The sequence below is a fragment of the Eubalaena glacialis genome, chromosome 3 (genome assembly GCF_028564815.1).
Source record: "Eubalaena glacialis isolate mEubGla1 chromosome 3, mEubGla1.1.hap2.+ XY, whole genome shotgun sequence".
In the NCBI taxonomy this organism is placed as follows: domain Eukaryota; kingdom Metazoa; phylum Chordata; class Mammalia; order Artiodactyla; family Balaenidae; genus Eubalaena; species Eubalaena glacialis.
Window position 1 is genome coordinate 148,955,485 of NC_083718.1, and position 71,564 is coordinate 149,027,048.

The following is a 71,564-nucleotide window of genomic DNA, read 5'->3' on the forward strand; positions in this document are numbered from 1 at the left end:
CATGAATATGGGAACTTTAGTTGTCTCTGGATGATGAACCATTTGAGGTGATTTTTTACTTTCTTTTCTGGCTTTTTTTGTATAGTTTGAATTGTTTAGAAGAATATACCCCACATTTCAAAAGCAATAAAGCTATTTTTACACAAAATATAATAAGTTATAGTATTATTAATCTCCTTTTTAAAAATATTGCTCCTTCTAAAACAGCCATGCCTTTAGAACAGCCACGACAAATTAGTAAGGGCTAATTTGCTAGATTGATTCATTAACATCTTGGAAAGAAGACAACAGTGCCCTAAAGGCAAAGGATCAGAAAATGGACTCTGATGGCTTGTCCACTACTTACCCCAATGATGTCCAGTTATCATTTCTTCGCCCCAGACCCAATGACCATAGACTCACTCTCTCAGTCAGTATAACAGAATACTATAGAGTGGGGAGCTTAAACAACAGACATTTATTTCTCACAGTTCTGGAGGCTGGAAGTCTGAGATCAGGGTGCCAACACGGTAGGGTTCTTGGTGAGGGCCTTCCTCTTGGTCCACAGGTGGCTGCCTTCTCACTGCACCCTCACATGGCATAGAGAAAGAGCTCTGGTCCTATCACCTCCTTATAGGGGCACTAATCGCACCATGATTAGCTCTTCCCTCATGACCTCATCTAACCCCAATTACCTCCCAATGCCCTCACCTCCTAATACCATCACATTGGGGATTAGGGTTTCAACTTATGAATCTGAGGGGACACAAACATGCAGTCCATAGCACTCATCTTTTCTCCTACTCTGCCCCCAACCTATCACTTTACAGTTGGCCCTCCATATGTGCAGTTCTGCATCCACAGATTCAACCTACTGGGAATCAGGTGATACTGTAGTATGTATCTAGTGAAAGAAATCTACACATAAGCGGACTCGTGCAGTTCAAACCCATGTTGTTCAAGGGTCAACTGTATATACATATATATATATAATGTATACAACTCTTCATGTGCTTCCATAGTACCCTAATTCCTTATCATAGTACTTAACACATTGATTCATAATTGCCTATTCATTTGTCCAGATCCCCCACAATGATCTGTCAGGACAGTGATTGTGTCTAGTTCACTACTGTATCCCCAGTACCTTGCACGATTCCCGCACGTCAATAATCACTGAAGACTGCAGACACGGTTAATTTCCATCTAAAATTGATTCCCCTTCTCCTCCAGGATGTTGCTGTATCTGATGGAGCCCCTGGAACCATGGCCACTCTGGCCATTATCAGGGAAGCTAACCCAGGAAAGACAGAATAAGCAGAAGACAGGAAGAACTGGGTCTTTCAAGAAGTCATTGAGGGGCTTCCCTGGTGGCGCAGTGGTTAAGAATCCTCCTGCCAATGCACGGGACATGGGTTCGAGCCCTGGTCCGGGAAGATCCCACATGCCGCGGAGCAACTAAGCCCGTGTGCCACAACTACTGAGCCTGCGCTCTAGAGCCCATGAGCCACAACTACTGAGCCCGTGAGCCACAACTACTGAAGCCCACGTGCCTAGAGCCTGTGCTCTGCAACAAGAGAAGCCAACTCAATGAGAAGCCTACGCACTGCAACGAAGAGTAGCCCCCGCTGGCCGCAACTAGAGAAAAGCCCTCGCGCAGCAATGAAGACCCAACGCAGCCAAAAATAAATAAATAAATAAAATAAAATAAATTTTAAAAAAAAGTCATTGAGCTAATGACTTAACCAACTCTGGGTCAACCTACATTCAGACTTCTGGCTATATGAGAGAATAAACACCCTTATTGTTGCTGCTGTTTGAGTTATAAAGCATCACCAGTGAGAGGTTGAGGGAACAAATGAATGAATGACTCTGACCACTAGCATAAGAAAGCCAGCTCCCCTAGAATGGAGTTAAAGTCTTCTCCTGGAGACTTCAAAAACTGCTTACTGTTCTTAAGATACTCAAGGTGATAAGACAACAAAGTCTTGATTATCTGGAAGTTAGCTTATTATGGTTTTCCAGATAAACTGGGCTTTTAGGCAAAAGCTGCACTTTGCAAGGGAAAAGAATCTCTTATTAGGGCTTCATTTAAAAACAAAGATAATATTCTTAGAGATGTTTCAGAGTCAATACACATTCAGTCCAATCTCCTAAATGTTAGCACGTGTAATCATAACTTGGAGACCTGTTAAAAAGCTGACTCCTGGGCCTCACCTGGGGAGATTTTGATTCAGTGGGATGTGGTGGGGTCCTGGAATCTGCATTTTAGCCAGCAATCTGATGTGGATGGTCTCAGACCACACTTCAAGAAACCCTATTCTAAAGCTTGCACTTCGTATCTCTAGAACCTAACCACAAGATATGGTGTTTCACACAATAATCAACGGAGCAGAGTCAAGTGATGGAAAGATCCAGAAAATGGGAGCCATATCTGGGCTTCTCTATTCACCAGAATACGACACTGATCAGGCAAGTCTCTCAAGCTCTCTCTGTCTGAATGACCCCATTTATTAAAAACAACTCAGATTAATAGTTCTCTGTATTGCCACCCCTCAGACTGGTTGTGAAGACCAGATGATCTCAGTAGCTGTACTGTACAAATATAATAAAATGCTCTTTGTTAGGACTCTGGTGTTTACTGAGCTCCTTAATAAGTAAAATTATTTGTGTTCCTTAGGCTCTATTCATTAAGCAAGAAATGGGGACTCACATTTTAGAAAGATTGTTTCATGGTCAAACTGTAAAAGGAATTTTGCTTAATTTCCAGTTAACCTGAGTACTTGTTAACCAGAACATCCTATTCCTAAGCATTCTACCTAGGTTTTTATGTAAATAATATACATTTATTAACAGTAATTCATGAGTAGACTCCCTATCAAAGGGAGCTTCCTTGACTTGTGCAAAAGTTAATGGGCCCAACAACCCACAGAATTGGAGAAAATATTTGCAAATCATGAATCTGATAAGGGATAATATCCAGAGTACACAGAGAACACCTAAAACTCAACAAAAAGCCCCAATTCAAAAATAGGCAAAGGATTTCAACAGACATTTCTCTAAAGAAGATATAGGTATGGCCAAAAAGCACATGAAAAGACATTCAACATCATTAATCAACAGGTAAATGCAAATCAAAACTACAATGAGATACCACCTCACAACCATTAGGATGACTACTGTCAAAAAATCAAAATAGAAAGCAACAAGTATTGGTACAGCCACTGTGGAGCAATATGGCAACTCAAAAATTAAACACAGAATTACCATACAATCCAGCAATTCCACTTCTGGGTATATGCCAAAAGAATTAAAAGGGTCTCAGAAAGATATTGGTACACCCATGTTTATAGCAGAATTATTCACAATAGCTAAAACATAGAAGCCACTCAAGTGTCCATGGATGGATAAATGGATAAGCAAAATGTGGTACATAAAATGGAATATTATTCAGACTTAAAAAGGAAAAGTAATCAATATCAAAATTATTAATGAGGTATTCTGCATTCTCTTTTTTGTACTGTCTTTGAAATCCAGCGTGTGTTTTACACTTAAAGTATGTCTCAGTTTGGACTAGCCACATACCAGTAGCTAGTAGCTATTGTGTAAGAGAGTACAAGTCTAGACAATTCATTTTTGAAGCCTAATGCAAACAGCCTCTATTTTGACTTTTACGTTTACTTGAATGTTTGAGCCTCTGCCTACATTCTTCCTTCATTCATTGGTCGGCAAACACTGGCGTGTCCACTATGCACCAAGTATTATGCTAGAAACTGGAAATACAAAAGTGGACTTTTTATCCTAAAGTTCAGTCTGTGAGGGTGAGAGACACCCAGAGATGATTATGAAATAATGTAAAAGAATCATAACATAGACACCCTCTATTTTATGAGCACCTGAAAGAAGGAAGTGCCATAAATGTAGTTTTAGAGGTGTCCCTGAGTTGACTTCAAGGACTTGTAATGTTAGCTCTATGAAGAGGATGGGAAAGGGCATTCCAGAGGTGTCAGCTTGAGCAAAGGCCTGAAATGAGAGATAGTGGGGCCCCGGGAACGTCCAAAGAGTGCCTGTTAGGGCAGAGATGAAAGAGAGGAAAGTGCGCAGGTAAGCAAGGCCACTGAAGGGCCTGGTAAGTCATGTTTGGCTTCTAAAATAAAAAAAAAAAAAAAAAAAAAAATCTACATTTCCGGGCTTCCCTGGTGGCACAGTGGTTGGGAATCTGCCTGCCAATGCAGGGGACACAGGTTCGAGCCCTGGTCTGGGAAGATACCACATGCTGCGGAGCAACTAAGCCCGTGAGCCACAATTACTGAGCCTGCGCGTCTGGAGCCTGTGCTCCGCAACGAGAGGCCTCCAGAGTTAGAGGCCCGCGCACCGCGATGAAGAGTGGCCCCCGCTCGCCGCAACTAGAGGAAGCCCTCACATAGAAAAAACGAAGACCCAACACAGCCAAAAATAAATAAATTAATTAATTAATTTAAAAAAATCTACACTTCCTAAAATTTCATAAGAAGTAACTGTCTCTCTACAGGATTGCGGTGGAATGTAAATTACACTGGATTTAATCTTTTGCTGGTAACAGTCACGCTCCTCTGGACTGGCTGCTCCTTGAGGGCTGGGCCGTCTGCTTTGCTCACCACCCTGTCCCAGGGCCTGCAACGCTGCCTGGCAGAGCAGGAACTATAAGTTTACAGAGCCGGTACCTTCCTTCAGTCCTTTCCCCCAATCCTCCCCTCCCCCTCAGTACAGCGGGAGAGGGGGAAGAGCGCCAACCCTAGCCTACGCTTCTTAAGTCCTCGGGAGTTCAGAGGCAGGCCTTCACCCTTCTAGGATGTTTCCTCATCTATAAAACGGGCTCACAACTACCCGCCGCGCTGGACTGTTGCGTAACTCAAATGAATTTACAGAAAGCGCCTCGAAAAATGAAAAGGTGCATCTCGTGGCCATGAGGGCATAGAGTGACACGACCTGCGGAGGTCGAGGCCAGGTTTCCACCCTCCCTGGCCGGTACGGGCATCCTCGGCCAAGCTGCAGGGTAACGGACCCAAGGCGTGGGGCGCCCCGACCCGACCCCCCGGGAGGTAACCGAACGCGTGACCGCTTAACGCGCCTCTCGAGAAGGAGCCACCTAAGGAGGAGGGGAGGAGGTTGCAGCCGCGCCCCTCAGCGGCGGGGCGACTCCTCAATCCCCAGGGCCGGGAAACCTGGATCCCGGAGCCGCAGAGCGCCGTAGACCACACCAGCGCCAGGGTCCCCGGCCACCCCCACCCAGAGCGTCGGCGAGGAGAAGAGGGTGGAGCGGCCTGACTCTCGCAGCCAATAAAAGCAGCAGGTTCCTGGTCCGATCCCCGGCGCGGCTCGCCATTGGTCACCACCCGGGTCTCGGCCCACCGAACCTTTGCGACCCGAGCCAATCGCGAGGCGGCGAGGGGGTCCTCGGGCTCGCGGGGAGCCGGCCACGGGCAGCAGCGAGCGCAGACCGGCGAGGAGCGGGTGCCGGAGACCAGGGGCGTGAGCCGGCATCCCCTCCCCCTCGCGGTGAGCCGCCGGCTCCACCATGGAGCCCGCCGTGTCGCTGGCAGTGTGCGCTCTGCTCTTCCTGCTCTGGGTCCGCGTGAAGGGGCTGGAGTTCGTGCTCATCCACCAGCGCTGGGTGTTCGTGTGCCTTTTCCTCCTGCCGCTCTCGCTCATCTTCGACATCTACTACTACGTGCGCGCCTGGGTGGTGTTCAAGCTCAGCAGCGCGCCGCGGCTGCACGAGCAGCGCGTGCGGGACATCCAGAAGCAGGTGAGCGGAGCCGGGTGGGGCGGGAGCCAGGCGTGAAGTGGTGCGCGGCGCAGGGGAGCCAGGGCTTCACGGAGGAGGTGGCGTTTGAGCGGGATTTGAACTAAACAAAAATGTAACTGGGGGGAGGGGTGCTTCCGGAGAGGGAACGGAGTAAGCAAAGGAGTAGAACAGAGCATTGCTCCGACATTTATGGAGTGCCTGCTATGTGCAGAGTGCGTGCGGGGATCTGGAGGGATGTAAAGAATCATAAGATAGGGTAGGTGAGCCATGCTCAAGTAGCTCTCACCAGGCCCAATCGATTTCAGAGGAGGAGGGGGTCTTCAGGAAGGTTCACCTGGCGCTGGAGACTGGGAAGCAGAGGGAGTGATTGGGGGAAAGTGTGCGCATAGGAGAAGAGAGGCAGAAGGTTGGAAAGTCAGTTTGGAAATAGGTTGGGGAGGGCCCTTCAGTTTGGAGTTTACTCTTTAGCAAGAAGGAGCTTTCCACCTTCTTATAATAGAGGACTAAAGTGAGAAGGTAGCCCCACACCAGGGTGGGGAGCCTCACAGACCCTGCGCCAGGCGCTCACTCTTGACAAGGCAGTGCCCACCTCCCAGTAACTCTGTACGTCCTCCCCTGTGTCAGCACCCACAGAACCCCTGCCCTTGCTGCCGCTCACAGCCGCGCCTCCTTCTTCATGGCCACAGCTGGCCTGGGCATCAGGCCTGGGCAGTTTCTTGGCTCCCTCTGCCCCTCGTTATGTTCCTCTCTTACTGGCGTCAGGTTGCAAAGAGCTTCTGCTTCCTGCTGCCACCCTCGCCACAGGTATAGCAGCCTCCATGTTCTGTTTGCTGCTGGCTGGGTTCTGCCTCCAAGAGCATGAAGATGGATGCGGAGAGCCATCCCTGTGAGGGATAGACCTTGGGCCAGGTGGGAGCAGGCAACATCTGGAAGCGCTTTACTCGGGCTGCCATGGGTTGCACTGGTCACAGTCACAGCTCCAGAGCCCAGCCTACCCTCCCTCCCAAATGCACCCTGTTGCCTAGTTCTTTCTATGTGTTCAGATTCTTGATTTACCAGCTTGTCTGCCCCATCAGAGTGTGAGCTCCTTGAAGGCAGAGACTGCTGTCTGACTCCCCTCTATCCCATGGGCCCTGGCCCAAAGCAGCGCAGTGAGTGCTTAGGAACCTAAGCTAAACCAAAGGGCTCACTAGGGACAGGAAGACAACGGGCAGGCTGGCCCGCTGCTGAGGACCTGCCCTGTGCCACACCCCATGCCATTATTTCTCATCCTCACAGCAACACTGGTAGGTCTTTTTTTTTTTTTAACTTTTATTTGCATTTTTTTTGTGTGGCATTTATTCCCAGGCCATAAGTTTTTTTGTTGTTGTTTTATTTTGTTTAATTAATTAATTAATTTTTGGCTGCATTGAGTCTTCGTTGCTGCGCGCAGGCTTTTCTCTAGTTGCGGCGTGCGGAGGCTACTCTTTGTTGCTGTGCGTGGGCTTCTCATTGTGGTGGCTTCTCTTGTTGTGGAGCACAGGCTCTAGGCGCGCGGGCTTCAATTGTTGTGGCACATGGGCTCAGTAGTTGTGGTGCGTGGGCTCAGTAGTTGTGGCTCACGGGCTCTAAAGCGCAGGCTCAGTAGTTGTGGTGCACGGGCTTAGTTGCTCCGCGGCATGTGGGATCTTCCCGGACCAGGGCTCGAACCCATGTACCCTGCATTGGCAGGCGGATTCTTAACCACTGTGCCACCAGGGAAGTCCCGTAGGCCATAAGTTTTTATTTCTTCAGTTTCTTCTGGAATAGCTTTTTCTTCCGTGCAACCTCCTCTTCTGGTTTAGTAACAATCTGCTCTTTTTCAGTAAAGATCATCTCAGTGTGGCAGGGAGAGCTCATGTATGGATTGATCTGACCATGAGCTCTGTTAAGTCCTGTGCCGCATCTTGGGGGCTTTATTCACTTGGGTGTGCTCAATGACCAGAGAATCTGCATCTAAGCCCTTAAGTTCAGCATTACTCTCTGCATTTTTGAGCATGTGCTGTCAAAATTCAGCACTCTTTTCGGGCCACTGACCCTGCGTCCAGCCCCACTGTTCGGCCTGAGCACACCTACCAACTCCACCGTTGTAACAACGGAATGGCGCACATTGCTTCTGTAAAGTGATATCCTTCAGATATTTGGTGGCTTTTCGGATATGCATACCCTTAACGGCCTGGACAGTTTCACCAGTGTTCTTAAAGTGAACACGAGGATTCGAACCTCTTGATTTGCATGATTTTGTGGGGTTTTCTGGGTCAAGTGAATACCAAATCATTTTTAGAGGTCACCTCAGGCAGCTTACCGGAAAAGGACCACCCTGGTAGGTCTTGTACCTGTTCTACAGGTGGGAGATATTGAGGTTCAAACTGTAAGTCATGTTCCCAAGATGATATAGCTAGTAAATGGGTCTGGAACTCAGGTCAGCTTGATTTCAGAGCCTGAACTGTGACATTTCTTCTTTCCCAACCCATTTCATTCCACCCTGGAGGTCTGGTTCCGTTGCCTCACACCTGGAATGTGATAATAGCTACCTGACCAGTTGCCCGTTCCCTGGGCCCTCCCCACCTCTCGTTGGCCTGCCCTTAGTCATAAGGGCAACACTCCACAGGATTGCCTCCCTGCCCGAAATCTTGGTTGGCTCTGGTCAGGATCCAACCCAACCAATGTTTCAGGCGTGATGGCCTCCGCACTCAGTGTTTCAGGCTTGATGGTCTCCACATTCACTTCATGCCCCCCTTCCCATTCCAGGCTGCATGCAGCTCTCCCAATCCATCCTCCACACCTCTGATCTTGTATTAAGTCCTGGGACTGCAGAGTCAGGCAGGGGCAAGGTCTGCCTGGTCATCCCTTTACCCCCTACTCACAGGAATCCCTTCCTCAGTAACACCTCTCTGCGCAAACACCTCTGCTTCACGTGGCACCCTGGCCTCTCCTGTCGCAGAACAGTTCTTCCCCACGCTGAACTGTTTGCCTGACCAGCTTCAATCCAGCTTCTTCCAAGGACTCTTGGTTGCAAGTGATAGAAAATCAACTCCAACTGCCTTGAGCAAAAAGGGACTTCGTTGACCCAGGTCTTGAAAAGTCCAGGAGTAAAAGTGGCTCAGACATCACTGGATCCAGGATTCGTCTCCAGCTGCCATCTCTTGGCTCTGCTTTCCTCTGAGGTGACTTTACTCTCAGGGAGGCCGTCTCCCTGCTGAGGCCCCAGCAGTTTCTGGCTTACATCCAACCAGCCTAGCAACCCAAGTGAAGTGAGAGGGCCTCTCCCAGGATTGGTCTTAACTGGCTTCACTTGGATCATAGGCCCGTCCCTGAACCAGTCACTGTGGCCAGGAGGGTAGAATCAGACCTCAGTCATGTGCCCACCTCCTGGGGCAGGAGGGGAATCAGCTTCACCTGGACCAAAGGAAGATGGGAGTGTTACAAGCAGATGAAGAGGACATGGATGGTCGCAGGTCACAGCAACAGATATCCACCTCCCTGCCCTTGTCCATCAGCAGGAAGGGAATGCTTCCTCCCATGTTCCTGATAGGCTTGTCATTTCCTGGGCCATTTCTTCTCTGTGTTTTGTGCTCTGGTCACTTACAGAAGAGGTTTTGCAAAAGTTCTTCCTTCCATTGGCTTGGTGGGCCTCCCCTGCCTGTTCTCTCCCCCTGCTAGTGATACATGAGTTAACACACGCAAACGCTTGGAACAGGGCTTGGCACCTAATAAGCCTCAGTAAATGTTAGCTGTTACTCTGTTGACTATTAATTCAAGCCCATTTATCCTTCCAGGCCTAAAGTTGGATAGTTCTGACGGTGAATCTGGGCTCTGCCCTTCAGTGGTTGTGTGACCTTGGACAAGTTATTTTGCCTCTCATTTTCTTCATCTGTAAAAGGAGGCATGTCATCCCAACTATCTGGTGTTGTTGTGAGAATTAAGTGAGACAAGATACAGCAGTGCTTGGTACAATGGTGGCAGCTAGTAAATAGTTATCATTTGTGCGGTTGTTATTACTACCATTACGAAACCTGTCCTGAACTTTGCAGTGAGAATAAATGTTTTCAAAGTGCTTTGATCCTGTTCTCTTGCTCTTTTTTCATTCTGCTTTGTGATGTGGCTGCACTTTGGCTTTTCTCTCGGCCTCACTAGCCAGGCAGAGTCCAGAGGATAGGGCCAGTGGGTGTTTCATCATCCCTCTCCTCCTGGTACCTGGAAGGATTCAGGGCCTCGGTAAATTCCCAGCTCCCTCTCCTGAAAGCAAGGCTGTGAGCTGCCCAGGGAATCTCTGGCAGGCCCAGCTCAGCCTCTTCTCATGTCTGCAGGTGCGGGAATGGAAGGAGCAGGGCAGCAAGACCTTCATGTGTACAGGGCGCCCTGGCTGGCTCACCGTCTCACTGCGGGTTGGGAAGTACAAGAAGACACACAAGAACATCATGATCAACCTGATGGACATTCTGGAGGTGGACACCAAGAAACAGGTGAGAGTGGCATGGTTCCCTGGCGCTGGGAGTGGGTGGGGCACTGCCCCTGGTGCAAATGACTCACGGGGAGATGATTTTAGCCAAAGGCGTCTCAGAGTGGACAGGACCAAGGCCCTTGGTCATCACAGAAGGCTCTGCCCACCATTGCCACCCTCTACAGCCTCACAGCTTTGGAAGAGAATGGTCATAGCCCCATCTCACAGGTGGGCAAAATGAGAGCTCAGGGGGATTCTTTGATTATCTGCAATTCTACAGAAAGACAGGGATGGGGAAATCATGGGCAAAAATGATAGACAAAAATGAACCTATTTACCTCTTCCCAGTAAGGAAGTGTGCTGGTAAAAATTGGGCTGTGGAGGTGGTTCAGAGGGTGGGCCTCATTCCAAGCTTTCTGGGGACCCACTTGTTAATAGCCTTAGATGTGTGCTTACTCTTTGGCCTATCTAGTATTTCTACTTCTTGAAACCAGGCTCAAGAAAAAGGGAAATAAACTTAAATCAAAAACAACTCAGAGAGAGAGATTGTATCACAGCTTTGTTTTTAATCAAAGACAGCACAATATCGAATAGTAGTGAGTTGTTAAATATGGTATATCCATGTGATGGCATTTTGTTGTGACACCTTGGCCAAGTTGCTTAATTTCCCTGTGCCTTTTTTTCCTTAACAGCTTTCTTGACATATACTTGACATACAATAAACTGCATGTAAAATGTACAATTGATAATAAATTTTGACATATGTATGCACCTGTGAAACCATTACCACAATCAAGACAATGAACCATCACCCCAAAAGTTTCTTCTTGCCACTTTGTAATCCCTTCCTCAGGTTCCTCCCTGCCTCTTTTCCCCACATCCCTAAGCAAATAATGACCTGCTTTTCATCACTATAGATTGGTTTGTATTTAGAGTTTTATATAAATAGAATCATGCATTATGTACTCTCTTATTTTGTCTGGCTTCTTTCACTCAGCGTAATTCTGAGATTCATCCATGTTGAAGCATGTATCAGAAGTACATTCTGTTTTTATATATATTATATATATATATATATATATATCACAGTTTGTTTATTCTTTCACTTATTGATGGATATTTGGGTTGTTTCCAGTTTGGGGCTGTTACAAGTAAAGTGGCAAGGAGCATTTGTACATAGTCATTGGGTGGACATATGCTCTTTTTTCTTTTGGGTAAATACCCGGCAGTGGAATAACTGGGTCATATGGTAGGTGTATGGTTAACTTTTTAAGAAACTGCCAAATTATTTTCCGAGGTAGTTGTAGCATTTACATTCCCGCAAGTATCCAGTTGTTCCATATCATCGTAAACTTGGTATGGTTAGTCTTAATTTTAGCCATTCAGTTGGTGTATAGTAGGTATCTCAGTGTGGTTTTAACTTGCATTTTCCTAATGACTAATGCATGATATTGGGCGTCTTTTCACGTGCATATTTGCCCTTTGTATATCTTTGGTGAAGTACTTGTTCAAGTCTTTTGCTAAAATTTTTAATTGGGTTGTTTGTTTTCTTACTAGAAACAAGACCTTCATCATATATACAATTTGTAAATATTTTCTCCCAGGCTTTGGCTTGTCTTTTGAAAATCAGAAATTTTTAATTTTGATGAAGTCGGATTTAGTAATTTCTTTTATAGCTTGTGCTTTTGACATTTTATTTAAGAAATCTTGCCCTACTCCATGTCATAAAGGTTTTCTCTTCTGTTTTCTTCCAGCAGTATTATATTTTTTAGGGTTTACATTTAGAACTATGATCCATTTTGAGTTGATTTTTGCATATGATGTGAGATACGGGTCCAAAAAAATTTTTTTTGCACGTGGATTTCCAATTGTCCCAGCCTCTTTTGTTGAAAAGACAATCCTTTCTCTACTGAATTGCCTTTGCACCTTTGTTGAAATCAGTTGTCCATATACACAGGTCTGTTTCTGGACTCTGCTGTTCTATTGATCTATTCGCCCATCTGTATGCCAAGAACACACTGTCTTGATTACTGTAGCTTTATAATAATAAGTCCAAAAGAATGAGTTGGGAAGTATTCCTTTCTTTTCACTTTTCTGAAGGAATTTGTATTATTTCTTTAATAATTAGTGGAATTAACCAGTGAAGCCATCTGGGCCTGGAGTTCTGTTTGTGAGCAAGTTTTTAACTACAAGTTAATTTTTTTTAATAGATATAGGGCTCCGCAATTTATTTTTCTTCTCAGTGAGCTTTGGCAGTTTGTGTCTCTAAAGGTATTTGTCCATTTCACTAAGTTGTATAATTGATTGACATAAAGTTATTCATAATATTCCCTTACTGTCCTGTGAACATCTGTGGAATCTATAGTGATACTGGTCATTTTGTGTCTGCTTTCTTTTCTTCCTGAGCAGTCTGGCTAGAGGTTAATTAGTTTTACTATCTCAGAGAACTAGCTTTTGGTTTCATTGATTGTTCTCTCTTTTTGTTTGTTTGTTTTCTATTTCATTGACTTCTACTTTGATCTTTGTTAATTTCTTTCTTTTGCTGACTTTGGGTTTAATTTTACTCTTCTTTGTCTAGTTTTTTAAGGTGACAGCTGAGGCCATTGACTTAGACCTTTCTTTTTTTTTTAATATAGATGTTTAGTGCTATAAATTTCCACCTAAGCACGGTTTTAGAGCCATCCCTAAATCTGATATCTTACCTTTTCATTTTCATTCAGTTCAGACTACTTTCTGGTTTCCTTTTTGATACCTGCTTTGACCCAGAGGTTTTTTAGAAGTATGTTATTTAGTTTCCAAATATTTGGGATTTTCCAGCGATCTTTCTGTTACTGATTTCTAATTTAATTCAGTTGTTGTCAGAAAACATACTTTATATGATTAGAATGCTTTTCAACTTATTGAGAAATACTTTATGGCCCAGAATATGGTCTACTTGGTAAATGTTCCTTGTGCCTTTTATTTATTTATATTTTTTTAAAATTTTATTTATTTATTTATTTATTTATGGCTGTGTTGGGTCTTCGTTTCTGTGCGAGGGCTTTCTCTAGTTGCGGCAAGTTGGGGCCACTCTTCATCGCGGTGCGCAGGCCTCTCACCATCGCGGCCTCTCCTGTTGCGGGGCACAGGCTCCAGATGCGCAGGCTCAGCAATTGTGGCTCACGGGCCTAGTTGCTCCACGGCATGTGGGATCTTCCCAGACCAGGGCTCGAACCCGTGTCCCCTGCATTGGCAGGCAGATTCTCAACCACTGTGCCACCAGGGAAGCCCCCTTGTGCCTTTTTAAAAAAATGTGTATTCTGCTGTTTTGGGGTGATGTGTACTATAAGTGTCAATTAGGTCAAATTGGTTGATAGTGTTGTTCAAGTCTTCTATATCCTTATGAATTTTCTCTTTACTTATTCCATCAATTCTTGAAAGGGGGATATTGAAATCTGCCTGTGATTGTTTATATCTCTTGCACTTCTTTCAGTTTTTGCTTCACGTAATTTGAAGTTCTGTTATTAGGTATATAAATGTTTGGGATTTTTATGTCCTCTTGATTAATTGATCTCTTTTTTTAAAAAAATAAATAAATTTATTTATTTATTTTTGGCTGCGTTGGGTCTTCATTGCTGCGCGTGGGTTTTCTCTAGTTGTGGCAAACAGGGGCTACTCTTTGTTGCGGTGCGTGGGCTTCTCATTGTGGTGGCTCCTCTTGTTGCGGAGCACAGGCTCTAGGCATGCAGGCTTCAGTAGTTGCATCATGCAAGCTGTAGAGCGCAGGCTCAGTAGTTGTGGCGCACAGGCTTAGTTGCTCCGTGGCATGTACGATCTTCCCGGACCAGGGCTCGAACCCATGTCCCCTGCATTGGCAGGCGGATTCTTAACCACTGTGCCACCAGGGAAGCCCAATTGATCTCTTTTTCATTGTGAAATGACCTTTTTTAAAAATTTATTTTATTGAAGTATAGTTGATTTACAATGTGTTAATTTCTGCTGTACAGCAAAGTGATTCAGTTATACATATATATTCTTTTTCATATTCTTTTCCATTATGATTTATTACAGGATATTGAATATAGTTCTCTGTGCTGTACAGGACCTTGTTGTTTATCCATTCTATATAGTATAATTGTTTGCATCTGCTAATCCCAAACTCCCCATCCAATCCCCCCGCCCACCCCCTTGGCAACCACAAGTCTGTTCTCTATATCTGTGAGTCTTTCTGTTTCGTAGATAAGTACATTTGTGTCATTTTTTTTGTTGACGTATAGTTGATTTTCAATGTTGTGTTAATTTCTGCTGTACAGCAAAGTGATTCAGTTACACATATATGTATTCTTTTTCATATTCTTTTCCATTATGGTTTATCACAGGATATTGACTATAGTTCCCTGTGCTATACAGTAGGACTTGTTGTTTATCCATCCTATGTATAATAGTTTGCATCTGCTAATCCCAAACTCCCAATCTTTCCCTCCCCCACCCCAACTCCCCCTTGGCAACCACAAGTCTGTTCTTTATGTTTGTGAATCTGTTTGTTTAGTAGACATGTTCATTTGTGTCGTAGTTTAGATTCCACATATAAGTGATATCATATGGTATTTGTCTTTCTCTCTCTGACTTACTTCGCTTAGTATGATAATCTCTAGGTCCATCCATGTTGCTGCAAATGGCATTATTTCATTCTTTTTTATGGCTGAGTAATATTCCAATGTATATATATACCACATCTTCTTTATCCATTCATTGTCAGTGGATATTTAGGTTGTTTCTATGTCTTGGCTATTGTAAATAGTGCTGCTATGAACATAGGTGTGCATGTATCTGTGAAATGACCTTTTCTATTACTAGTTATATTCTTTGCCCAGAAATCTACTTTGTCTGATATTAATGAAGCCACTCCAGCGTTTTTTGACTAAGTGGTGACATGGTGTATCTTTTTCCATCATTTTCCTTTTAATCTATTTGTATCTTTATAGTTAAAGTGTTTCTTGTAGGCAGCATATAATTAGGTCTTGCTTTTTTATCCAATCTGACAATTTCTGCCTTTTAATTCAGATTTAAGACCATTTACATTTAATGTTATTATTGACACAGTTTGGTTTAAATTTGTTGCCTTGTTCTTTGTTTTCTATTTGTCTCATTTGTTCTTTGTTCCTTTTTTCTTTTTTTCTGTCTGCTATTGGATTACTGAATAATTTTTATGATTCTGTCTTAGCTCTTTTGTTGACTTACTAGCTATAAGCCTTTGTTTTGTTATTTTAGCAGTTGTTTTAGGATTTATGGTATACACTTTCCTTGTCACACTCTACCTTCAAGTGATGGTATCCCATTTCATATACAGTATAAGAATCTTAGAATAATATGCTTCCATTTCTCTTCCTTCCACCTTTGTGCTATTGCTGTCATCCTTTTACTTTTATATATGTTATAAACCCCACACTACATTATTGTTGTTATTAATAGTTATCTTTTAAAGAAATTTAAATAATAAGAAAAATCTTATATACTTACCCATATAGTTACCATTTCTTCATTCCATTTTGTAGATTTGTATTTCCATCTGTTTCATTTTCCTTCTGCCTGAAGAACCTCCTTTGACATTTCTTATATGGTGATTTTTCTGGTGATGAATCTTTCAGCTGTTGTATGTCTGAAATAATTTATTTTGTCTTCATTTCTTTTCCAACTTGTGTTGTGGTAAGATACACGTAACAATTACCATCTTAACCACTTTTAAGTGTGCAGTTCAGTGGTATTAAATATATGCACCTTGTCATTCATCCATCACCACCACCCATCCCCATAACTCTTTTCTTGTAAAACTGAAACTCTATATCCATTAAACAATAACTCCCCATTCTTCCCTCCCCCTAGACCCTGGCAACCATATTCTACTATCTGTTTCTATGATTTTGACCACTCTAAGTAACTCATGTAAATGGAATCATACAGTATTTGTCTTTTTGTGACTGGCTTATTTCACTTAGCATAATGTCTTCAAGATTCATCCATGCTGTAGCATATTGCAGAATTTTCTTCCTTTTTAAGGCTGAATAATATTCCATTGTATGTATATACCACATTTTGCTTATCCACTCATTCATCCATGGACACTTGGGCTGCTTCTATGTTTTAGCTATTGTGAATAATGCTGCTATGAACATGGGTGTACACATAGCATTTCAAGACGCTGCTTTCAGTTATTTTGGGTATGTACCCAGAAGTGGAATTGCTGGATCACATGGTAGTTCTATTTTGAATTTTTTGAGGAACAGCCGTACTGTTTTGCATAGTGGCTGCACCATTTTAACATCCCCACCAACAGTGTACAAGGGTTTTAATTTTTCCAAATCCTCACCAACACTGGTTATTTTCTGTTTTTGTTTTGTTTTTAATAATAGCCATCCTAATGGGTATGAGGTTGCCTTCATTTTTGAAAGATATTTTCAGTGGGCATGGAACTCCAGGTTGACAGTTTTTTTCCTTCAGTACTTTAAAGATGCTCCAGTGTCGTCTTTTTTTTTTTTTTTAATAAATTTATTTATTTATTTATTTATTTTTGGCTGCGTTGAGTCTTTGTTGCTGCGTGCGGGCTTTCTCTAGTTGCGAGCAGGGGGCTACTCTTCGTTGCAGTGCCAGGGCTTCTCATTTTGGTGGCTTCTCTTGTTGCAGAGCACAGGCTCTAGGCGCGTGGGCTTCAGTAGTTGTGGCACACAGGCTCAGTAGTTGTGGCTCCTGGGCTCTAGAGCGCAGGCTCAGTAGTTGTGGTGCACGGGCTTAGTTGCTCTGTGGCATGTGGGATCTTCCCGGACCAGGGCGTGAACCCGTGTCCCCTGCGTTGCCAGGCAGATTCTCAACCACTGCGTCACCAGGGAAGCCCTCCAGTGTCTTCTTGCTTGCGTTATTTCTAACAAGAAATCTCTCATCCTTATCTTTGTTCCTCTGTATGTAACTTATCTTTTTCCTCTGGCTGCTTTTAAGATCTTATCTTTATAACTAGTTTTGAGCAATTATTACAATGTGCTGTGGTATAGTTTTCTTCATAATTCTTGTGCTCGGGAGTCACATAATTTTTCATCAAATTTGAAATTTTGGGGGTCATTATTTCTTCAAATATTTTTCTTTCCCTTACTCTCTCTCCTTTGAGGACTGCTATTACACATATGTTGGGCCACTTGAAGTAGTTCCACAGCTCAGCTCACTGATATGCTGTTCATTAAAGGTTTTTTTCCTCTGTGTGTTTCATCTTGGATAGTTTCTATTGCTGTGTATTTAAATTCATCACTCTTCTTCTGCAGTGTCTAATTTGCTGTCAGTTCCAACCAGTGTATTTTTCATCTCTAACATTGTGGTTTTCATTTCTAGAAGTTTGATTTGGATCCTTTTACTGCCTTTTAAATGTCTGTACTTAACTTTCTGAACATAGGGAATACAGTATTAATAATTATTTTAATGTCCTTGTTTGCTGATTTTAATATCTGTGTCAATTCTGGGTCTGTTTTATCAAAACAGATTGCTTGATTATTCTCCTCATTACGGGTTGAATCTTCCTGCCTCTTTGCATGCCTGGTGAACTTTGATTGGATTCTAGGTGTCATGAATTTTACCTTGTGTGGGGTGCTGGATACTTTTGTATCCCTGTAAACCTTAGTGAGCTTCCTTCTAAGATAGAGCCGAGTTACTGAGAAACAGTTTGATCCTGTTTTGTGTTGATTTTTCAGGTGGGGCTGGAGCAGCATGTAATCTAGGGGCAATTATTCCCCGCTGCTCAGGCAAGAATATTCTGAGTACTCTACCCAGTGCCCTGGGAGTCGTGAAGTTTTCCAGTCTGGCTTGTGGGAACAGATACTATTTCCTGCCCTGTGTGAGCCCCTGGCACTGTTACCTGCCAGGCTCTTCCCCTGGCCTTAGCCTCTGGTAATTTTGTCCTGTGTATGCACCAATCAGTACTCAGTTGAATACTCAACGGGCACTCTTCACAGTACTTCAGAGCTTTCTCTCTGCAGTTCTCTCCTCTCCAGTACTCTGTCCTGCAGACTCTATTCACCTTGGTCTTCTAGGGCCCTCGACTCAGAGTCCACTGGGCTCTCCCTTCCTGCACCGCCAAGCTCCAGGCAGTTAGCTGGGGCATTCATAGAGCTCACCCTGTTTGTTTGCTGTCAGCAATCATTAACTTCGCTGCCTGATGTTTACTGTGTTGAAAACTCTTGTTTCATATATTTTGTCCTTTTTTTCTCCAGGCAGCAGGTTAAACTGGTTCTTTTCGCTCCATCTTGACTGAAAGCAGAAGTCCTCGTGATGGTGTATTCGTGTGTCCATTAAAAATCATAGTTTTTTTTTTTAAGTGTAAACTTTTTTTTTTTTTTATTATGTGTAACGTAGGCAAAATTATTTAAGTCAATAAATTTTTAAGGATTTCCTTCTACTGCCGGTCACCTTAGTTCCTCCAATGCTTGGGTCATAATCTTCAAGATAGCCCTTCCAAAAAGAATTTTTGCTCAATACACAGTTGTCTTGTCAGTCAGTCCACAATTCTTTTAGTTGGGCTTCTTTGATCTACAGTGGAATATGGACACACTACAAAATTCCCCACCTGTAATCTTTGGGATCCGATTTCCCCAAGCAGTTTACTGTAGGACTGTGTTCAGGGTCAGAGGGGATGAATCTTCCTGGTTCTGAATTTTACACACCCTAGAAAAAGAGAAGCATTAGTTCCTATTGAAGATTATGTCAAACTGAACAGTATGAGAAACTATAGGAATACTGTATCGATAGAAATACCAGGTCTAACATGCACAAAGCCAAGAAAACCAATGATGCCAGATACTGAATTAATATTGCCCTGTCCTTTGAACAAAAATCATGTTTTCCAGGAGCATTTAATGACAAGGGATCGTGTCACAGTATAGCATTAAATTTTTTTTAAAAAGTCTGTGTTATGTGTGTTTGTATTTGTGTGCGTGTGTGTCTGTGTGTGTTGTATTAAAACATAAGAATAGCAATATAGATATTCATGGGAAAATACTGAAAGGAGATATACTCCAGTATTAACATTGATAACTTGGAAGAACTAGGATTAATGCTTTTTGTCTTCTTTGTATATGCTGTTTCTTCCAAATAAATGAGTGTTTCTTCTTCTAGAAGAAAAATAAACTAAGTATTAAGTATAAAGGTATTTGAAAGAACAAGATTAAACACTATCTAACCCAGCACCAGAAACCCCATTCACTGTAACTAAAGGTGGTGGAATGCTCTGGAAAGAGGCTGTAAAGCCCATATAGGAATCCCCATGTTGATTGTTTGGGAAGGTCTGGGATAACACCTTCTGCAGACAGAAGCCCCCATTAGGCCTGGCAGCCTCCTTGTGACCCAGGGTCTCTCTTCTGTGTCAACAGATTGTCCGCGTGGAACCGTTGGTGACCATGGGTCAGGTGACTGCCCTGCTGACCTCCATTGGCTGGACGCTACCTGTGTTGCCCGAGTTGGATGACCTCACAGTGGGTGAGAACTCAGGCAGCCCTAGCATCAGAGCTGAGGAACCTCGGCCAACCTTCCATCAGGTTCAGGAGTCACCACTGTCCCATCTGTGATGGATGTCACCCTGTCTCTGCTCGTCCAGCACCAAAGACAGAGCACTCACTGCCTGTCAGTCCATGTCTGAACAGCTTACGTTATCAGAATGCACTTTTCAATCGCTGGTTGGAACCTGCTTCCCTGTGACTTGCATCCATTGCTCCAGTTCTGCCCCTTGGGACACACAGAATAAGTCTAGTCTCTCCTTCCATAGGATTCAAGGTCCCAGAGCCTTTTCTTCTCCAGGGGAAACACCTTCAGGTCCTTTAACTGTTCCCAAGGGACACGGCTTCCCCCACCCAACCAACCCTCCTTTCATCAATGTCCCTGTTGAAATGAATGTGCACAGGTTTCTAGGTTGGGTCTGGCCAGAGGTGATTGTGCGAGTGCCCTTGATGGGGTCTCCCACCCATCTCCCACCTCTAAGCAAGCCCTCACGCCCGCATCTTAGGCCCTCCTTCTCTCTCCTGCTCTCTACATCCACAGAGATGGGAAATCTCCCCTAAGATCTGCCAGCCCTGTCGTGCCTCCTTCATGCTGTGAGTTTCCCCAGCTCCAGCAAGGTGTCCTTTTCCCAGCTCTCCCCGACCCCCTTCCAGCTCTGCCTGGCTAATGCACATGTCTCTGCAGGGGGATTGATCATGGGCACGGGCATCGAGTCTTCATCCCACAAGTATGGCCTATTCCAGCACATCTGCACTGCCTACGAGCTGGTCCTGGCCGATGGCAGCTTTGTGCGATGCACACCGGTGAGTTCAGAGATGGGGGATGCCCCCACCAGCCTGCTCTGGGCATTAAGGACCCCTGGGAGGTGGCTCCCCTGGGGGTGCTTCGTTTCAAATACACCTGTCCAGTCTGGGTCTGTATCCATAATAATAACAGAGGTTTATGTAGCCCCTCATATGTGCTCAGATACTGTTGTAAATGCCTCATGTATATTAAGGCATTTAATCGTTAAACAATTTTATGAGATGGGTACTATTATTAGACACATTTTACAGATAGGAAACTAAAGCACAGAGAGGTTAATAAACTTGCCCAAGATCACACAGCTAGTAAATCCCACACGGCTGGGATTCAAACCCAGCTTATCGGGCTCCCAAGTCAATGCCCTTAGCAATTCATGTCACTATACTGTCTTGAAGTCAGGCCCAAGCATCAACATTCTATGCCAGTGGTGAGGCGTAACCAACAGTAATAAGAGGGGCTGTTTTGGAGAAATAAAAGGCAATCCACAGCCCAAAGTAGGATGCAGACAGTTAAGGAGCAGGACAGGATTGAAACTTTAAATAAACTCAGATCTCTCTGAGCATATCTAAGGAGCCCTTGGGATGGGAGGAACAGTGTGATCCTTTAGAAGTGAATGTTTCTGAGAGCCACCAGAGTTGTTGGCCTCACAGAGTCCAGGGCAGGACTCCAGGCTTGAGAGCTCTGGTCTGGACAAGATAGACCTCTTTCAGGATTCACACCAGTTCAGCACGTTTCCCGAAACGCTCTCTGGGCCCTGCCTTCTAACCTGTTTATTATGAGCAGAGAAAGGAGACAGGCATTCATGAATTACTTCCCTTCTCTGAGGTCCAGTTTCCTCATCTGGCAAATGCATTGTCAGGAGGAGAAAGTAGATGCCATATGTTAAGCTCCTAGCACAGAGCCGGGTGTGCGGCGGACACCTGGTTATTACTGCTGTGAGCTGACAGTGTGATCAGGCGGTGGCCCAGATGGGCATCGGGTGGCCCACGTCTGCTGTTCCAGAGACTTCTGCCAGCCTGCTGCAGAGCTCCCCTGCTCCAGCACGGCCCTCAGCCCACCACCTCGCTGCACCCACCACACCAGCACCAAGGGCGTTAGCGTGAGCAGAGACCACGCAGGACTGTCCTCTCCGTAAAGCCTGGACAAGGCTAGACTTCTTCACAAGGAGCTTTATTAGAACCAAAGAAGCTGCCTTAGAACGGCCAGATGAAAAGTTGTTTGTCTCCAAGACAAATACCAAAACAAGAAAATCATGAGGTTAGAAGGAGGATCGCTGGATCAGGTGTCAGGCGGCCTTGCCTGAGGCCGACATCGCTGCACTGACTTGGGGGGAAGCCTTGGGTGAGCCATTGTCACCTCTTGGAGCCTCACTCTCCTTACCCATTCAAGCAGGAATGTTAATGCTCTCCCTGGACTGTGGGTGGGGTAGGGGGGAGTTCACAGCTAATGGAATGGGAAAGGCTTTGTAAGTTTCAGTAATGGCCCATTTTAATGTCCCCTGGCTACCTTGACCCTCATTAAGTGTTCATCTCTCTCTAGCCTGGCCTGGGCCCCCTGGCCCTTGGTCCCTCATTTTAGGACTGGGCAGAGCTGGTCCTAGCCTCTTCCTGGGTAGCCTGTGGTCCAGGGGCTGTGCGCAGGTGGAGGAGAGAGGATGCACTCTCCCTGAGCATCCCTGATACAGAGGGCAGTGTAAGGTCAAATGTCATGCTGAAGCTGCAGGGGGAGGACTGAGGCCCAGAAAGTGCAGTTGCGAGGTTCTTGTTCAGGTTGACACAGATAGTGCCAGGACAGGGATTTAGCCCAGGCCCCGGGTCCTCTGCGCCCTGCTGATGACTCGCTGCAGCGCGGGGTTTGGGGGTCAAACATTCAGCATGTGTCCACTCCGCCTCACAGTCGGAAAACTCAGACCTGTTCTACGCTGTGCCCTGGTCCTGTGGGACCCTGGGCTTTCTGGTGGCCGCCGAAATCCGCATCATCCCCGCCAAGAAGTACGTCAAGCTGCGGTTTGAGCCGGTGTGCGGCCTGGAGGCCATCTGTGACAAGTTCACCCGTGAGTCCCAGCGGCAGGAGAACCACTTCGTGGAAGGGCTGCTCTACTCCCTGGAGGAGGCCGTAATCATGACGGGGGTCATGACGGACGAGGCAGAGCCTGGCAAGGTAGGCCCGGAGGAGGAGGGCCTGGATGGGCTGGGATGGAGCCTGATTCCCCACCCTGACCCTGGCAGCCACCCTCTTTGAGGCTGCGACCTGGGTCAGCCCACCTGGGCAGCAGGATCTATAGTCGGCCGTCTTAGGCTGTGACCGAAGTATCCATTTACTCTGCCCCTACCAACTGCCAGGTACGTGTGTGTCTCTTGATAGGCGTAATCTTTGATCCTCACAGTAACCCCATTTTATAGATGAAGAAACCAAGTCTCCAAGAGGCCATGTAAACTTCCACAAGATGACAAAGCCAAGATTTGAGTAATTGATTTGATGCCTCAGAATCCAGATTCACACCCCTTCAGCGTACACTGTGTAATTTTTAATAGCCGTGCTTTCTCCATTGAGAAAGGATTTGTGCTTATTATGAGAGGCTTGGAAAGTGTACAGAAGTAAAAGGAAAGAAAAGACTCCACCTATAAATATGACCCAATCCAGCTGTTGCTAATGTGTTTGATAGATGTATTTCCTCTCTTTTCGATGCACAGATTTTTTTAAAGCTTTTACAAAAGTAGTATAACAATGTTGAAATATATAAAGAAAAAGTTAAAGTGCACCTCTTCACCCAAGCATGCTCCCAGGGTAACCACTTGTAACACTGCACTCTTCAAGGCCTGTGCCTGTCCATGCCCATGTGCGTGTGTGTACATGCCCATGCCCTCGTTTTATCCCATGCTTTCTGTTGTTGCCTGTAATTAGCCTAACTCATTGCTTCCCGATGAGCATTTATTTTGCTTAAAATGTTTTGCTCTTACAAATAAGATTGCATTGAAGATTCTCTTGCGTCTATCCTTGGCCTCTTGTACATGCATTTGTGTAGGATTGAGTCCAAAAAAAGGAATTCCTGACCCAGGGGTTTGAATATATTAAATATTGATAGATATAACCAGTGACCTGCCAGAAATGTGTGCTTCTGTCCACTTCCAGCAACGCAGTGGTGTGTGAGAATACCTTTCCCCCACGTTCTTGCCAGTGCTGGATAGCATCACTCTTTCATTTTTGCCAATCTGATAGGGTTAAAAATAGTAGCTCGTTTTATTTTGCAGTTCTCAGGTACTTTCAAGGTTACCATCTCTTTGCACAGTGTTTCGGTTTGTTTGTCTTCAGCTGTGAACACCAGTTCAAATTTGTAGTTTCTGGTTTAGTGCGATAAGCATTTCTGCATGTCGTTACATTGCCTTCATATTTAATGACAGCAGAAACATTGCGGTGAGCAAGTGCCCTATCATCTACTAAACCACTGCCCCATAGTTGGAAATTAAAGTTGCATCCAGTTTTTCATTATTTTAATTAATGTAGCAGTGGACATCTTTTGTCTATAATTTGAGTAATACCTTCAAGTAGAATTAGTACAACAAAGGATAGGCACTTTTAAGGCTCTTGATCTATCCCTATATACTTAAAGCATTTTAAAATCAAAAAGGACTCAAAAATCATCTGATACAATTCCCTCTCCAAATAAGGAACGGAGGCCCAGAAGGGGAAAGAGGGTCCTCTGAGGACCCACAGCAAGCATGAGGCAGATTTAAGTTTGGGTCTCTGACTCCTGGTTGGGTATTTGTTCCCTGCCATACCAGCTTCTAGACTTTGGCATCATCTGCAAACTTTGATCGAGCACCATTCTTTTTTTTTAATTAATTAATTAATTTATTTATTTTTGGCTGTGTTGGGTCTTCATTTCTGTGCGAGGGCTTTCTCTAGTTGCGGCAAGCGGGGGCTACTCTTCATCGCGGTGCGCGGGCCTCTCGCTATTGCGGCCTCTCTTGTTGCGGAGCACAGGCTCCAGACGCGCAGGCCCAGTAGTTGTGGCTCACAGGCCTAGTTGCTCCGCGGCACGTGGGATCCCCCCAGACCAGGTCTCGAACCCGTGTCCCCTGCATTAGCAGGCAGATTCTCAGCCACTGTGCCACCAGGGAAGCCCAGAGCACCATTCTTTATGGGACACTAGTGAGCACTGGAGGTTGGGGATCCTGGAGCAGGAGTGGGACTTCAGACACTGAGCCCAAATGTTCTGGTGTCCCCGGGCCCTGGCTCTGCCTGAGCTCATGTCGGGCCAAAGCCCAGGCAGTGTGTCACTCTGAACCTAGTCACCTGGCAAGGAGGTCTCGTCCAGAGGTTTTCCACCTTGTCTGAGATGTTCCTCTGGAAGCTGCCAGTGGTGATAAGCTAAGGGCGGGGACCAAGGGGTATCACCACCCCCTTTGTACTGAAAGTCATCTCTTTGATGTATTAGATGCCACCTAAGGTTGCAGTTGGGCAAAAGGGATTGTACAGCTTTTAAATTGTTTGAACACTCTGACCAGTTCCCTTATTTCCCAGGAAGACCAAGGTTTTCCCCAGAGGCTTGCCTGGTTATCAGTGGCAGAGGGGCTGGGCCTCGGGCCACAGACTTTTGCAAAGTGTTCCCATGATGCCGGATGAGAACGGGGCCTGGGGCCAGGGGAGAGTGGTGGGTGCCAGAGGCATGTGCGTGTTTCATCGGAGGAGCATTTCTCCCAAACATGCCTGTTCGGCAGGCTGCTCAGGAGTTCGTCCCTGCGTGCCCAGGCACTGTCCACTGGGAGAAGACAGCCACCCCCGTTTTACAGGGGAGCCCAGAGATAGGAAGTGGCTTGTTATCTAAGTGCTTGGGCTGGAACTGGAACTCCTGCCGCCTCTTGGCTGCCACGGCTGCCAGGAGAGACGTGCCATCCAGGTTCTTTATCATGTCCCAGGCTTCTCTGGCACAAAGTGTTACGGATGAGTCCATGAACACCAGGAGTGCCTGTATCCAGGTACCCCCGAGTCTCGGGTTCATCACGCAGCTGGTGCCACTGCTGGTGTGTGACCAGGCCACCTGGGGTTAGATCAAGTTGCTCTGTTCCTGTGGGGTCTGACTCCCGTTTGCATTCGCAGGTGGAGGCCAGCCTATGGTGACTTCTGCCCTGCCCCGCACTATCCACACTCTAACTGACTTGGACAGGCAGGCTCTTTAGCCCGTTTCCTGGTACTTTGTGGCCTGGTTTCCCCACTGCAGAGTGGCCTAGCAGCAGAGTGGCCTGCACACAGCGGTGACCCCCAGATGGGCTGCAAGTGTTGGCTGCCAGAGGTGGAGGGCAGAGGTTGCCTGGCTCCAGGGTAGAGGGGGCTGCCGAGGGGCTGGGGGCAGTGAGAGGGCCGGGAACTGAATACTGTGCCCCTGCTGTGGGCAGGCCCTGTGCTTGGCACTTTCTGCATTATCTCTTTTAGTCTCTCTAACCATTTTACCTGTACTGAAAATGAGGCTCAGAGAGGCTAAGTAACCTGCCAGGATCGGCCTAGTACATTAAAAGTGGAGACAGCAAATCAGTAAACAGTAGGCACACGGCAGTCCCATTTATATAAATCTGTGTGTGTGTGAAAATAAAACCTAATGAATACACATCAGTTTTTAGTAGTTCCCTCTGGAGGGTGAGGCTACAGGGGCGTCTCTCAGGTTACACATTACTGCAGTGTCTAAAGTTTTCACAAGGAGCGTACATTACTTTTAGAATCAGGAAAAAAATTAATAGTTTTTTTCTTTTTTTTATAATGCCCACATTCCAGAACCCACCATTCAAGGTTCTCTGCCATCCACCTTGGCCTTCTTTTGCAACATGGAATGTGCTTGAGTCCTTGCCTTGTCTCTTGCCAGCCTTGTGACCTCGGGTGGTCCTTTCAACCTTGATGATTCTTTCTCCTGGTTAGTGAAACAGGGACAGCCCTGCTGTGGAGGAGATAAAGAAGGAATGTGTGCAAGGTCATGGAAGAGGTAATGAATGTATGCAAAGTCATGGAGGGGACAAAGAGTGAATACTTTGGGTACTGGTGCTGCCTCCCTGGAGTGTGGGCACTTAGCCCGTGCTGTGATTATTCTCCAGCCACCCTGGGCTTGCTTACTTCTTGCCTCTGCTCCTGTCTTTCCCTCCCGGATTGTCCCCTGGCAACATTCTACCTCTCCTACGTGGCCTCCACTCTCTGCTTCCTCCTATCCCTTTGCTGGGTGTGATCTCACCTGCCCCATAAAACTCGGGTGCCTCTCCCACCTCAAGAGAAGCTGGTATGACATGGGCCCGAGCGTCTGCAGTGTGTGTGTATGTAATTTCTAACAGGCACAAAGATCTCCCACAAAGTATTTATTTTTATTGCCATTTTACACGTGAAGAAACAAGCTCAGAGTGTCCTGCGCCAGGTCACACAGCTAGTGGGTGACTGGGCCAGGATCTGTCCTCAGCCACCCAACCTGAAGCCCATCACCCTTCCGGGTTGCTGCCCTGCCTGTCTCCAAAAGCATCGGCCCACAGTTCCTTTCATGGGTGAGGAAGCTGAGGCTCAGAGAAGCTAAGTCATCACAGGGCACACAGTAGGTAGAGTCCTGAACCATTTAGGGCTAAAGAAGACACCAGCTAAATACATGATTTAGGCTTGGAGACCATGGGGCCCAGTGCCAGGGAAGACTGTAGCTTTACTGTGAGCTTCCTCCGCTGATGGTAGCTGCCTGGGGGGAGCGCTGTGGCCAGAGGATGTGGAGCTTGGTCCAGGGCAGCAGGGAAAGCACCGTGGTCAGTTAGTGCTGTCGGCTGTGGGACCCAGTGGGGAGGATGACCCGCGCTCAGTGTTCGTGCCGACACTGGCCTCGTGGGAGGGAGGTGGGGAGGAGCACACCTGTTTGGAGCATTGCATCGTGGCCGACGGCGACAGGCATCGGCACTTCAGTTCTCTCACCGAGAAGGAGTAGCAGGCTGAGCTCTCGAGACTGTCAGGAGTTCGCTGTTGGGCCCTGGGCTCACCACTTAACCTCTGTGAGCTCCTGCTCTCTCTGCTAGAGAATGCCGGCTGTGCTTATTAACCTCACCCGGCTTTCAAGAGCCTCCAAGGCAATAATAGACATGAAAGAGCTCTGGAGAGGCCAGGAGTGCTGAACAGAAGCTGGGTATCACTGTTACGCCCCGATGGCATTGGGGCTTGTCTGTGGCCTGACACAGTGCCCTCTGTCATTGCAGCTGAATAGCATTGGCAACTACTACAAGCCGTGGTTCTTCAAGCACGTGGAGAACTACCTGAAGACAAACCGCGAGGGCCTGGAGTACATCCCCTTGAGACACTACTACCACCGCCACACGCGCAGCATCTTCTGGGAGCTCCAGGTGAGGCTAGGATTTCCTGGTACTCCTGGCTCCTGGCCGGGCTGGCAACCAGGATGGTTTCCCCTCCCTTGGGGAAAAAGAGTGGCTTTGTCCTAGGGACCAGAACAGCCTCTTACCCAGCAGCACAGTGCTTCCTTCTTCAGGAGCAGCCACCTTCCCTTAAAGCAGCGGGCTCTCCCCACACACCTGCCTGTGCCAGAAGGTGGGGCGCGGGGCCCAGTGCTTTGGGGAACGCAGACCTGTTCTGTCCTTGAGGAGCTGTAGCCTAGCCAAGCAGACAGACTGCGGCCTGAGAAGAGGAAGTGGCTGGTCCTGCCCAGGGCTGGAGGTAGCTGTCAAGCGTGGCCTTGACGTGTGAGCAAGAATTTGCTGTTGTTTGATGAGCGATGGGGAGCAATGACATTTTAAATAAGCGGTCAGGGAAGGCCTCTCAGGAGATGCCTTGTGAGCGGGACCTGAACATAGGGAGGACACGCCAGACAGAGGAAGAGCCAGAGCACAGGTCCTCACATGGGCTGGGTGGGTAGCTTTTTATTTCTTTTTTTTAATTGAAGTGAAAACATAAAATTAACCATTTTAAAGTGTATAATTCAGTGGTATTTGGTACATTCATGATGTTGTGTGTCTACTATATCTAGTTTCAAAATATTTTCATCGCCCTAAAAGGAAATCCTGTACCCATTAAGCAGTTACTCCCCATTCCCTTTCCCCAGACTCTGGCAACCATCAGTCTGCATTCTGTCTCTATGGATTTACCTGTTCTAGACATTTTATATAAATGGAATCATACAACATGTGGCCTTTTGTGCCTGGCTTCTTTCACTAAGCCTGTTTTCAAGGTTCATCCATGCTGTAGCATGCATCAGTACATCATTCCTTTTTGTGGCTGAATAATACTCCATTGTATGGTTGGACCACAGTTTGTTTTTCCACTCATCTGCTGGTGGACATTTGAGTTGTTTCCACCTATTGGCATTGTGAACAATGCTGCTGCAAACGTTCATGTACAAGAATTTGTTTGAGTACTAGTTTTCAGTGTTGGAGGATACATGCCTAGGAGTGGAACTGCTGGGTCGTGTGATGATTCTGTGTATAACCTGTTGAGGAACTGCCAAACATTTTCCATGGTGGCTGAGCCATTTTACTTTCTCAGCAGCAGCATGTGTAGGTTCCAATTTCTCTACATTCTCACCAGCACTTGTTGTTTTCTGGTTTTTTGCTATAGCTATCCTAGTGGGTAAGAAATGGAATCTCACTGTGAATTTGATTTGCATTTTCCTAATGACTAACGATGTTGAGTATCCTTCCATGTGCCTGTTGGCCATTTGTATATTTCTTGGAGAAGTATCTGTTCAGATCCTTCGCCCAATTTTAATTGGGTTATTGATCTTGGTTGTTGAGTTGTAAGAGTTCTATATATATTCTGGATATTAGACCCTTATCAAATACATGATTTGCAAATATTTCTTCTCATTCTGTAGGTTGTCTTTCACTTCCTTGATAATGTCTTTTTTTTTTTTTAGATTTTTTTTTGATGTGGAGCATTTTTAAAGTCTTTATTGAATTTGTTACAATATTGCTTCTGTTTTGGTTTTTTGACCGTGAGGCATGTGGGATCTTACTCCCCGACCAGGGATGGAACCCGCACCCCCTGTATTGGAAGGCGAAGTCTTAACCACTGGACCGCCAGGGAAGTCCCGATAATGTCTTTTGATTCACAAAAGTTTTTGGTTTTGATGAAGTCCAGTTGATCTGTTTTTTCTTTTGTTACTCGTGCTTTTAGTGTCGTATCTAAGAATCCATTGCTAAATCCAAAGTCATGAAGATTTCTTCCTGCGTTATCTTCTAAAAGCTTTATGGTTTTAGCTCTTATATTTAGGTTCTTGATCCATTTTAAGTTTTGTATATGGTGTGAGGTGGGGGTCCAGCTCCATTCTTTTGCATCACAGCAAGGTGCAAGTTGTCACAGCAAGGCTGCGTGTTTCTGAAAACAGCAAGAAGGCCCTTGAGCTAGACCCATGGTGGAGAATACGGTCAAACAGCAGCTATAGCCTAGATCATGTGGGTCCTTGTAGGTCAGGGGAGGACTTCATATTTTACCTTGTGTGGTAAGGAAGCCAGTGGAGGGCTTTGTGCAGAAAAGTGACATGACCTGATGTTTGTTTTAAAAGGATAATTTTGACAGCTAGGTGGAGAGTGGATGGGGTGGAGGTGGCAAGAGTGGGAGAGCGGAAGAAAGAAGATTCTGTCGTCCAGGGTGGTAGCGGTGGAGGAGGAAAGGGGTCTCAGATCTGGGAGGTTCTGTGAAGGTTGAACCAACCAACAGAATTTCCCACAGATTGCCCTTGGGTGTGATTCCAAGGTTAGGGACCCAAGCAACCGGGTGACCTGAGGTGCCATTGACTGCTATGGACAACATGAGGGAGGGGTCTGGGAAGGAAAATCAGAAGTTTGGTTTGGGACATGTCAGCGTGAGATGCTTTTCAGACATCCAGGTGGGACGTTGAGTGGGCAGCTGGCACATATGTCAGATCTTCAGGGCAGAGGTCGAAGAAATCCATATCACTGTGGGTATTATCAGCAGAGAAATGTTCATTAACACCGTGGGACTAGATGAGTGAGGGAGGTTAGAAAAGAGGAGTCCCAGAGCCAAGCCCTGCAAGTTGAGGGAGGAGGAACCAGCCAGGAGAGGAGAAGACGCCGTCAGTCAGAGGGGAGGAGGAACCCAGGAGGACTGGCATCCCGGAAGCTACTTGAGGACAGCATGTCAAGAAGGAAGACGAACAGCTGTGTCAAATGCCCCTGAGTGAGATGACGACAAAGCATCGACCCCTGGTCTTAGTTGTGAGAAGGTCACTGATGACCTTGAGCCATGGGGCTGAAAGCCTGACGTGGGTTCGAGAGAAAACAGAGACAGGGAAGTGGAGACAGTGAAAATGGAAATCAGAAGGCTCAGTATAAGGGAAAGCAGAAGAGTAGGGTGGGAGCCAGAGGGGGATGTAGGATCGAGAGGAAATATTTTGTGTGACTGTTTTATTTTTTATTTTGATTTTTTTTTTGGCCGCGCCGCACGGCACATGGGATCTTAGTTCCCCAACCAGGGATCAAAGCTGTGCCCCCTGCAATGGAAGTGCAGAGTGTTAACCACTGGACCGCCAGGGAAGTCCATGTGTGAGTTTCAAGAGGGGAGAGGTTACCGCATGTTGATGTGCTAGCAGTGCAGGGGAGAGGGTGTGCTCGCAGGGTGAACCTTGAGGATGGATGGATCCTGTGCTTAGGTGGAGAGGTTGCCTTTAGGTGAGAGCGTGGAGATTCACCCACTGGACAGGAGGGAGGAAGTGTTAATGGAACAGTTGCTACAAACAGGAGGACCATTTGGTGATGGGAGGGTGTGGGAGTCCTTCTATTTTCTCAATGAAATAGGAAGCAAGGATTTTAGCCGAGATGAGGGGGTGGGGGTTGTTGAAGGACTGAGGAGAGAGGAGATGGGAAATTGTCCCTTGGAGAGTGGGAATGAATTAACTGGGGAAATGTCATAGGATTGCTGGGCAACACTGGGCCTCCCAAAGATTCATGACCATGAGTTTACAGTGAGACCAGCCCTGGTGGTTGTGGATTTTCACACATTCAGCTCTGTGGACAGGGTACAGAATAGGGAGAAAGTTAGATTTAACCACAGTTGAGGTTTTGCAAATGAGTATGACAAGTGGGGCGGGGTTGGAAAAGCCAGGACATGATCAGGATGAAATCCGAGCCAGCTGAGGGGGGGCAGTGAGGATGTGCGGGGCTGAAGGGACTGATATGGTGGCCTGGGTGCCCCTTGGGGTGAAGAATTGACGTCAGAGCACTGGAGGGCATGAGCAGCAGGAAGGCGAGTTAGTGGTGGTCAGAGGGCGAACGCTTGGAATTGAAACTATGGAGATGCCAAATGAAGTATGTTGCCTACCATCCAGTTCTGCAGGAAGTCATTAGGCCTTGCGGTCGCTGACCTTCAGCACCCCCTGAAAGGAATTCAGGGCAAAGATCACTAATGAGGCACTCTGTGCTATGGGAAAACTGGCAGATAAAGACAGCCTTCAGATAGGTAGATATTTTGAGGAGAAAATTTTATGAACCCAAATTCTTGGATCTTCCCATACTTAGAAAAGTACCAAAGCCATTAAAAGACGGCTCTTCCTCATAACTAGCAACAACCTTCGATCGAGACCTGTGCTTGATTTCATGTACGCTTCGCCAAAATCACATACATACTGATCTGGCCTTTACCTCTTAGGAACGGTTTCTCAGAGCTGTTTGAGAACGCGTCTCCCAGGCTATAGTCAGTGAGACACTGAATAAACTCAACTCACAGCTCTGACGTGCTTTTTTTTTTCCAAGTCAACAGAGGCAATGAATACAGACAATAGGACAACATCGAGAGGTCAGCAAACTTTCTTAAAGGGCCAAATAACAAAAGCTTTAGGCTCTGCGGGTCATACGTCCTGTCGCAGCTGCTCAGCCCTGCCCTTGTAGCACAAAAGCAGCCACAGGCAGTGCACAAACAAACGTGCATGACTGTGCTCCAGTGATACTATGTATAAACACGGGCAGGGGGCCAGATTTGGCCACCTGCTGGATCCGCTTGCAGACCGATTCCCACGGGCTATAGTTTGTCATCCCCTGCTCTGGAGTGTGACGTGAGAGGGCAGAGGCCAGGTGGAAGGTAAGATCGCTGGAGGACAAAGAGGAGGCTGGGGCGTGGGAAAGATCATAGAGGTGGATATTAAATCACATCAGTGATAAGATGACTGTTGAAGAAGGTGGCAGTGATCCGGGAACGAGGGAGATGATGGGGGTGGAGATGATGGGCAGGTGGCTGCAAAGTCGCTGAGGGTTTTCGGGGAATGGGAGGGGCAGAGACCTAGAAGCAGTAATGAGGAGAACACCTCACCTCCGTCTACCCCAGAGGGTCTTGGAGAGAAAATGATACCACCTCGGAGGGCTGCAGGGGCCAGCCAGGTTCCAGCTAAGAGCAAGGAGAGGACACGATGATCGAGAGAAGAGGTTGAGGATGGAGGGGGTTTGCTGCCGTTTAGACCATGAGAGAGCACAGGGGAGGGGTTTGGCAGATGGGGGGACAGTGGCCAGTGGGGTCAGATTAAAAGACATTGCATCGCTGTAGCCCATCAAGGGTGCTAGTGGGAGGCACCCAAAAGTCCACCGTGACTGAGATAAATAGGGATGTCAGGCATGAAGGAATTACACCTGGTGGTCTCCTAGGAGGAGGTGTTGGGTCACTTCTAATCATGGGCTAGGTCTCTCAGGCAGAATGTGATGGGGCAGTGGTAAGGGCTGGAGGAGTGGGCAGCAGAGGCTTCATCAAGGCCCGGGGAGCTCTGGGCTTCCCCCATCCCTGTTAGTCCTTCTTTGAGCAGTGTCCACGCCCAGAGCGTTTGGTGGAAAGTGTTGCCAAAGGCAGAAGACCCCCGAGTCCCTCTTTATCCATGCCAAGAGCAGTGTGAAGGATGTGGGAGGTGTGGTTTTGTCAAGAGCAGGGATATTTAAGAGACAGGAAAGGAAAGAGGGGCCAGCAAAGTACATGAGAGCACATCAGAATGATAACAGCAGCAGTTAATATGAATCACTCCTTACATGTGAGTTCTTAGGCCAAACACTTTACGTGCATTCTCTCTCCATCTTCCTAACAACCCTGTGAGGGTAGGTCCTAGTGCTGTTTCCACTTTACAGATGAAGAAGCTGGTTTAGGTTATCCAAAGTAACACAACTCAGTAAGGGATATAGTGTATTGGTTATCTATTGCTGCATAATGAATTAACCCCAAATTGTGAGGATTAAAACAACTGCCCTCTGTTATCTCACAGTTTCGAGGCTCAGGGATTGGAGAGCGATGGTGTGGGTGTTTCTGGCTCAGGGCTGCAGTCAAGGTGTCGGCCGGGCTGGTCTGCTGGCGGCTCTAGTAGGGCTGGAGAATCTGCTTCCTGGAAGGGTCCCTCACGTGGCTGTTGACAAGAGGCCTCCGTTCCTTGCCACCTGGGCTGCTCAAGTGTCCTCACAACAGGGCAGCTGGCTTCCCCCAGAGCAGGGGATCCAAGAGAGAGACCAAGGAGGGGTCCTCAGTGCCTTCCATGACCCAGGCTTGTCGCCTCGCCACTCCCGCCATACTCTCTTATTAGAACGGAGTCACCAAGTCTGGCCCACACTCAAGGAGGGGGGAATTAAGCTCCACCTCTTGAAGCAAGGAGTAGCAGAGAACTCCTGGACGGGTTTTAGAACTACAGAGCTAGGTTTCAAAATGAGGTTTGTCTTATATTTTTGTGCTGTTAAACACTAGCCTGTACTGCCTGAAGTTAAAGGAAGAATCTGGAAGGATGGGTGTTTTACTACCAAGATGTGCACACAGGAAGTTTGTTCAGGAGAACTCTGGTGATCCTCAACTGCGAGAGGACAGGGAAGCAGGGCCGGGCAGAGGGAAAAGCGGAGGCGTGAGGCAGTCACAACAAAGACCTCAGCCAACCCACAGGGAGCTCTGGGGCCAGATGGCCCTCCAGAGCTGTCCCACCTTGAGGCCAGGGGGCTAGGACTTTGCAGCCCCACCCCGTGAAGGGTGACCTTGGAGATATTGCATGTTGAGTTCCAGACCACTGCAATAAAGCAAATATCACAATAAAGTGAGTTACACGAATTTTTTGGTTTCCCAGTGCATATATATATATATTTTAATTTAATATCTTTATTAGACTATAACTGCTTTACAGTGTTGTCCCAGCGCATATAAAAGTTATGTTTACACTATACTGTAGTCTATTAAGTGGGCACTAGCATTATGTCTAAAAAAAAAAAGGGCATACCTTAATTTAAAAATGCTTTATTGCTAAAAAATGCTAACCATTATCTGAGCCGTCAGCAAGTCAGAGTAGTGACATCAAAGATCACTGATCAAAGATCAGAAGTGCAATAAAACGAGGTCTATCTGTACAGTGTCAGGCATCCAGGACAAAGAATGCAGTAGCGCTCTGTGTGCTGACGCCCAGGATACAGTGATAAGCAGGAGGCTAGTAGATGCTGCCATTTGTGACTTGTGTTTTTTTTAAGCCCATGGACTTGTCTGTGCATCGAATGTCTCTACAAGGGTACACAAATAATTCCTAAGAATGGTTGCCTTTGTGGAGGGGAAAGAGATTGGGATGGAGGAGGAATAATGAGTGGTTAGGGCTGTGAGGGAAACGGGGTCAGGGCTTAGCCTTTGAGGGGGATTTCTGCTATGGGCCTGTGTGGCTTTTCCAAGGACAACCAAGGGAACAATAAAAGCCACGCTATTTCCTGAGCTCCTGTTGTGAGCCAGGAACTGGTGTAGGAGCCGGAATCTAACAGAGAAGAGAGCAGACAGGCCCCTCCCTCCCTCATGGGAGTGGGCTGGTGATCAGAGGAGATGATTCCAGGGGAGGGGAGGGGAAAGGAGAGGAGGAGTCATGCAGCCTCTTAAGCTTAGCATGGGGGCTTCTTTGGGCAGCCACCACTGACCCTAGTCTGACGTGGACCCTTTTATGAGCTGCCTCTGCATCTCTGTTGCAGCTCTTCATACCTGAGGTCAGGGACCACGTCTCAATGATCTGGGTATCCCCAGCACCCAGCACAGAACCTGGCACCTGAGCACATAGGCGCCTCATAATTGTCTAACGAATGAAGGAATGTCCTTGGCTTCAAGGGCCCAGGAGCTATGAGGATGGGGTATCAGGTGCACGCTGGCAGCCCTCAGGAAGACGGCAGACTGGGAGCAGGGAGGACGATCGTGAATGGGGGGCTCCTCCCTTGTGGAGGTTTGAGGCGTGGAAGAGGAAGGACAGCCCTGCTCAGGGGGTTTCCCAAGAGGCCAGCTTGGGGGAGGCAAGCGGGGTGGCACTGTGCAGGGCCACAGGAACAAGAGAAAGTGGCCAGCTCTGCCTAGGATTGAAGATAGCTGTCAAGCTTGGCCTTGACAGGTGAGCAAGAATTTGCTGTTGTGTGTATGGAGGGATGGGGAGCAGTGACATTTTAATAGGGGCGTCAGAGAAGACCTCTCAGGAGATGCTGTAAACCGAAGGGCTCATCGTTGAACCTGAGCCAGACCTTCCCCACCTCGGTGGGAGCCGTCTCTGGCGGTGTGACCTTAGGGAAATTGCTTAAGCTCTCTGAGTATCCATCCCTCTTGCCATTCAACAGCATTGTCAAACATTTATGGAATGCCTGCTTTGTGCCAGCCACACTGACCTCAGCAACTAGAACAGCAATGATAGCTTCGTTGTTATTTTGCTTCAGGCAATGGGCTGAGTGCCTTCCATTTGGTATCTTACCATTCATTCTCACAAGCCCCATTTTGCAGATCAGGAAACTGAGCTCAGAGAGGTTAAGTCCCCAGCCCAAGATCATCATCATAGCTGGTAAATGCTGGAGCTGGGAATCAAACCCAGATCCAGCTGGGTAAATCCTGGGTACCACCACACTCCCCCCCAGATAGGAATGGACCCATCACATTTCTGTCCAGCACCAGAGGAGGACCCGGCCCCTGGCACGTGGGGACACTGGGCCCTGCTGAGTTCCTTCTCTCCGTCCCCAACCCTTGTCTTTCAGGACATCATTCCCTTTGGCAACAACCCCATCTTCCGCTACCTCTTTGGTTGGATGGTGCCTCCCAAGATCTCCCTCCTGAAGCTGACCCAGGGCGAGACGCTGCGCAAGCTGTACGAGCAGCACCACGTGGTGCAGGACATGCTGGTGCCCATGAAGTGCCTGCCGCGGGCCCTGCACACCTTCCACAGCGACATCCACGTGAGCCGGGCCGGGAGCTCAGCGGGGACGCGGGGGTGAGGGTGGCGTGTGAGCAGCAGAGAGAGGGGAGTGCCGCAGAGCCTGCCACCCGGGGGAGGAAAAGCACCAACGCGCCCCCCCTGGCCCCCCAGGTCTACCCCATCTGGCTGTGCCCATTCATCCTGCCCAGCCAGCCGGGCCTGGTGCACCCCAAGGGAGACGAGGCCGAGCTCTACGTCGACATTGGTGCCTACGGGGAGCCGCGCATGAAGCACTTTGAAGCCCGGTCCTGCATGAGGCAGTTGGAGAAGTTCGTCCGAAGTGTGCACGGGTGAGCGAGTGCCCAGAGTGTGGCCGTCAGCCACAGAGCACTGCCCTGGGTTGGCGGGGGGCGGGGGGGGCGCGTGGAAGGCCAAGGCGCCAGCTCCACAGCCAGACCCTGGGGCGCTGAGTGACCCCTCGGATTCGGGAAGGGAGTTGGGAGATTCTAAGGAGGTGGAATTGCAGGCGTTCTCGCCCTTCCCCTTGCTGCATCCCCCCTCCTCCAGTGAGCACACCAGCAGTCCCCTGGCTGCTCGAGCCAGGGGTCGCCCCACTACCCACCCCAGCACAGGCCATGGGGGTGCTTTAGACGTGTCCAGGGGCTCCCACTCCAGGTTGGAGGCCAAAGCTGAGGGGGGCGGGGACTCAGGACCATGAAAGCCACACAGAGGCCTGGACAGAGCATTGCTCAGAAACGTCCTGGAACAAACCGTGGACGTGCAAAATCCACGTGGACGAATCTCAAAATAATTATGCTGATGGAAAGAAGCCAGGAAAAAAGAGTACTGTATGATTCTATTTATATATATATATTTTATTTATATAAAATTCTGGAAAATGCGGATGAACCCATGGTGACAGAAGGCAGGTCTGCCTGGGATTGTGGAGGGTGATGGACAGACAAAACAGGGGAGTTCGGGGCATGAAGAAAGTTTGGGGGTGATGGATATGGCTGTTATCTGGACTGAGGTGACAGTTTCAAGGTTGTAGACATCAAACTTATCAAGCAGTATGTTTCTTTTTTTTAAATTTATTAAAAAAATGTTTTTTGCTTGTCTTATTTATGTTATTGAAGTATAGTTGATGTACAATATTATATGTTACAGGTGTACAATTTAGTGATTCACAATTTTTAAAGGTCATACTCTATTTATAGTTATTATAAAATATTGGCTATATTCCCTGTGTTGTACCATATATCCTTGTAGCTTCAAGTTGTACACTTTCATTATGTGCAGTTTATTGAACGTCAAAAAAGAGAGAGAAAGCAGCCTGGCAACCACATCAGGGAGACGGGCATGCAGTGCACTGCGTTCTACTCCTGACTCTGCCACATAAAGCCCTGAGCCCAGATTCCCCATCTGTAAAATGGGGATAAAAATTCCTGCACCAGCCTCAACCACTAGCTCATTAGGGGGATTAAACAAGAGAAAGCCTCCAAAAGCGCGTCCTGCCCTGCAGAGCAGGCGGTGCGTTAGGGGCGCATTAGGGATGGTTGGGGTTCTTTGTGTCCCTTTCCCCTCCCCGCCCCTCTTACCCCCATCCCCGAGTCCTCACCCTTGTGTCTGCGCTGCAGGTTCCAGATGCTGTATGCCGACTGCTACATGGACCGGGAGGAGTTCTGGGAGATGTTTGATGGCTCCCTGTACCATAGGCTGCGGAAACAGCTCGGCTGCCAGGACGCCTTCCCTGAGGTCTATGACAAGATCTGCAAGGCTGCCAGGCACTGAGCGGGAGCCCACCCGGAAGGAGGCGGATGCGAGGGCGGACCCTGTCCCCAGGGCCAGAAGGCATCTTCCCTTCACTCAAGCTTGGCTGCTCTGCCAGATCCACACTTTCAGAAAGAAACCCCTCCAGAAACCCCACCCAGATGGCCCCGACAGCTTGCTCCCAGCTTTCAGGGGCAGCCAAGTAGAGTGGAAAGGACATGAGATTTGGAGTCAGACAAACCCGAGTCTAGTCCCCAGTTCTGCCACTCATTAGCTGTGTGGCTCTGAGTGAGTCACTCAGCCACTCTGAGCCCTGCTCCTCATCTGTTGAAAGCGGGTAATGCTATCTGCCTGCTGTTGTCATCTAAGTCAAGCACCTGTCGCAGCAGAGGTGCTGGAGAAGTGGCAGCTGCTGTTAGCACGGCTTCCCACTCAGCATCACGTCGGACTAAAGTGCTTTGGATTCAGTGGTGGAGTCCGGGAAGGCTCCATGTTAGGTCACCTGGGCTCAGGTTTGGCTGAAGGGGGTGTCCTCGAGTTGTGCTGCCATCGCTTGTCAGCTGCAAGACCTCCTCGCGGAGGGAAGGAAGGAAGGTTCCTCTCCATCCCTGGGGTCTTGGGAGGGCAACAGATGGGGCGGGTGGGCGGGCCCAAGATGTGCTGTGCCAAAGCCAGGTCTGATTCCAAAGTTCTCCCTGCCGTGCTCGGTGGCACCTTGCCCCTTCCTCCTTCACGCTCAGGCTTGCAGGCCCACTGCAGCCGTTGCCCGAGTCCGCTCAGAGGGGACTGTGTCCTTGGAGAAGACACTTCAGGGTTGAATCCTGGCCGGGCCCAGGCCTGGGACACCTGCCCAGGCTGGGTGAGTGGTTTCTGCTCTGAATTGAATCCAGAGGACCTGGGCTCGTTCTTGGCTCTCCACCCTCCATGGCTCTTGTTCCCAGAACCTGCTTTGTCATGGTTGGGGCTGTGTCCTCTGCTCTGCAGTAGGGGTGGGAGTTGGGGGGTGGGACCACGCCCAGCAGGACAATGGAGCCCGCCGTCCCTCGGTTTCGTGGGGTTCCTCACTGTGGGGCTGAAAGAAAACAGCATCAACTTGATTTCTCCAACCACTCATTCCCCCCCTTTTTTTCTTTCTCCCCCGGCCCCCAACTGTAGTTAATTTTAGTGCCTTACAAATCCTAAGCTCAGAGAAAAGTTAGCTCCATTTCCGTTCCAGAGGGAAGGAAACCTTCCCAGGTCCCTGCCCACCTAGTAAAGCTTGGTTGTTCATGCAGCTCTGTCTTAAGAACTGCCCAGCCTCAGCTGAAAACCCAGACTCTGAGAGGGAATTGTGTAAGGGAAGCTGGAATTAAGTGAACTGTGCCAGGCAGTGACATTTTGGGAGAGAGAGAGAGAGAGAGAGCACTGCACCAGGAGCCAGGAGGCCTGGGTTTGTCCTTGCTGTATTCTTCACGAGCTCTGCACCCGTGGGCAAGTCATTTGTCCCTCTGAGCTGTAGTTTCCTCATCTGTCACATCAGCACACACAAGACCACCTGAGGCCCTTCTGCTTTAGAAGTGCAGAGCTGTCTTAAACACCATGACTGCAAACCCCATGAAAAGCCTCTTGTGTGGATAGTCAGAGGAAAAACAAATGATCTAAGTGGACGCTTGGGGGTTGTCTGCCATTTAAGGTCCTTCCTTCAGCCCAAGGCCAGCTCTCATCTTTTCAGAAAGGCGCATCCATGGCCTGCAAGGAAGTGTCAGTCTTGTCACCACAGGTTGCCAGAATCCTCCCAGAGCCATGCTTTGGCTGCCGAGGCTCACTCATCCTGCCCTGGGCTTGGCATGCTGTAGTCTCTTGGCGTGGTCCTGGGAGTTCTGGGCGCATTCAGGGCACTCAGAAGGCAGAGGAACCACTCTTCCCCATTTGGCCTCTGGAGGGGGCATAAGAAAAAAATAAGAAACCTCATTTTCTCACTTGTATGCAAAGCACGCGAATACTGGCATTAGCTCTCCTAGTGCGCCCGTGGGCTTCCCGCTCGGCGCTAAACTGATGATCCTACTTGCTGTAGAGGAATGGTGAGCCCGAGCTAGATTAGCCCAACAGATAAGGCCCCATCCTTTCACCAGTGGGGCCTCCGTCCCTGGGCCCCTGGGAGTGTGGCCAGAGATGCCAGCAGCTTCTGTTATCCTCAGTCCTACAAACCAAAATCCTGCCCTTCACAGACCTCACTCGGAACCCGGGGCTCGGAAGGGAGGGTCTGGGGATCACACCAGCCTCAGGTTAGTGTTTTGCTTCAGTGATCTCTTGCCTAGAAAGGGGCAGTCTTCCAAGCATGTTGAGCTGAGTGACCAGCTCTTTCTTGTAGCCAGTCTTGTCACTACCCATCAGGTGGTGGTTTCAGGTGGAATTAAACTTGGCACATGGCGGGGGTGGGGCAGCGTGTGTGGAAAGTATAAGAGGCCTCTCCCTTCCGGAACGCTGAGTTTCTCTGCATGAAGGTTTTCTGTAAAATCCGGATTCTAGCCAGTTTCTTTGGCTGGAAGGATGCATAATCTAATTAGCTGTTACTGAAAGGGAAGGGGTGGGGATGGGGGTGGCAGTGAATGCTGTGTGATTTTTAGTTTTTTCCTTAATCATGGGGACCATGGAAAAAGGCATGGGTCCCCCCACCCCCACCCCCAGCAGGCTCTTGCAGCTGCAGGTGCTGTGCCTACTGTCTGAACACTTCATGTCCCTATGGCTGTGTGGCCACTGCTTCTGTAAGAATAAAAGTGTGATCTGGAAAGTAGCCTTTGTCGTTTCTTGCTCTGGGGACCACGATGTGGAGGCACTCCTGGCTCAAGTGCAGGCTCCAGTTGCCCTCTGAACCCGCGAGGGCTGGAAGATGGTGTGGGGGAAGGGACAGGTGTGTTAGGGCAGAGGGACCAGGGTGATTTCCTTAACTGTTTTTGAATTTCCGTCATCGTCACAATGATCTGGCGTAGATGTTGATAATATTCCCCTATCTGCAGGGTGGAGAACAGACTACAAGGAGAAACTTGGAAGCTAGGAGACCAGTGAGAAGAGTTCAGGTGAGGTGGGGCTCAGATCGAGGTGGGGCTGTGCTTTTTAAGGCACCAGACATGACTGTCAGAAGCTCTGGGCCGCAGTCCTGGCTTTGTCACTTGGATGACCTAACTAATTTTGGCAAATCAGTTAATCCTATTGAGACTCTTTCCTCATTTACACACTGGTAGAGGCCACTAACTGTCCACTAAAACCCATTCCTCCCTTTGAGCACACCACTGGACTACATTTCCCAGCCTCCCTCGCCCTCAGATGTGCCCTTGTGTTAGAGTTGCTCCAGGAGAATGTGAGCAGAAGTGGTAAAGCCCTGTGTGAGGTTCTCCTGGCTCTTCTGTTATTTGGACGCAGATGACAGCCAGGCCATAGGTGGCAGCAGAGTCACAAGGGGAAGGAGCTAGATCCCTGAATCACTGTATGGAGAACTGCCCACCAACCTGAACTTTGGCCTGGTCTGGGAACAAGAAATAAATAAACTTTTACTGTAGTTGAGTCGCTGCATATTCAGGACTATTTGTTAGAGCAATTTAGCTCACCCTAATTGTTACAGGTCATCAGGCTTAAATGAACAGAGACACAAGGGTTGAGTTTAGTGCAATAAAGTTTTATGCAAATGCATAGATATACGTGATGGACATTTTCCTAAAATATATGTGATGTCAGGGTCCCATCCTAAAGTTGTTTGAGAGGAACCCCTTAGGAAATTCTTTTTCCAATTGTTCAGTTTCACAAATCAGGATTTGTAAATTCTCCTTAAAGGAGGAGAAATCTTTAATGTCCTTAAAACAGATTTTGTAGATGAAACCTGAAATAGCACCTTACATTTGAATAGCATGCAACATACAATATCTTCTTTAATCCTCACAGTCCTGTAACAAAAGCAGGTCAGTTTTTTATCCCCATTTTACAGATGAGGAAAGTGAAGCTCAGGAAGGGTCAAGTGATTTGCCTAGAGGCCACATTGAGGCCATTAACGAGTTAAACAAGGATGCAGACTCATTAGTCTTAAAACATCAAAATGCTTCAAGAGCCTCACCCCGAGCTAGTTGAGACCGTAGCTCCAGGTCTAGAAACAGTGAAATGAGACTCTTGGCTGAGCCCCACACGTAGTGGGGAGTCAGGAATCTCTTCATGAACTCAGCTCAGAAAGGAAGCCACTAGGGATCAGCAGAGGGTTCTGCTTTGACCCAAAGCATTTCCTTCTGCAAGGGAACCGTCTTGCCCCACCAGACCCTGTGGGCACTGTGGGCAGTGTCCAGACACCAATATTCATGCCAGAGTTGCAACAGTTGGTTCGCCAAACTTGGCTTATATAAGAAAAATCACACACGCATGCACACACACACACACGTACACACACTACACAAGTTAAATGTAGATGTGTTTCAAAAATATATTTTCTAGGGCTTTCCTGGTGGCGCAGTGGTTGAGAATCTGCCTGCCAATGCAGGGGACACGGGTTCGAGCCGTGGTCTGGGAAGATCCCACATGCCGCAGAGCAACTGAGCCCGTGCGCCACAACTACTGAGCCTGCGCGTCTGGAGCCTGTGCTCCGCAACAAGAGAGGCCGCGATAGTGAGAGGCCCGTGCACCGTGATGAAGAGTGGCCCCTGCTTGCCGCAACTAGAGAAAGCCCTCGCACAGAAACGAAGACCCAACACAGCCAAAAATAAATAAATTAATTAATTTTTTTAAAAAATATGTTTTCTAGCTATGTCCTGGTGTTAAGATGGCCTACAGGTTTCATCCTGTAGGACCGCTGTAGTCATTGCAGGTTGTGAAAGATTGGGAGGCTTTGTTGGGGTCTAGGAGGTGGTATTTTGATGCTATGGACTGAGTGTTTGTGACCTCCTGAAATTCATATGTTGACAGTGTCATGGAATTGGGAGGTGGGCCTTTGGGGAGGTAATTAGGCCATGAGAGTGGAACCCTCATGATAGGAGTGGTGTCCTAAGAAGAGAAATGAAACAGCTAGCCCTCTCTGTGAGGATACAAGATGCCCATCTGCAGACCAGGAAAAGGACTCTCATCAGATCTTCCAGCACCTTGATCTTGGACTTCCCAGCCTCCAGAACCATGCAAAATAAATTGTATAAGCCACGCAATCTGTGGTAATTTATTATAGCAGCCTGAACTGCTGATGACAGATGGTTTGAAGATAGTTGAGCCAAGGAACCCAGAAATAGCTGAATCCTGCTCTGCCCATCATACTCCTCCCCATGGGTTTCCCTAGGGGGCAGATCCAAGGGAATGATAAAGAAAAAAAAATGGGGCACTGTAAGATAATAAAAATAAATAAATAAATATAGATATAAATGTATATCTATCTATAGCTAGAGAGATAGATAGATAGATAGCTGATAGATAGATACTCCTGTTTCCTGACACTGAACTCCTAAATCTCTTGGAATCTCCTGGGTAATGGGGTGTCTTTTGTTCTAATGAGGTGACTCTGGGTGGGCACCTGGATTGCTCTTGGATGGGGGCTGGTCACCAGAACGACCAAGCCATGATTTCAGCCCCTGCCACCACCACCCCCATCCTCCAGGGTGGGGAGAGGGGCTGGAAATGGAGTTAATAATTGATCATGCCTGATTAGGCATGTTCCTGATTTTGTAAGACCATTCTTTCTTCTATATACGAAGGAACCATGAACAGAGCTCACAACCATCTCCTGCATATAATCTGTAAAAGAATTGCAGGGATTGGCAGTAAAAGCAAATAAAGTCAGCAATCTAGGGATCAATGACCACAGCCTGAATCACTCTCAGTTGACCAATTAAACAACAGATAGTTGTGCATTCGTTGTATGCTTGGCACTATGCTAGGCATCCCAGTATTACAACAACAGGTAATCTCTGCCTGAAATTGCTAACTCTCTGTTTTGCCACCTTGACTCATATGAAGGACTTGAGGTATATCAAGCATATTTGCAGCTTAACTGATGAGTAAACAGAGTGGGTAATACTTACCCCAAAATCCTTAAAATAAGAAGAATAAGCAACACTTTATAGGATTTGCTTATAGGGGTCTTCTCCAACCTTCTGGTGGAAGCCTACAATTCCTCCATTAGAGTCCCATCTTGTTAATATAAGGGTTAAAATGCAAATAACTTCAGAAAGGAAAACATTAAGTTGTTTTTAATCAATTATGCCTCCTTGTTAATAAAATACTTAGGAGTAAGTTTTTAGGAAGACAGGATGAGGGCAAGAAGGAGTGTAGGAAAGAGGCATTGGCAAGTGGGTAAAAAGTTGAACTGAATGTTGAGAAAAATGAGTGATTCCACAGGGCTGACTCAAATAAGTTATGAACTATTGTTTTGGATGAGCAAAATTAAGGTAGATTGTTACATAAGAATAGAAAAATAGAGAAGCAAGAAAAACTACAATCCTGCAGCCTGTGGAACAAAAACCACATTCACAGAAAGATAGACAAGATGAAAAGGCAGAGGGCTATATACCAGATGAAGGAACAAGAAAAAACCCCAGAAAAACAACTAAATGAAGTGGAGATAGGCAACTTTCCAGAAAAAGAATTCAGAATAATGATAGTGAAGATGATCCAGGACCTTGGAATAAGAATGGAGGCAAAGATTGAGAAGATGCAAGAAATGATTAACAAAGACCTAGAAGAATTAAAGAACAAACAAACAGAGATGACCAATACAATAACTGAAATGAAAACTACACTAGAAGGAATCAATAGCAGAATAACTGAGGCAGAAGAACGGATAAGTGACCTGGAAGACAGAATGGTGGAATTCACTGCTGCGGAACAGACTAAAGAAAAAAGAATGAAAAGAAATGAAGACAGCCTAAGAGACCTCTGGGACAACATTAAACGCAACAACATTCGCATTATAGGGGTCCCAGAAGGAGAAGAGAGAGAGAAAGGACCAGAGAAAATATTTGAAGAGATTATAGTCGAAAACTTCCCTAACATGGGAAAGGAAATAGCCACCCAAGTCCAGGAAGCTCAGAGAGTCCCATACAGGATAAACCCAAGGAGAAACATGCCGAGACACATAGTAATCAAACTGGCAAAAATTAAAGACAAAGAAAAATTATTGAAAGCAGCAAGGGAAAAACAACAAATAACATACAAGGGAACTCCCATAAGGTTAACAGCTGATTTCTCAGCAGAAACTCTACAAGACAGAAGGGAGTGGCGTGATATACTTAAAGTGATGAAAGGGAAGAACCTACAACCAAGATTACTCTACCTGGCAAGGATCGCATTCAAATTCGATGGAGAAATCAAAAGCTTTACAGACAAGCAAAAGCTAAGAGAATTCAGCACCACCAAACCAGCTCTACAACAAATGCTAAAGGAACTTCTCTAAGTGGGAAACACAAGAGAAGAAAAGGACCTACAAAAACAAACCCAAAACAATTAAGAAAATGGTCATAGGAACATACATATCGATAATTACCTTAAACGTGAATGGATTAAATGCTCCAACCAAAAGACACAGGCTTGCTGAATGGATACAAAAACAAGACCCATATATATGCCATCTACAAGAGACCCACTTTAGACCTAGGGACACATACAGACTGAAAGTGAGGGGATGGAAAAAGATATTCCATGCAAATGGAAATCAAAAGAAAGCTGGAGTAGCTATACTCATATCAGATAAAATAGACTTTAAAATAAAGAATGTTACAAGAGACAAGGAAGGACACTACATAATGATCAAGGGATCAATCCAAGAAGAAGATATAACAATTATAAATATATATGCACCCAACATAGGAGCACCTCAATACATAAGGCAACTGCTAACAGCTATAAAAGAGGAAATCAACAGTAACACAATAGTAGTGGGGGACTTTAACACCTCACTTACACCAATGGACAGATCATCCAAAATGAAAATAAATAAGGAAACAGAAGCTTTAAATGACACAATAGACCAGATAGATTTAATTGATATTTATAGGACATTCCATCCAAAAAGAGCAGATTACACTTTCTTCTCAAGTGCGCATGGAACATTCTCCAGGATAGATCACATCTTGGGTCACAAATCAAGCCTCAGTAAATTTAAGAAAATTGAAATCATATCAAGCATCTTTTCTGACCACAACGCTATGAGATTAGAAATGAATTACAGGGAAAAAAACGTAAAAAACACGAACACATGGAGGCTAAACAATACGTTACTAAATAACCAAGAGATCACTGAAGAAATCAAATAGGAAATCAAAAAATACCTAGAGACAAATGACAATGAAAACACGATGACCCAAAAGCTATGGGACGCAGCAAAAGCAGTTCTAAGAGGGAAGTTTATAGCTATACAAGCCTACCTAAAGAAACAAGAAAAATCTCAAGTAAACAATCTAACCTTACACCTAAAGAAACTAGAGAAAGAAGAACAAGCAAAACCCAAAGTTAGCAGAAGGAAAGAAATCATAAAGATCAGAGCGGAAATAAATGAAATAGAAACAAAGAAAACAATAGCAAAGATCAATAAAACTAAAAGCTGGTTCTTTGAGAAGATAAACAAAATTGATAAGCCATTAGCCAGACTCATCAAGAAAAAGAGGGAGAGGACTCAAATCAATAAAATCAGAAATGAAAAAGGAGAAGTTACAACAGACACCGCAGAAATACAAAGCATCCTAAGAGACTACTACAAGCAACACTATGCCAATAAAATGGACAACCTGGAAGAAATGGACAAATTCTTAGAAAGGTATAACCTTCCAAGACTGAACCAGGAAGAAATAGAAAATATGAACAGACCAATCACAAGTAATGAAATTGAAACTGTGATTAAAAATCTTCCAACAAACAAAAGCCCAGGACCAGATGGCTTCACAGGCAAATTCTATCAAACATTTAGAGAAGAGCTAACACCCATCCTTCTCAAACTCTTCCAAAAAATTGCAGAGGAAGGAACACTCCCAAACTCATTCTATGAGGCCACCATCACCCTGATTCCAAAACCAGACAAAGATACTACAAAAAAAGAAAATTACAGACCAATATCACTGATGAATATAGATGCAAAAATCCTCAACAAAATACTAGCAAACAGAATCCAACAACACATTAAAAGGATCATACACCATGATCAAGGTGGATTTATCCCAGGGATGCAAGGATTATTCAATATACGCAAATCAATCAATGTGATACACCATATTAACAAATTGAAGAATCAAAACCATATGATCATCTCAATAGATGCAGAAAAAGCTTTTGACAAAATTCAACATCCATTTATGATAAAAACTCTCCAGAAATTGGGCATAGAGGGAACCTACCTCAACATAATAAAGGCCATATATGACAAACCCACAGCAAACATCATTCTCAATGGTGAAAAACTGATAGCATTTCCTCTAAGATCAGGAACGAGACAAGGATGTCCACTCTCACCACTATTATTCAACATAGTCTTGGAAGTCCTAGCCACGGCAATCAGAGAAGAAAAACAAATAAAAGGAATACAAATTGGAAAAGAAGAAGTAAAACTGTCACTGTTTGCAGATGACATGATACTATACATAGAGAACCCTAAAAATGCCACCAGAAAACTACTAGAGCTAATCAATGAGTTTGGTAAAGTTGCAGGATACAAAATTAATGAACAGAAATCTCTTGCATTCCTATACACTAATGATGAAAAATCTGAAAGAGAAATTATGGAAACACTCCCATTTACCATTGCAACAAAAAGAATAAAATACCTAGGAATAAACCTACCTAGGGAGACAAAAGATCTGTATGCAGAAAACTATAAGACACTGATGAAAGAAATTAAAGATGATACCAACAGATGGAGAGATATACCATGTTCTTGGATTAGACTAATCAATATTGTGGAAATGACTATACTACCCAAAGCAATCTACAGATTCAATGCAATCCCTATCAAATTACCAATGGCATTTTTTACAGAACTAGAACAAAAAATCTTAAAATTTTTATGGAGACACAAAAGACCCTGAATAGCCAAAGCAGTCTTGAGGGAAAAAAACAGAACTGGAGGAATCAGATTCCCTGACTTCAGACTATACTACAAAGCTACAGTAATCAAGACAATATGGTACTGGCACAAAAGCAGAAACATACATCAATGGAACAAGATAGACAGCCCAGAGATAAACCCTTGCACCTACGGTCAACTAATCTATGACAAAGGAGGCAAAGATATACAATGGAGAAGAGACAGTCTCTTAAATAAATGGTGCTGGGAAAACTGGACAGCTACAAGTAAAAGAATGAAATTAGAACACTCCCTAACACCATATACAAAAATAAACTCAAAATGGATCAAAGACCTAAATGTAAGACCGGACACTATAAAACTCTTAGAGGAAAACATAGGAAGAACACTCTTTGACATAAATCACAGCAAGATCTTTTTTGATCCACCTCCTAGAGTAATGGAAATAAAAACAAAAATAAACAAATGGGACCTAATGAAACTTCAAAGCTTTTGCACAGCAAAGGAAACCATAAACAAGACGAAAAGACAACCCTCAGAATGGGAGAAAATATCTGCAAACGAATCAACGGACAAAGGATTAATCTCCAAAATATATAAACAGCACATGCAGCTCAATATTAAAGAAACAAACACCCCAATCCAAAAATGGGCAGAAGACCTAAATAGACATTTCTCCAAAGAAGACATACAGATGGCCAAGAAGCACATGAAAAGATGCTCAACATCACTATTTATTAGAGAAATGCAAATCAAAACTACAATGAGGTATCACCTCACACCAGTTAGAATGGGCATCATCAGAAAATCTACAAACAACAAATGCTGGAGAGGGTTTGGAGAAAAGGAAACCCTCCTGCTCTGTTGGTGGGAATGTAAATTGATACAGCCACTATGGAGAACAGTATGGAGGTTCTTTAAAAAACTAAAAATAGAATTACCATATGATCCAGCAGTCCCACTACTGGGCATATACCCAGAGAAAACCATAATTCAAAGAGACACATGCACCCCAATGTTCATTGCAGCACTATTTACAATAACCAGGTCATGGAAGCAACTTAAATGCCCATCGACAGATGAATGGATAAAGAAGAGGTGGTACATATATACAATGGAATATTACTCAGCCATAAAAAGGAATGAAATTGAGTCATTTGTTGAAACGTGGATGGATCTAGAGACTGTCATACAGAGTGAAGTAAGTCAGAAAGAGAAAAACAAATATCATATATTAACGCATGTATGTGGAACCTAGAAAAGTGGTACAGATGAACCGGTTTGCAGGGCAGAAGTTGAGACACAGATGTAGAGAACAAATGTATGGACGCCAAGGGGGATAACCCCGGGAGGGTGGGGATGGCGGTGTGCTGAATTGGGTGATTGGGATTGACATGTATACACTGATGTGTATAAAATTGATGACTAATAAGAACTTGCTGTATAAAAAAAGTAATAATAAAAAAAAATTACTAGGATTTTGATTGGTATTGAATCTATAGATGAATTTGAGGGAATTGACATCTCAAAAACATTGAGTCTTTTGATCCATGATTGTGGTATATCTCTCCCTTTATTTAGGTCTTCTTTAATTTCTCTCAGCAGAGAGAAATTTTATAGTTTTCACTGTACAAATCTTATACCTCTTTTGTCAAATTTATACCTAAGTATTTGATAGTTTTGATGCTATTATATATGGCATTTTCAATTTTCAATTTTTGGTTGTTTATTGCTAGTGTATAGCAATAGTTGATTTGGGTATATTGATCTTATTTCCTGAAACCTTGCAGACTTATTAGACCTACTTGCACCTAGTTTGGCTTATCAGCCTTTTTGAGGATTCAGTAGTATTATTTTTTCAATAGACAACATGCCTGTGAATAAAGTCAGTTTTACTTCTCCCAAAACAGTCATTTTGACATGAGTGAAGAAATAACTTCTGTAAGGCACTCATGCTCTTAAGATTGTTTGAAGTATTTTTTATCATTATGTGAGTTTTGTGGCTGAGGCTGTGAGTCTGTCTCCTCTTTTCTAAAGACAACACACTCCTGCCATCCCACCCAATCTCTCACTGTCCAAAAACAGTGAGGGCAGAAGCTCAGGACATTGTGACCAACCTGCACAGACCCACCTCTGGGCTAGACTGGCATGCCCACGAGGTCTGACTTTGGGAGTGGAACTGTTTGTTTCCAATGGCTGCATGATTCCTGGAGGTCAGCAGCCTCCTCATGGCATTTGGCCATGCTGAGCTTCCAGGAGCATACTGGGATGGAGATGGAATATTCCCAGAGAGGGCCTACAGCCACCTTAGGATATATGCTCCACTCTCCCAACTCTCTTTGGGTTTTACTGATCAGGGATCCAAGGACTTTGGCTTTAGAATAAAAGGGGTTCCAAGAGTGTCAACCACATTCCACCCCTTTAGTCCATCTGGTGTCTGGCTCCCATGTTCATGTCACTAGCCGATTCTCAGGATAATTGATCTCTCATATCAAAAGATATCTGGCCCAGCAGACATCATGACCTCCTGGTAGACATCTCCAGCAAAAGTGATCCCACCACACCTCTCCCCTCTCCCAGGCATTCCCATGTGTCCTTTCTCCAAGACCCCCCATTCCCACTCTTACCCTCCCATCCCCAGATTTGTCTTCAGGTCTTTGGGTCCTCCAGTCACTGCAGGCTGTCTTTCATGTGCGGCTTTAAGGAATAGTATCTGAATTGTAATCCACAGTTGGAGGGCACTTCCCCTTAGTAAAAGGTGTGATTCTTTCCCTTTAAAAAGACAGAGAAAGAGAAAATGGAACTGGTCCCTTGGAAGAGAGTGAGCCCCCCATCCCTGGAGGGGCACCCACAGGGGATGAACAGGGTGCTTCCTCGGGGATCCTATGTTGGTTGAGAGGCCAAAGTTGATGACCTCTAGAGCTTTTCCAACAAAACAGCCTGGTTCTAAGGAAGAAATTCCTCTGCTATTCACCTACTTTGGCTCATTAGAGCCCCCAAATCAGTTTGTAAGAACTTCAAATACAAAATCCTAGCACCTAAAAGATCATCCCAAGAGGGAGACTGAGGGTCACAAAAAGGAGAGAACTTGCCTGAGGTCACCCTGATGACCAGAATTCCAGCCCAGAGCCCCTGACCACAGTCTAGCATCCCTCCCATTGCTCGGATTCTTTCCTAAGAGTGGAACCCATGAGGACTCCCTCTGGTTTCATCTCAGAAGCCATTTGGAAGGTGGCATTTCATAAGAACCCCTTGCTTTGTGTGTCCAACAGCATATACCAGCCATTATGGTGCACACATGTATGTGTTTGTTCATTGTCTGTCTTTCCCACCAAGACGTAAACTTGATGAAGGCAGGACTTTGATGTCTTTATTGATATTTCCCCTATGCCTAGACTGTTTCAGGTGCTTGAAAGGCGATGTCCACAAATATCTGTCAAAGGAAGGAAGGCAGGAGGGAGGGCTCACAGGGTCAAAGAGGCCTTTATGATCATCCGGTGGGTCTCCGTGCCTTCTGCTATTCAGTCCTCCCCAGCCCACTGCCCCTGGCCTGGCTCAGAGCCTCAGCTCTCACCTGACACTAAGTCGGCCTCCTTGTCTCCATCCGGCCCCATCCCACTCCCCCACCCAACAATGCCACAGAGTACGTCTTTAAAACACAAGAGTGACTTCCCATTAAAACCCTTTTGAGGGTCCGGAAGAAAATATTTGCACAATACATGTCTGATAAAGGATGTATGCCTGGAATATATAAAGGACTCTCAACACTTAATAGAAGAAAACAAGTAACCATTTTTTAAAATGTGCAAAAGAAGAGATATGGAGGAGGTACATGAAAAAATGCCCAACATCTTGTCATTAGAGAAATGCAAATTCAAACCACAAGGAAATACCCCTATTAGGATGGCTAAATTTGGAAGGAAAAAAAGCCTAATAATATCAAATGTTGACAAGGATGTAAAGCAATTAGATCCCACATACATTGTTGGTGGGAATACAACCTTTTCAGAAAATAGTTAGGCAGTTTCTTATAAAGTTATACATACATTTATCAAGTGACCTAGAAATCCTACTCTAGATATTTACCAAAGAAGAACGAAAGCATGTGTCTACATGAAGACCTATATGGGACTGCTTATAGCAGCAGCTTTATTCAAAATTGCCCAGACTGGAAACAACCCAAATGTCCCTCTCCTTGAAAGTGGATAAACTGTGGTATATCCATTCAAGAGAACACAAGTCAGCATTAGAAAGGAACAAACTGCTAATATAAGCAACAGTATGGCTGAATCTCAAGAACACCATACAAAATGAAAGAAACAAAATTCTACAGACGGCATGATTCCATTTATATGACATTCTGGAAAAGGCAAAACTATAGGGCTGGTAATCACATCAGTAGTTGCCAGGGGCTGGGGCCTACAAATGGCACAAGGAAACTTTTAGGGGTGATGGTAATATCTTTTATCTTGCTTGTTTGGGTGATTAATTACATGACTATATACATTTGTCAAAACTCACAGAACTGGAAAAAAAATCTCATAGAGCTATATATCTAAAAAGGGTGAATTTTCCTGGCTGTAAGTTTTACTATTATAAATCTAACTTTTACAAAAATCCTTCTGTGTCAGATAAAGTCTGAGCAGCTTAGCTTCACAATCAAGGCCTCTAAGGACTGACCTAACCAATCCCACCTGCCTTATCCTCTGCGATTCCCCTTTACACACTCCATGCATCATCCAAATCGAACCATCTAGGGTTTTCCAGACAGGTCCTGAGCTTTTTGGCTTCCTTTCCTTTGTTCATGCGCTTTCCTTTGTCCTAATGTTTCTCCTCCCTGAAAGAAGTGAACACTTGTGGAAAGAACGCAGCTTGAAACCCTGGGGAAGGGGGACTCTGTGCTGAATTTCCTAAGAGTCCCCCTTTCCTGTTCAAACTTCCAAATCTCCCACCAAAGCAGCATGCACAGAGGCCCAGGAGGTAAAAGGGGAGTGACCGGGTGTGAGCAGGTGGGGCGAGGACAGGAAGACTGGTCATGTTGAAGGCTATCTGTGCCTTAGCCTTCCTGGGTTCAAAGGGCCTTCTCTCCTGGTATCATCCTCCAGAACGCTGTGGGTAAAAGAGTGGGGAGAGCATTCTGGACATAGAAAAGTCCCAGGCCCCTCCTGCCCTCATCCTTCTCACACTGCCCTGTAACTGTAGAACGGGGGTTGAGTGCCTTCCCCAGAAAGGTGGGAGCCACTCTGGGACAGAACTGCTGTCTGTCTGGTTCTCTTCTGCAATGTCCCAAGATGTGCCTGCCACATAGCAAGTTCTCAATTAATTTTTGAAGATTACATGCATGAATGCAGTTGCCTAGCAGCAGCTTTAGGAAATGCCTTTCTCTCTCCAAATTTCAGTTGTCTCAACTGAAAAACACTGAGAGTAATTCCTACCTTTTAAAGTTATTGTATACAGTAAATACATATAAAATCACTCTGAATATTATAAATATACTCTAGTGATATAAGAATTTATTATTATTGTTATTATAAAAATGGATACTTATGATTTCAATTTCAGATTTCTGGACAAGGAATGTGACTTTAGTTAAAAATGCTAAAAAGTTAGTATGCCTACTGAAGTATTTAGGAGGAAGTATTGATGTCTGCCATTTACTTTGAAATTTATCAGATTGTAAGGTAATTAATAGATGGGTAGAAGGATGATAATAGATAGGTGATTAATAGATTAACAGACAGAAAGATATGTCATAAAACAAGAAGAATAAAACATTAATGGTAGAATCTAAGTGATGCATATACACTGTAAAATCCTTTCTATTTTGGTGTATGTTTAAATTTTTCATTAAAAAATGTCAAGTGAAAAAACTTAGGAAAAATAAGCTTCTGCCAGATCGAACTGGAAGTTTTCTTGCATGGAGTTATCCAGACTCTGGACCATTTCATCAATTAGTGCACTGACTCATCCTTTAACAAATATGCATTGAGCTCCTTCTACACGTGCCAGCTAGACACTGGAGTTTGAGAATAGAGAAGTTCTGTCTAGTAGGGACCACAGGCATGTGAATAAATAATTACAATATAAAGGGAAAGTGCTCCAAACTGGGAATGCGCAAGAGGCATTGTCTGGAAAAATCAGGGAAGGCTTCATATTTAAGCAGAGTTGTGGAGGATAAATAGGAATTTTCCAGACAGAAACTAGGAGAAGAGTGTTTCAAGAACAGATCACAGTGTGGCCAAAGCATGGCCTGGCTGGAGTGCGAAGTGAGCATGTCCACACGGCCAGAGGGTGGCCACATGGAGTAAAGGGACCAGGCTGTAAGAGCCAGAAAGGTGACCAGGTGGAAAACTTGCTCCATTGGTCCATCAGCCACATTTATGAAGCACCTCCTATGTGTATAGCTCTAAATAATGGAAAGCAAAAGGCTGCCTTTCCACACAGGAGTCAAATCCCAGGCTGCCTAGCTGGAAGCCCAGAACCAGCGATTTGGCAGGAAGAAGCAGGTGAGGCTTGGAAGCGACAGGTGAGAAAGATTAGCTGCCACTACACATTCCAGAAGGAGATTTTACAACTCTCCCACACACGCCCTCCCTCGCCTGGACTGACGACAGCAAATTGTTCAAGGCCAAGTTGTGTTCCACACCCATGGCCTCTGCAAACCTGGCCAAGGAGGAGAGGCTGAAGTACAGGATCTGAGTCAGAGCCCTGGTCCCCGCCCTGCCTGTTTGGCTGCGGGCCTCTGAGCCATTTCCATCACCCCTACTTCTGCAGGCACTCTCGTATAAGATGGGAAGACAGCCCTGACAATCGCTCTTTGCCTTTCTACAGCAGCCTCGCAGTCTGTGGACCCTACACTTTCCCATCCACACCCACACTGGGTTGTGGCCCCCCCCCACAGCCAAAGCAGGGATTGACAATAGCACATCAACATGGAGGAGTTGTGAGGCCCCAGTGAGAGCACCTCCATCCTTCCAGACTCGATTTGTTCTTATTAATTCTTTACTCCTGCCTTAGTTTTAAATTTATTTTGATTTTTTTAAACTTCTAGAATCGAATGATTGCTTCTGTTGGTTTCAAACTTTCATATTTAATATTAAAAGCTATTAAAGCTATGAATTTTCCTCTAATGGGTGCTTTGACAATATTACATAGCTTTTGATATAGAGTTTTTATTGTAATTAATTTCTAAATGGACTGTAACTTCAAACTAGATTTTCTCTTAGACCCAAGAGCTTTTAAGAAGACTACTTACTAGTTTCCAAGTACTTGGTTTTGAGGGTTATCCTTTTATTGTTAATGTCTTGTTTTATTGTACTCTGTTTAGAAAAAGTAACCTAAAATTTTCTATGTAGGGTGTTTTTAATTTAGATATTTTAAATGAAATTTTCTTAGAAGATTAACTTTTATAAATGTTCCATGAATATCTGAAAATAATGTGGAGTAAAACACACCTATTCAAATCCTCCAAATAATTATTTACATGTCCTTATCTGTCAAATTCTCTCTATTAAGAATTCCCATTATGATTGTGGGAGTTTGTCGCTGTAATTTTGAGTGTGTGAAGGTTCATGGTTTTTATAACTTCTTCATGGATTTCATTGTTTACCATGATTAAATACTCATCTTTGTCCCATTTAATATTTTTGCCTTGAATTCTATTTTGCTTGGTATTTGTATTACCACTTTTTGCTATTGTTCACATTTATCTGGTAAATCATAGCTAGATATATTCTTACATTTTATGTCTTCCCCTTTGTTGAGCTCCTATGCTAATTCATTTTTCACTTGGAGTATATCCCCCAGTAATATTTTCAGAAAATATACATTTGGTATACATCCCAAATTCTTGTGCATCTCTATTTGCACATGAATGATAGTTTGGCTATAGAGAATTCTAGTCTCAAGTCTTTTTCTTGTTGTATAAACAGTGTTTTTTATCATTCATGTTTCAGAAGAGAGGTCCAAAACGTGTCTGATTGTCTTTTATCTAGATTGTAGGTTATTTGTCTTCTTAGATCTGACATCTCCAAGATTTTTATTTTACTTTTGAAACACAGAAATTTCACCACACTTTTAGTGGATTGAATGCATATATTAACCTCCATCCCTCCTGAAATCTAACTAAAACAGGAGTAAAGGGATACAAATTTAAAATCATATACCCACAAGAACAGAAAGAATAGAAGCAGCAGCAGTAATAGGGAATATTTAGGAAGTTGAAAAGCAGATGGAAGAATGGTAACTATGTTAGCATACCCAAGAAAGCTAAATCCTAAGACAGAAGAAGTTAAAGCTAAGAATTCCCTCACTCCAAAAGACCGAGGAATTGGCAGCACTAGGTACCTCTGGAATTGGGAGTGCACCAAAACAAGGATATAGATTGAATGTCTGTGTAATACCAACTTCCCTCTCCACTCTCTGCAGTCAGATGAATACCCTTCATGAATGAAGATTGCAGAATTTATTCTCTGGAGACAGAGAGGTTCTCTGTACAGGATGATACCAGGAAGAGTTGATGTCACGAGTATCCTATTTAAAACAGGGAATCAAATGGGAGTTTGATCACTAAATATTGAGACCTCTAAGTTCTTCTCCCCCACGTAAAGTTCTGGCAGCCAGGTTTACATCTCTCAGAAGAGCTTTCTCCAGCCAAGGCCAAGAGAAAAAGATCTAACAACACTGACACTGAAATTCCCCCAGTGAAAACACTCAGCTTGGTCATGCTATGGTGAACCAATGATCAACAAGTGCCCCAGAGTCTCTAGTAGGATTTTCAATTGGACATGAGTGCACTGTCAAGGATCACCAGATATTTGAGGAAAATCTCTGATATGGAAGATTGAGACCAAAACAAACACATGAAAAAAAAATTGAAACAGAAGGAGACTATGTCAGGCAAACTTGTCTTAATAATATCTTCAAAGGATAAGAAAGCATTGTATCCATGAAATATGAGCATGTTGTTACCAATAGGAACATTCAGAAAACAAAAATAACTCTTAGAAATTAAAATATGAACTCAGAAATAAAAAACTCAGTGAACGAATGAGAGAACATTTCTCGTCACCTGAAAATTGTCAGCAGTGCAGCAATACTCAGGGTAGAACCAAGCACAGAACAGGTCTTTCAAATGAATCAATCAATGAAAGAGCATGTAAGGAAATTCTTCTTCCCAACTTATGACCTACCTTCTGTGCCTCGTGGCAAAGTCCTCCTGACCCAAGAGCCCAATTGAGTTGGGGCTTCATGATCAATGAACCTGAGCCCCAGGGAGAATCATGCACCAGCCTGACCATCAGACACCCCCAGGCACCTGATGGTTGGCATCCATTCAGTAGCATTCATAAGCCTTAATTATGCCCGGCCATGTCCTGTAGGGTATAAAGTATTTCCCTTTTACAGATGGGAAAACTGAGGTCTGGAAGACAAAGGGTGACTCTTGGCTAGAGATGGGTCCACAAGAACCCATAATTGTGTAGTCTGCCTCAAGAGTTCTTGTCCTTTTTTTATTTGTTTTTTTCTAATTATAAAAATAATATATATTTACTTTGAAAAATTCAAGCATTTCAGAAATAAAACAAGGTAGAATGCAAAAGACCCCCCAGGTGTAACCATGGTCAACAGTCTGGGGCCTAGTCCTCCATACTGTGTTGTCTATGCATGTGGCAATGCATTTTTTAATGGGATTGTTAGTCTTCTATTTTTTAATATTCATATGTATTTACTCTTTCAGACAAAGTTTATAATAAATGTATTCAATTCCCCCTTCCAACCCCCTTACAATTTGATTAAAAATGGCACTAAATGTGTACATCAATGGGGAGAATTACTATTTTTCCAATATTGAGCTTTTCCATCCATGAACATGGTATTCGCTCTAGTTATTCAGGCCTTCTTTAACATCTTTTAGTAAAGGTTTATATTTTTCTTCATTTATGCCTTGAATATACTTGATTAAGTTTATCCCAATGCATTGTATTGTGTAGCTCATAAGAATGGAATCTTTTTCTTTTTCTCAATTAAGTTCTCTATTTGTTGTGGTTGCAGTATCAAAGGAAACTATGTACACACTTTATTGCACTTGCTTCCTTACTTTGCAGTTTTAAAATGAACTCTCGGGACTTCCCTGGTGGTGCAGTGGTTAAGAATCCGCCTGCCAATGGAGGGGACATGGGTTTGATCCTTGGTCTGGGAAGATCCCACATGCCGTGGAGCAACTAAGCCCATGCGCCACAACTACTGAAGCCCGTGCTCTAGAGCCTGCAAGCCACAACTACTGAAGCCCACGTGCCTAGAGCCTGTGCTCTGCAACAAGAGAAGCCATCGCAATGAGAAGTCTATGCACCGCAACGAAGAGTAACCCCTGCTCACCACAACTAGAGAAAGCCTGCGTGCAGCAACAAAGACCCAACGTAGCCAAAAATTTTTTTTTAAATTTTTTTAAAGAAATAAGGGGAAAAAGAAAACTAGAGCATCAAACCAGAATGTCTACCATTCATCTAAAAAATAGAGAGAACACAGAAGGGAGGAAATCACTAAAGACAAAAACACAAAAAATTTTCCCAGAATAGAAGGTCCTAAGTTTCCATAAGGAAGGAACCCATTAAGTACCCAAAGCAGTGGATGAAAATAGCCTCACAGTAGACCCATCGTCAAGAAATTTCAGTACACAAGGGACAGAGAGAAGATCCTAAAAGCTTCCAGAGAGGAAGGTGCAAGTTGCATACAAAGGACAGGAAACCAAGATGGCATCGAAATTCTTAACAACCATGCTTAAAAGTCGAAGGCAATGGAGCAAAGCCTTCAAAATTCCCAGGGAAAATTATTTCCAACTAATATTTTATTTCCAGCCAAACTATTGATCAGCTGTGCAGAGAGGAAGAAGAATCTTTTTCAGGCATGCAGTCTATCAAAAATGTCACCTCCCAATACCCTTTCTAAGGAATCCACCAAAACAAGAGTGTCAATCAAGAAAGGAGACACAGGTCTACTTTGATAAAAATAGTTAAAAGCTGGTTTTAAATATTTAGATCTGGTCCTCATGCTCTCACCAGAATTTCTGATGACAGAATGACAGAATTTCCAATTCTAAAGTGCATGTTTATTCATATTTTAACATTTCTGAAGCTGAGATTATACGGCAATTGATGGTATCTTAGGTCAATAAGACATGGCGGCAGCTAACATTTGCAAGCTGTTTTACAGTTAGCCACAGTATTCCATGCACTTTTTTCTTTAGGCTTCACAACAACTTCCTGAGGTGAGTTTTACCAACCTCGTTTTCAACACCAAGAAACAGATCCCATGTGGTGACGCCATGCAAGGCAATCCTAGACTGTGTGGGTTGTGGGTGGAGGAGTTAGCCTCGATGGAGTTCCTTTTCTCCTTACCACCAGCTTTAGACAGAATATTCCATTTGGGTCTCCACAGTCCCCTGCTCATTGACAGCTGAGGGAAGTGAGGCTCAGAGAGGTTAAGCGATGTGCCCCACCTCACACAGCCAGTAAGCATCAGAGCCAGGATCTGAACTCTTTCCACTGCCACAGCTATTTGGCTGGCACTAGGGGCGGCAGCTGTGCTCCCATGGGAACCAAGCACAAGATGCTCGAGCCCCCAGCCCAGCCCAGAGTAAGCCCCTCTGTGCCCTTGCCCCTCTACTGGAGCTCCAGCAGCACTCAATGCATGAGCATGTCCCGGGCCGGGTCCAAGAGGTAGCACTTGGATCCACCCATGAACAGGGACCGGTATCGCTGCCGATGGTCCTTTGTCTCCATCAGCTGGGTGTTGAGGTAGCGACCCACACCCACGGGGTTCTGCACCAGGGAGAAGAGGCAGGACATTAGCAAGCTGGATGCCTGGCTTGGAAACTTGATCTCAGGCCTCCTCCCCTCCCTCTAGGCTCCTCCTTACTCCATCTGTTACACATTGAATCGTGTTCCCCAAAGAGAGGTGGAAGTCCTAATCCCCAGGACCTCAGAGTGTGAGCTTATTTGGAAATAGCTGCAGATGTAATCAGTTAAGATGAGCTCATACCGGAGTAGGGTGGGTCCTTAATCCAATGTGACTAATGTCCTCATAAGCAGAGACATACAGGGGGAAGATGGCCGTACAACATGGAGGCAGAGGCTGGAGTGATGCATTTACAAGCCAAGGAGTTCCAAGGATTGCCAGCCACCACCAGCAGCTAGAAAGAGGCCAGGAAGCATTCTCCCCTACAGGTTGCAGAGGAAATGTGGTTTTGTCGATACCTGGATTTCAGACTTCTGGCTCCCAGAACTGAGAGAGGATAAATTTCTGTTGTTTTAAGCCATCTAGTCTGTGATACTTTGTTATGGCAGCTTTAGGAAATTAATACACCATCCCGCCCAGAAACCTGGGTTGTAGGTACAAGAAGCGCCAGTGGAGAGGTTCAGAGAGGAGATGTAGCCTGTCCAGGGCGACTAGTGAGGTCAGGAGAATGGCAGGACGGGAACCTGCCATTTGTACAGAATCTGTCCCAAGGTCAGACTGGGTCCCCAAGTGAAGACCGTCTCCCCTGGAGGAGGTGCAGGCTGGAGGTGAGAAAAGGAAGAATGTGGGGACCTGACCATCTGGACCTCACAAGAACTGAGCAGGGCAGCGGGTGTGGGCACACTGGGGGCCAAGACATCACTCGGGAGACAAGGAGGTGGAGTGGAAGAGGGAGAGCTGGGGTGTGGGCCTGCGGGATGGGGCAGGGGGAGCTTAGTAGGAAGGTAGTTTCCAAGCAAGATGTTCCCAGGGAAACCAGGAGAAAGTCACAGCTTAAAAATACACAGCTGTCTAGGAGGCCTGTGGCGGCAGGGAGTGCAGGGCGGGGAGCGGGCAGCGCAGGCTGGCACGTCCAGCAGCAGCAGTGTCGGTGTTCAGGAAGCTGTTCGGGGCTGGAGGGGGTAAAGCCGGCAAGGGCGGCCCGACCCCCCCGGGAGGCCATCCAGAGGCTTTGGAACACAGAGGAGATGCTAAGTAAGAAGCAAGAATTCCTGGAGAAGAAGACAGAGTAGGAGCTGACGGCTGCCAAGAAGCACGACACCAAAATCAAGCGTGCTGCCCTCCAGGCACTGAAGCGCAAGAAGAAGTATGGAAAACAGTTGGTACAGATCAACGGCACGCTGTCAACCATCGAGTTCCAGCGAGAGGCCCTGGAGAATGCCAACACCAACACCGAGGTGCTCAAGAACGTGGGCTATGCCACCAAGGCCATGAAGGCTGCCCACGACAACATGGACGTCGATAAAGCTGATGAGTTAATGCAGGACATTGCTGACCAGCAGGAACTTGCAGGAGAAACTTCAACAGCTATTTCAAAATCTGTAGGGTTTGGAGAAGAGTTTGACGAGGATGAGCTCATGGCAGAATTAGAAGAACTAGAACAGGAGGAACTAGACAAGAATATGCTGGAAATCAGTGGACCGGAAACAGTCTCTCTACCAAATGTTCCCTCTGTATCTCTACCATCAAAACGCACCAAGAAGAAGGAAGAGGAAGACGACGACATGAAGGAATTGGAGACCTGGGCTGGATCCACTTAACCGGTCCAGTGCGGGCTGGGCCCAGTCTGATGGCCTGCACGGCGGGCAGGCACGTGCGTGTGCAGGGCAGGCAGGTTCCACCACTCTCGAATCTTCCTCCAAAGCAGTAGGGCAGCATCTCTGCTCTGCATAGCATGGTCTGCACCCAGCGGGACAGGCAAGGGGCGGCGGAGGTGCCTGCTGTTTATAATGTTGAATTTCTGTAAAATAAACTGTATTTGCAAATCCAACATTGAGCTTCTGGACTACACTAACTCCACTGCTGAACCTCAATGGATAGGGTCGACCGTTTGCAGTTGAAATGATCTGAAAATGTAGCCTCTGTCCTTTTAAGTCAGCTGACTTGTCACACATCTCTTTGTAAGACTTGTATGGTACTGGCAGGAGTTGTTTTTTAAAAGGCATAAGCTTTTCCTTGTCCTTAGCTGTAATAATGCATCCGATTTTGGTTTCCTCGAGAGCTGTATTTCTGTCCATCGCCTGTGTACTGGCCCCTGTGTTTCCCACTCTGGCCCACTCCTCACTCCCACTCCCCTGGTCTTTTTGGGGTTTGTGACACTGATTTGAAACGGATGGTGTTCTCTTGAGAGCGTGTGAGATTGTTAGAGTTAAATCCCAGCTATATATTTTTCTAACGTAGCTCTAAGGTCCTTGTTGCTGTTTGCAATAACTGATAGACAACTCATACATTTATAATCAGATGGAACTACGGTTTGCACTGTCTATTAAATATCTCAATTAATTAAAAAAAAAAAACAGCTGTTCAAAACCAGGCAAAACTAACCTGCACTACTGGAAGTCAGGAGAGGAACCACCTGATGGGGAGGGAGGTTGGGGGTGTGCTCCTGGGGTGCTGGAAACGTGCCCTTCAACCCTCTTGGGGGTGGTTACATGGTGAGTCCACTTTGTGACAATTCATGGAGCTATTCACTTAGGACTCATGCTCCTTTCTGTATGGTTATTAGACCCCAGTAAAAGGTGGGCTTAAAAAATGAAGGACAGGAATGAGAAACGGAATGAGGCTGATGCCCAGTGCCATCTGGTGAATGAAGAAAGCAGGCACATGAAGGCAAGAGCTTAGCTGTCTTACAAGAACAACAAACTAAAGATTACATCATATAAGGGGGATGGCTGCCCCTGGGGAGGGGGAGGGGGAGGAGGGGGAGGGGGAGGAGAGGGTCCTTGCTCGACCAGAGATGAGAAATGGGCCAACTTCCCGAGCTGCCCCTGAGGCCTCAAGACAAATATGAAGAGAATGGAGGGAGCATTTCCCTGGAAAATAAGAGAGTGGGATGGCTCTGGGTGATGTCCATTAGCACAGTGGTTCTCAAACTTGTCCCTGGAAGAGCAGTATCAGCATCACCTGAGAACTCACTAGGAATGCAAGTTCCCAGGCCCCACTCCAGGCTTACTGAATCAGAAGCTCTGGCGTGGGGCAATCCCTCCAGGTGATGCTAATGCCCGCTCAAGTTTGAAAAACCACTGCCTTAGAGAAATGAGACAGTGGGAGTGGGTGTTAGTCCCTGGTAGAAAAAAAGGAGGTGGGATTGGCTCCCTCAGAGCATAAGTTCCCGGGGGCAAGGAGAACTTGGGGCTGCCTGTAGAGTCAGGAGAGGCTTCCCTGCTTCTCACTGTGTATCCCCTACCCAGACCCACCCACCCAGGTTCCCAGAATCACCTGGGAGGCCTTTATGCCTATCCGCTTGGAAGACAGCAGGAACGGTGGTTGGTTGATGTGTTTGCATTCCTTCTCTGGAGGAAGCCACGTACCAGGACCAGACGTGGCCTAGAGGTGAGGAACAAAGGCTGAAAGCTTGGAGAGGTCTGGCGGTGGTCAGCCTGGGGCCAGGCCTGATGAGGGCTCCGGGCAGCTGACCTCACCCCCCTGGCAGCCCTGAGACTTGAGCCAAGGATGGTGGGAGGTACCTGGCCACCTCCCAACTTACCAGGAGCCCATCCTCTGGGGGTGAAGGGGCCCTGCGATACTCTCATGACCCCTGCCACCCACTCTATGCCCACCCATCAGCCTGAAACCTCTTTCCAGGTTCCCAAGGGCCCTCCCGGTCTGGCAGGGTCCAGAGAGGTGCTCCAGACCCCAGTCTGGGGAGCAGAAGCCACTTGGACTTTGCAGCTAAATGAGCCGGGCTCCAATCTTGGCTCCTTCTCCCCCTTGCTGGGAGCCTGGGCAAATCCCTTCCCATCTCTGGGCCTCGGTTTCCTTTCATGAAGTGCAAAAGACAATCCCTCCCTCCAGGGGGCTGAAAGGTGCCCGCCCCAGAGCAGGTATTCAGGAAATGTTGGTACCCGTTTTCATTCCTCTGGACACACCCACCTTCCCAAGCCCTTAGCAGTTCCCTCCCTTGGGGGCAGAACCTGCTTGGGGGTCGACTAATGTCCAGAGCCTCCTCAGACCACTGGCTGCCAAGCCCCCAGAAAGGAGCCCACCACTCCCCTAAACAGAACAGGTGTGCGGCCCTCTGTCGGGCAGACCCTTATTCATACTTGGTCCCGCTCCAGTTTTCCCCTCATCCTCTCTGCAGGGGAGGGAAGGGCAGAGATCAATGCCCACTGGGCACTTCCCGGGTGCCAGGCTCCATGCTATAGGCTCTAGTACTAACCTCATTGAATTCTCACAGCCACCTGGTCACGCTCACGGGACAAGCATGTAAACCAAGGCTCAGAGAGTGACAGACACTGATCCAATGTGACTAGTAAGTACAAGACCAGGATTGGGAACCAGGTGAGTCTGGTACCCAAGGGTGAGCCTTCGGCTGAAATAGCCGCCTCCACCCCACCCTGCCCCCGCAGGAAAGCCCCCTTCCAAGAGGAGAAGGAAGGAAGGCCACAGGGGGACACACTAGTTTTGGGGGGACACTGGCTAAGGGTGGCCCAATAAATTCCTTCTGGAGGGGTTTCCGGGTTGCGGGGAACTTTTGAAAAAACACCACGCTTCTTATTGTGATGTGAGTCAAGTTCTTCCACGAAGCTCTTGAAATTAGTTCCCTGAGCCTTTTTTTTCTGAGAAACAGAGGAGGAAGAAGAATATCTGTTATGTCAGGAAAAGCAAGAGCTGCGATTCTGGACCCTTACCACAATCAGAGACAAGCAGTGGTCCAATGAGGCATCACTCTCCCCCATGCCTGCCACTGTCCCATGGCCAGGCCAGTCCACCCCGACCTGGGCGACAGAGACGAAGCCCCCCAGCCAGGCGTGGGGTCAGTCTGATGGGGTCTCTCACAGCCCCTCCTCCGTGCGGTGCCCTGCAGCCCAGCTTGCCTTCATCCATTTCTTCTTTCTTTCACTTGTTTCGTGGACATTTACTGAGTCAGGCACTGTTCTAAGCAGAAGCGATAGTCCAAATATTTTCCCCTGGTGTGACGGGGGAACACTCAGGGTTCTTAGGGCAGCAAAACTACTCTGTATGATACTATAACGCTGGATACATGTTATTATATATTTGTCCAAACCCATTGAATGTACAACACCAAGAGTGAACCCTAATGTAAACCATGGACTTTGGGTGATAATAATGTGTCGATGTAGATGCACTGATTGTAAGAAATGTTCCCCTCTGGTGCTGATTATTGATAGTGGGAGCCTGGGCATGTAGGGGTGCCGCAGACCGGCTGCAGAAAGCTGGGAGTTCCTGGCGGTGAGGGGTAAGGAACTGAAAAGCACCAGTATGGGATCAGAAGGGCCAAGACAACTGATGGTTGCAAGGCAAGTTTATTCAAAGAACATGATCACATATATAGGTTAGTTAAGGAACAGAAAGAAGGCAATAAATCAGTAAACCTTGTTTTCCACATGATCCTGTTGCCACCTGACTATGCGTCAGCATGCCCAGTGGGCCATTCTTTGGAGTTACAGACCGTCCCTTCAGGGCAGCACGTCCTTCTTCTGGGGAGCAACCAGGGGCTCTTTAGCCGGAGCAGACTCCTGGGATTAACCAGGGGCTCTTTGGCCAGAGCAGACTCCTGGAACGAAACTGGCCTCCAGCCATTTTCCTTTTTTACGCTCAAACCACAGAGTCAGGAGTGCATACCAAGAAAGAGGCAAGCAGTTCTCCGATAAGCAGAAAGCTGATTAAGCTTGCAGCTTGGGGGCTACCACATTTCCCCCTTTTTTATTATTTTTTAAAGCTTGATAATGTAGCTTTAAGCCATGAACATCCTGACGCAAGACAGCAAGGCGCCCTGTTACAAATCTGAGAATACCGGGCAATAAACTAATCACCAGTAAAAGTAGCACGCCAATTGATATCAGGCCCGAAAGCCCTCCATGAACCCATTGCATCGGATTTAACCATTGTAGTTGATCTAATAGTCCTTGAATCAAATTTTGGGGTCCATCTTCGTCCAGGTGGGCCTCTTGAATGGTTTGTATTTCGGCATTTAACTTTTGAATATCAAGGCTAATGTGTCCATCAGTCCATACACTTAATATATGCATTTTAATTTTCTCCCAATCCCATTGTGAATCATTATATAGATGTTGAGTTACACAGATCCAAGTATATTTAGCATGACAAATCAAACGCATTTTCAATTTTAAAGCCATAACTTGATCCCCTAATCCTATTAAAACATTTTTTAATTCATCTACTTCCGTCTTTAGTTGGGTATCAATATGACTTTGTAAGGCCAATGCTACACTAGTATTCTTAGATAATTGATTAACATAATGAGCCTGGTGAATGGTTTGTGAAAGAGCAACCCCAGCAGTAACCGCAGTAGCAGTTAGAGCTGCCAAAGCAAGAATTGTACATATCAGAACGCCAATAAATCTCTTTGGTCGCTTTAACGCTTCAGTCAATTCCAGCCAGGCTTGCATGCCAGTATTATGATACCATGGTTCAGACAAATTTACAGGTAACATTATATAAGAAGGTTGTTTCATAATCATAACAGATGCGGTTCCTTTAATGGGCAAAACACAACTACTAAAGATACAGTTAACACAAGTAATATTATAACCTATAGGATTCATAGTATATTCTACAATTAAATCTCCAATCAACAAGGCATAAGGAGGAGCAACACAAGTAATCACCGGTCTATAAGAAAAGGATAAGGCAAGTTTCCAAAATTCCCATTGCTTATAAAAAACAAGGCTGTTATTATTAACAGGGACAGAAGAAACTAATATAGTGCCATTATCATAATCCAAAGTACACCAAACAGAGGCTTTAGTCCAAGTATCATTACAAACAGGAAAATCAGACTGGGGGAATTCAGAAGCCATAAAAGCAGGGAATCGTAGTCCTTCGACAGTCTTTACAACAGTAATCTGATGTCCAGCTAACAAAGTCCCTTGATTGCCCATAGTAGTTTCAATACACAAATAATGTCCAGTATCTTTAACCCTCAAGCGATATATGCATAGAGAATGATCCAACGGAGTATTAGAAGCAAACTTAGTTACTCTAGCATTCATGTGAAGGGGAACATTATCCTTATACCAAAATACAAAGGTGGATAAATCTCCTCGTTTAGAAACTGTTTGATTACAGGGAAGACAAATATTAGATCCCACAGCTTTATAGTTTTTATGTAAGCGAGTAGAGAACTGAGAATTCACAGTGGTTTGGTAAGAGATAGCATGTTTTAAAGCAACAGCCTTAACATAACCTGAATTGGTACTCATAGGACTTAAACAAACAGGGGGAGTATTGAACCAATTAGAGTAATTAACAGAGGTATTAGTAATAGGCAGATTTCCCAGCACTCTTCCAAAAGTAGAATCATTATAAAAAATCGGAAGGTCAGCTTCAGACCAAGTAACAGGTTGTAGCTTTTCGTGCCTGAAACACTAAGCATTGCAATTGATACCAAGTAATCTGACTCTGATCTCCTCTCGCCTCTCTGACAAGTTGTTTCCTATTCCGTCGCCGCATTTTCCTCATCCGTCGGGGGAACCGGTTGGACTGTGCTGCGTCCGATTGCGAGAGCCTCAGGTGACGCATTCTTCGAGTCAGGGCGTTCATTGGCATGGTAATGTCGAACCAAGCGCTCCGGGAGCCACCGAGGAGAGTCTGCTTCCCTAGGAAAAACACAAACATGGCCCCTTCCCCATACTAAAACAGGGTCTGGTCCATGCCAAAGATTAGTCATAGGATCTTTCCATTTAACAAGCGCCTTTTCCGGAGGGGTTCCAGAAAGACCTGTAAACAATCGTTCATAAGGCGTGTGGCCAAATGCATCCAAAGTTAAAAAATTTAAAATAAATAAAGCATGATTTAGCATAATCTGAGGGGATCTATCATATTCCCCCTTTTTTATTTTTTGTAATGTAATTTTTAATTGTTGGTTGGCACGTTCTAGAATACCTTGGCCCTGAGGATTGTAGGGAATGCCGGTTTTATGCGAAATATGGAAAGTTGCACAAAAATTAGCAAAGCTTTACTCGTATATCCTGGAGCATTGTCTGTTTTTAAAGCTTTAGGAATTCCCATAGATGCAAAACAATGAAACAAATGAGTAATTACATATTTAGTAGATTCCCCAGCCAAAGGCCTAGCACATATAAAATTAGAGTAAGTATCAACAGTTACATGAATAAATTGTAACTTACCGAAAGAGGGTATATGAGTAACATCCATTTGCCAAAGATGATGAGGGAGCAAACCCCGAGGATTAACTCCACATTGTGGAACAGGAAGGTGGGGTAAACATTTAGAGCAAGACTTAACAATGTATCGAGCTGTTTCTCTGGAAATAGAAAACTGTTTTTGAAGCATAGCAGCAGATTGATGATGTAAATTATGTGATTGTGTAGCAAGATCCTGAGGTCGAGATAAACTTAAGGCTATAGTCTTTGTATTTTCGTCAGCCAATTGATTTCCCAAAGACAATGGGCCAGGGAGGCCTGAGTGGGCTCGAATATGTAATATGGCTACAGGAAAGTCATGCTGATGAATAACCTTTTGTAATTGGTGGAAAGTTTGAAACAATTGAGAATCAACTGTACTTCCAATAATAGCGGTTTCTATGTTACGTAAAATAGTAACCAAATAATGGCTATCCGTATAGAGATTAAAAGGACAATGTGAAAAGATTTGAAAAGCTAAGGAAATTGCATGCAATTCAACTCGTTGGGCCGAGGTATGACCTGTTTGTTCTTTATGAATTAAGTCATCAGAAATAACCACGGCAACGCCATTAGCAGAACCGTCAGTAAAAACATTTGGGGCATTAAGAATAGGAGTTGAACATATAGTTTTAGGAAAAATAAATAGATGCTGTGTGGCAAAATGAAGAAGTTTATTAGAAGGGTAATGATTATCAATAGTTCCTGAATATCCAGCAAAAGAAAGAGCCCAAAAATCAGAGGCAAACAAAAGCCAAGAATACTGATATGCAGTATAAGGTATAATAATTGAATTTGGCTCATATCCAACCAATTGGATATTTCTTCTGCGACCTAATTGAACAAGGGTTGCTACTAATTCATAATAAGGTGTAATGACTTTATTAGGTGCATTTTTCATATGAATCCATTCAAGAATTCCTGTTTCTTGCCATAATAAGGCGGTAGGAGTATGTGCAGTAGCACAGATTATTAACAGTATAGGTAAAGAAGGCTCAACTCTAGTTAGCTGAGCAGATTGTATCGCTTTGTTTACAAGCTTAAGTGCTTGCTGAGCATCAGAAGTTAAAATGCGAGGGGAAGAAGGATCAGGATTTCCTTTTAGGATATTAAAAAGAGGTTGTAATTGACCTGTAGTTAATTTTAATGAAAGTCGTAGCCAATTAATATCTCCTAATAACTTTTGGAAATCATTTAAAGTTTTAAGAACGTCAGTTCTTATTTCTATCTTTTGAGGTGTAATATTACAATTTGTGATATACTTACCAAGATAGGAGAAGGGTGGGTTCATCTGTACTTTATCAGCAGCAATGACTAATCCTGATCGAGATAAATAACTTTGAAGGGAATTATAGGCCTTAAGTAGAATATGTTTATCAGAATAAGCAAGTAATAAATCATCCATATAATGAATAAAATATATCTGAGGGAACTGTTTACGAACAGGTGAAATAACTTGAGCTACAAACTGTTGACATAAAGTAGGACTGTTAGCCATACCCTGAGGCAGCATTTTCCATTGATAACGTTGCATAGGTTCTATAAAATTTAAAGAGGGTATGCTAAAAGCAAATCGCAATTTATCAGCTGGGAAAAGAGGAATAGTAAAGAAACAATCCTTAAGATCAATAATAATAATCATATAATTCTTAGGGATGGCTGCAGGAGAAGGCAAACCTGGTTGTAGAGCTCCCATAATTACCATAGTTTGATTAACAGCACGTAAATCTTGCAATAAACGATATTTTCCTGATTTTTTCTTAATAACAAATATAGGAGTATTCCAAGGGCTATTGGACTTTTCTAGTCTGCCCAAAGCAAGCTGTTCATTAATTATATTATGGGCAGCCATTAATTTCTCCTTAGTAAGGGGCCATGGGTCCACCCAGACAGGATTATCAGAAATCCAAGTTATAGGGTCAGCATGTGGTGGAGGAGAATCCAAGGCCCCTAGGAAAAACCCAAGCCTGTTTTATCCCGTTTGTTATTAATCTGTAAGGGTAATTTATCTCCCTGTTGATTTTTTCCTAAACCATTTTTAGGATCATATCCTTGATTTAACAACATATTAGTTACAGTAGGGTTGGGGCTAAGCAACAAGATTCCCATTTGTTGTAATATATCTCTTCCCCAAAGGTTAACCGGCAATCCAGGCAACACGTAGGGTTTAAATATTCCTTGATTACCTTCAGCATCCTGCCAATGCAAGTATTGCGAGCTTTGTTGTGGAGAGTTAGATTGACCAATACCTTGTAACTGTGTAATTGTTTGGTGCACGGGCCAATTTTTTGGCCAATGTATAAATGAAATAACAGAAACGTCAGCACCAGTATCCAATAACCCAGAGAAAGGCCTTCCATTTATTTTTAATACCAACTGTGGTCTTTCCCTACCAATTTGTTGAATCCAATAAACTGCATCAGAGGAACCGAAAGCTCTGGTTCCTCTTTTGTTATGTTGTAAAATTTTTCTTTCCGGTATGTATGGAATTAATAAAAGCTGAGCTATTCGCATACCAGGTGTGATAAGAAAAGATTCTTTTGATGTTTGAACCATAACTTTTAATTCCCCTTCATAGTCCGCATCAATTACCCCAGGAATAACAGTCAAGCCTTTCATAGACATACTGCTTCTACCAAGGATTATGCCAACTGTTCCCTGGGGAAGAGGCCCAAAAGTTCCCGTAGGAAGAGCCTGTGGTCCCATATCAGAGGTTAATAAAAATTGGGTGGAGGCACAGAGGTCCAGTCCTGCACTGTTTGGCGTGGCCCTTTGAAGGGCGGAGATTCCATTCCCTGAGGAACAAAGGGCTGGGCTGGAGATGGTGGAGCAGGTTGTGGGGGGATTATTGACATTGCTCCAGAAGGACCATCAGAAATAATTCTACTGACTGCCTGTAATAATCTATCCACAAAATCAGCATAAGGTTCATTTGCCCCTTGCCTTATTTTTGCAAGGTCTTCAGTCCTAGCAGAGGCAGGTAAATGTTT

The 71,564-nt window shown here is 45.4% G+C and overlaps 2 protein-coding genes, 1 non-coding gene and 2 pseudogenes across 3 annotated transcripts in view; 2 read left to right on the forward strand and 3 right to left on the reverse strand.

The window, feature by feature from the left end:
* The first annotated feature begins 5,369 nt into the window (after positions 1–5,369).
* Positions 5,370–41,194, forward strand: DHCR24 (24-dehydrocholesterol reductase). Its single transcript, XM_061184176.1, has 9 exons — positions 5,370–5,767; positions 10,096–10,251; positions 19,613–19,718; positions 20,421–20,539; positions 22,437–22,700; positions 27,746–27,889; positions 36,497–36,694; positions 36,826–37,004; positions 38,292–41,194. The coding sequence occupies exons 1-9, from the start codon at positions 5,537–5,539 to the stop codon at positions 38,443–38,445; spliced, it is 1,551 nt and encodes a 516-aa protein (XP_061040159.1). The 5' UTR covers positions 5,370–5,536; the 3' UTR covers positions 38,446–41,194.
* On the reverse strand, positions 7,529–8,063 carry LOC133089048 (large ribosomal subunit protein uL22-like; annotated as a pseudogene).
* Positions 18,979–19,105, reverse strand: LOC133089293 (small nucleolar RNA SNORA8). The gene has a single exon (XR_009700667.1). It is a non-coding gene; the product is annotated as a small nucleolar RNA SNORA8 (small nucleolar RNA).
* A 9,938-nt stretch (positions 41,195–51,132) lies between the features above and the next one.
* Positions 51,133–71,564, reverse strand: part of CIMAP2 (ciliary microtubule associated protein 2) — a 30,412-nt gene continuing 9,980 nt past the window's right edge. Inside the window, 4 exon segments of the mRNA XM_061186538.1 lie at positions 51,133–51,205; positions 60,095–60,249; positions 63,647–63,772; positions 64,843–65,004. Of these exon segments, the coding sequence (XP_061042521.1) occupies positions 51,133–51,205; positions 60,095–60,249; positions 63,647–63,772; positions 64,843–65,004 (516 nt within the window).
* LOC133088551 (charged multivesicular body protein 4b-like) lies at positions 61,399–62,005 on the forward strand (annotated as a pseudogene).

Coding starts and splice junctions, on each gene's coding strand:
- DHCR24 (XM_061184176.1), top strand. CDS start 5,537: ATGGAGCCCGCCGTGTCGCTGGCAGTGTGCGCTCTGCTCTTCCTGCTC. Junction 5,768..10,095: donor TGCGGGACATCCAGAAGCAG/GTGAGCGGAGCC, acceptor TCATGTCTGCAG/GTGCGGGAATGGAAGGAGCA. Junction 37,005..38,291: donor TTCGTCCGAAGTGTGCACGG/GTGAGCGAGTGC, acceptor TCTGCGCTGCAG/GTTCCAGATGCTGTATGCCG.